The 71743-nt window shown below is 34.5% G+C and overlaps 7 protein-coding genes, 1 long non-coding RNA gene and 1 pseudogene across 12 annotated transcripts; 8 read left to right on the top strand and 1 right to left on the bottom strand.

Moving 5' to 3' along the window:
• LOC126689763 (late embryogenesis abundant protein D-34-like) overlaps positions 1 to 2860 on the top strand; it is a 4137-nt pseudogene extending 1277 nt beyond the window's left edge.
• A 5725-nt stretch (positions 2861 to 8585) lies between these two features.
• LOC126689425 (transcription repressor OFP12-like) lies at positions 8586 to 9857 on the top strand. Its single transcript, XM_050384616.1, has one exon. The coding sequence runs from the start codon at positions 8703 to 8705 to the stop codon at positions 9402 to 9404; it is 702 nt and encodes a 233-aa protein (XP_050240573.1). The 5' UTR covers positions 8586 to 8702; the 3' UTR covers positions 9405 to 9857.
• Positions 9858 to 19220: 9363 nt separating this feature from the next.
• LOC126689424 (preprotein translocase subunit SECE1) lies at positions 19221 to 20023 on the top strand. The gene has a single exon (XM_050384615.1). It carries the CDS (start codon positions 19291 to 19293, stop codon positions 19798 to 19800), a length of 510 nt encoding a protein of 169 aa, XP_050240572.1. The 5' UTR covers positions 19221 to 19290; the 3' UTR covers positions 19801 to 20023.
• Positions 20024 to 22254: 2231 nt separating this feature from the next.
• LOC126689422 (prefoldin subunit 2) lies at positions 22255 to 26211 on the bottom strand. 2 transcript variants are annotated; one of them, XM_050384610.1, is made up of 3 exons: positions 26052 to 26164; positions 25011 to 25055; positions 22255 to 23088 (listed from the first exon to the last, which is right to left on the bottom strand). In XM_050384610.1, exons 2-3 carry the CDS (start codon positions 25014 to 25016, stop codon positions 22636 to 22638), a joined length of 459 nt encoding a protein of 152 aa, XP_050240567.1. In that variant the 5' UTR covers positions 25017 to 25055; positions 26052 to 26164; the 3' UTR covers positions 22255 to 22635. The 2 variants fall into 2 exon arrangements, with proteins under 2 accessions (XP_050240567.1, XP_050240568.1); XM_050384611.1 differs by lacking the exon at positions 25011 to 25055 and having other exon boundaries at positions 26052 to 26211.
• A 70-nt stretch (positions 26212 to 26281) lies between these two features.
• Positions 26282 to 30716, top strand: LOC126689423 (uncharacterized). 2 transcript variants are annotated; one of them, XM_050384613.1, is made up of 3 exons: positions 26282 to 26446; positions 29919 to 30104; positions 30270 to 30716. In XM_050384613.1, the coding sequence occupies exons 2-3, from the start codon at positions 29934 to 29936 to the stop codon at positions 30339 to 30341; spliced, it is 243 nt and encodes an 80-aa protein (XP_050240570.1). In that variant the 5' UTR covers positions 26282 to 26446; positions 29919 to 29933; the 3' UTR covers positions 30342 to 30716. The 2 variants fall into 2 exon arrangements, with proteins under 2 accessions (XP_050240570.1, XP_050240571.1); XM_050384614.1 differs by having other exon boundaries at positions 26289 to 26389.
• Positions 30717 to 30961: 245 nt separating this feature from the next.
• On the top strand, positions 30962 to 36736 carry LOC126690359 (disease resistance protein RPM1-like). The gene is made up of 5 exons (XM_050385465.1): positions 30962 to 31244; positions 31625 to 33917; positions 35629 to 35949; positions 36011 to 36079; positions 36169 to 36736. The coding sequence occupies exons 1-5, from the start codon at positions 30962 to 30964 to the stop codon at positions 36734 to 36736; spliced, it is 3534 nt and encodes a 1177-aa protein (XP_050241422.1).
• Positions 36737 to 40367: 3631 nt separating this feature from the next.
• On the top strand, positions 40368 to 41183 carry LOC126690358 (uncharacterized). The gene has a single exon (XM_050385463.1). The coding sequence runs from the start codon at positions 40368 to 40370 to the stop codon at positions 41181 to 41183; it is 816 nt and encodes a 271-aa protein (XP_050241420.1).
• A 113-nt stretch (positions 41184 to 41296) lies between these two features.
• LOC126689421 (uncharacterized) lies at positions 41297 to 56560 on the top strand. Its single transcript, XR_007644517.1, has 2 exons — positions 41297 to 41359; positions 56263 to 56560. It is a non-coding gene; the product is annotated as an uncharacterized LOC126689421 (long non-coding RNA).
• Positions 47257 to 56238, top strand: LOC126689420 (disease resistance protein RPM1-like). Of its 3 annotated transcripts, XM_050384609.1 has the most exons (5): positions 47257 to 47683; positions 47797 to 47878; positions 51048 to 52814; positions 53154 to 53891; positions 55960 to 56238. In XM_050384609.1, exons 3-4 carry the CDS (start codon positions 51182 to 51184, stop codon positions 53867 to 53869), a joined length of 2349 nt encoding a protein of 782 aa, XP_050240566.1. In that variant the 5' UTR covers positions 47257 to 47683; positions 47797 to 47878; positions 51048 to 51181; the 3' UTR covers positions 53870 to 53891; positions 55960 to 56238. The 3 variants fall into 3 exon arrangements, with proteins under 3 accessions (XP_050240566.1, XP_050240564.1, XP_050240565.1); XM_050384607.1 differs by having other exon boundaries at positions 51048 to 53891; XM_050384608.1 differs by lacking the exon at positions 55960 to 56238 and adding an exon at positions 55560 to 55948 and having other exon boundaries at positions 51048 to 53891.
• Positions 56561 to 71743: the final 15183 nt, after the last annotated feature.

The raw sequence follows: 71743 nt of genomic DNA, 5'->3' as shown, positions 1-71743 counted from the left end.
ACAACATTAGATGTTGTAGCTATGAAGATCAACTAATGTACCCTTTTGTTTCTAAGGCAGAAAGTTCGAAATAAGCCATTGGTCATTGTAATGGCCCCTTAAAAAATCAAATTTATCCTCAAAATCAAAGTTTTTTATATTTGTTTTTAACTTTTGTTTTTGTTGGTAGAGTGTCCCTATGTTTATCTATTTTTTAACTTTCATAACAATCTACGAATGATGATAAACATTTGGGCATGAGATGCAACAAAAGAGAGAGTGTTCTAGAGAGAGAAACGTAGAGATAGAGAACAACTAAAAGAAATAGTTGCGTTATAAATTTTTTTGGGTTTAGAAATAAATATGAAATGTATTAAATAAGGGATAATAAATGAGATGAATTAGAATATTAACATTAACGTGAGTCTTTTTTTTTACCGTTGGATCTACTTAAATCCAATGGTTTAAAAAGTACATTAAGTGTAACTTGAACACATCTTATATATATAGCATTTTAAAATCTCAATGTTCTAAATACAATTTGCACTTTTTTTCCAGCTTAAATTTTTAAATAAAATATCTCAATAGATATAATTTGATACAAAGTCACTCAAATAACACTTTCCTTTCTTATAGATTTATAATAAAATATCTCAATAGATATAAGTTGATCCACACTCACTCAAATAACATTTTCATTTCTTAAGCATTTGCAGCAGTGTAGCTATATTGCTATATTGCTATATTGCTAAATTTTAGCTCCTTAAACACTAAAATGATGCTCCAGTAGTAGAGCTAAATCTATTTTTTTTAGTTCCACTGCTATAGTGCACATCTATAGATAGATGTGCACTGTTCATGAGAGCTAAAAAAAATTATTTTATTTGGCCGGTGATTAAAATAATAAAAAGGCCTCTCTCTCTCTCAGTCACTCTCGCCTCTCTCTCTCTCTCAATCACTCTCGCCTCTCTCTCTCTCTCAGTCACTCCATGCTTTCTGACCCACGCCTCCGTCGACCTCAACGTCACCGACTCAAGCCGACCCAAGCACCAAGCCTCCGACACACACCTCCGCAGGCCTCAACGTCACCGGCCTAAGCCGACCCAAGCCCCAAGCTGCTGATCCACGTATCCAACCCACGCCTCCACCCACTTCTCTTCTGCCGATCAAACCCACGCCGACACTGTCCACCCCAAGCCGCAAGCCACTGCTGCCGCCAATCTCTCTATTCTCTTTGCTGTGATTGAGTTTTTTTTTTTTTTTTTTTTTTTTAAATGTATTTTCATATGGGTTTGGTGGCTGTGGTGGTGGTGGTTGATTTTGGCTATGGTAGTGGTGGTGGATGATTTTGACAGTGGGTTTGTGGATTTTGGTTGTGGTGGTGGTGGATGATTTTGGCTTTGGCAGTGGGTTTTGTGGATTTTGGCTATGAGTTTTGTGGTTTATGGTTGTGGTTGTGGTTGTGGCAGTGGTAGTGGGTTGTGGTTGTGGTTGTGGTTGTGGTTGTGGTTGTCATGGCTGGTGGTGATAGGGTTGTGATTGTGGTTGTGGCTTTTTTTTTTTTTTTTTTTTTTTCTATGTTGTGTTGTGGTTGCCAAAGTAGAGTGGTGGTTGTGGTGGTGGTGGTGGTGGTGGTGGTTGTGGCTGTGGCTGATGGTAGAGGTGGTTGTGGTTGGTGTTGTGGATGTTTTTTGGGTAGTGGGGTATATTATTTTATTATAGAGGATATATTATTTTATTGTGATTTTTATATTATTTTATTGTGTTGAAAACTAAAATAGATCCACTGCTGTAGCATGTGTATAGGTAAAATAGATAAAGTAACTTTTGATGGAGTTAAAAAGCTAAATTTTTAACTCCACTGTTGTGGATGCTCTTATAGATTTATATAAAGTTGTTAGAAATGAGTAGCATATGTACTAAAACTACTCTCGTACCCTTTTAGAAATTTGAGAAGAAGTTGTTTTCTGTTATGTATTGGTATATTACCAACTGTTTTGTTTTGGTTAGGTTGTTGGACAGTATGTGCAGTCAATGCCCACCCAAGAAGCAGCACTAGGGATAGTGCAAATTAAGTCCGGTTACTATAGGAGAGGCACTAGAAGCGACTGTACAATCAGCCGGAGCCAAGCCAGTTGATCAGAGTGATGCTGCTGCAATTCAAGCAGCAGAGGCTAGAGCAACTGGTTCTGATACTATTATTCCGTGGGTGGGATCGCCACCACAGCTCAGTCAGCTGCTGTTTTCAGTGCCGAAGTGAAGCGAGAAGAGAATAAGATTAAGCTGGGTGATGTCTTAACGGTAAGACCAAAACAAAAACTATTATATGCTTGCATATATGTATGAAATAATTAAACTTATAAAATAAGTTCAAAACGACCTTAATGAAATTCAAGTTCTATTCGTTATCTATATTTGAGTGATAGCAACTTGAAAAATATATCCTGTGTAGGAGTAGAAGTTCAAATGGTGGTACAATTTAATTCGAATAAAAGCTAGTTCTTCATCTTTATGCACACACAAAATGTTCTAACTCTACCCCCTTTTTTTTTCCTATGTTTAAAATTTGGTTAGAACAAGGATTTTGATTCAATTAATGTAACCTTTTTGAATACGTAATAACATTTCAATGAAAGTGAAATAGTTCATTGTATTCATTTCATAGTTAAATTTTTTTCTTGGACTTGATAAGATGTAACATGTATACATGGGGCAGGGTGCAACGGCAAAGTTACCTGCTGATAAGGTGGCGACCAAGCAAGATGCTGAAGCAGTGGGGAATGCTGAGTGGAGGAACAATCTGAATCAGGTTCCTCATCCACGTGGAGTGGCTGCATCAATGTCTGCAGCTGCTAGGCTCAACGAGAACTTAAATGCATGAGAGTAGTTTTGTATGGTTATATACTTATATCACTCTGTAGTAATAAATATATGTGCTTGTACATGATCGATCCTTTTGTATAAATAATGCGGCCTAAAATGTGGGTTCTATAATAATATTTCTCTTCTATATTCGACTTTGTAATTGCATTTTTACCCTTTTAAACTTCGAACTAGGTTTCCTTTAAAAAAAAATGCCCATGATGTTTTGGTTTCTATGGACCTTTGATGGGCCTCAAAATGAAAGTAGTGCAGGTCTCTAGGACTTAATTAGATGCTGTTCCCCAAAAGTAATATGGACTACTACTTGGTGATTGCTATCATATCATGGGACTGACAGGTAACATGATATAGGATGATGAGAAAATGGTGGGCCTCCGTAAGCTGAGCTGGGTTTTGCATATGGGCCCGATCTACAATCAGCCCTATGTTAAAGACATTGTCAATTCATAATAAAGTCCAAATCTAATCTCACTTTACGTGCAAGTAACAAAATCATAATTCTACCAAGTATCCTAGTTTATATATTAGTTTAGGATTAGCCTATTATAAATACCTTGTTATGAGTTTGTTGTAATATATGGTTCATAAAGATCTCATGCTTCTACTTTATTTTTTTTTATATACTACTAAATATTTTCACATTACATTCCAAAATGTATACCGACCAGGACCATTTAGCAGCAGAAAGTTTGACAATGGGAATTCAATTGCAGTAGTGGTCCTTTACCTTTGGGGGGCCTGGGGCAATTAATGGACACATGGGTCCATGACAATTAATGATTCAAAGTAGCTGTTTATGGCTGGTTGAAAACCAGAGTTCTAAACATCTATTGCGTGTGGTTCGATCCTATTCTCACTGCAAGAAAAGCGGGCTATTACAGTAACTTAGGTATAGCTAATATGTATAGCAGTACCTTATGTATAGGGACTTGCTTTTAGGCCATAGCAACAGGCTCCAAGATGGTCAAACAAATCCTGTCAGAACATATATATGCAAGAAAGGAAGATCATGGGTGGGACCTAAAATACACTATGTTATGATATCAAAGTCACAACTCACAAGAGAACCTGTCAGCTTATTAGAAGAGGAAGAACATGTTCCCGTGAGTCAATTTTGAAGGCCAATTATGTGTAAATGTTTCAAAATATTCATAGCATTAATGTTTTAGGTAAGTGAATGTTTCTAAATAGCTACCAATTAACTATAGTGTCTTGCTGCACCTGTGAAGGTAAGTTAGATGCTGGTCTTTTCAAGAATCTTAATAACTATGCAGCAGGAAACCTGTGTGTGTGATTTTATTGTTGTGCATTTGGGCCAATAATCTGTAGGGTATTTGCCCATTACTTGAAATTTCATGGTGACAATGTTAATAAATGGTTGATGTGATGATTGATGAACTTGTGGGTCTTAGTGAATGGATGGATAGGAAGGTGATGGGCGTCTTTGTGTTGTTGTACGTACAAACTGTCAAACACACGTCAACCATAATTGATAAGAATCAACGAGGTGCGAAATAAATGTGGAAGACATTTGAAAATGGTGTATATTAATTGAACATACGGTCATTGTACAAAGAGAGGTGTCTATATATATATATATATTTGATAACAGAGAGATGTCTATATATATATATATAAGCACAAAATCCTATGTCTAATAATATCAGCACAAGCAAGTAAAATGATGGATTTTTTGCCCATTATTTTTTTTTTCTTTCACAAACATATTTATTATATGGTATCAAATGAAACATATTAGTTATGTAGCCTATGAGAATCAAGTTCTAATGTGAAGAATTCGACTCTCTAAAACTCGAGTTCTACTGGAAATCTATAAAAAAAAAATTCTCAACTCAGGTTTTTTATTTTTTCATGAAACTCAAAATTAAGATACTCAAGTTCCAAAATGAGACTACATAACCAATGTGTTTGGTTTGAGGGCATATAAAAAATAAGTTTGTGAAAGGGGCAAAAAAAAAGTTTGTAAAATGATAGTACAAAATATACAATAGGAATGGATTGGTGGAAGGGCCTCTTGCATTGTGGCTACTGTTGCATGTTTGGAATTTCTCGTTAAAAAAAATAAAAACAAAAACTCAAATTGAAATTTTTATATTGGAAAGATGCGCACTAGAGGATTAGGGTTTTATGAATCGAGACAAGATCACAAGATTCAAGAAACAAAATGTTTTATCATTTGGATGAGTATTTAAATGTGGACACCACCCGGTGATGTCCCTAGAAGGGCTTTTAGAAAATAGATGGATTTGAAAGTTTTTTCTTGAAAATCATAAGTTTTTGAAATATTAGAAGTCGTCACTTATTTTATTATTTTTAAGAGAAAAAAAAGTAATTAAAACCATTTTTTTTATTAGGAAATAACTCAATGGATAAAATTTGCTTATGCTCCGCCAGGATGAATTTGGAGTCATGTTACATTGTAAGAAAGTGTGAGACATCCATGCACGATTGAAATGTTTACGGATCTCAATTAAGTGGGTAAAGATAGTTTTAGTGTTTTTTTTTTTTTTTTTTTTTTTTTTTTTTTTTTTTGAGAAACACACACACACATATATAGGGGAAGGGGGATGAGATAAGGGAATACACTCACACGCCAAATTTGATATGTACCAAATTTCAATTTGTGGCAACTTCATCTAACAAATCAAGCAAGTCAATGCAAAAATAGAATTACGTGAGTTTAAGAGTTTACCCAGCCCTCCTATGATAGCAAAGGTGGAGCTCTCAAGGATAGCGATAGCGTCCATGGACCGGAGTGAGTGTTCGTCGGAATGAAAATGGGTGCAATGGGTTTAGCTGAATTGGTTGAGTTGGTACAGGTTTTGGGTTGTCCACCCTCAGGGTTGAGTTCCTCCTTCAAAATATTTATGTCAATTATCTCTCTCTCAAAACAGTTTTGAAATTCAAAGAAACAAGAAAAACAAATGAATTGGTTGAGCTGAATTTTTTTATGCCAATAAAATTAAATTTTGGTCCATAATTTGAGTAACTTAACAATATATTAGGATCTTTCAAGCAAAAAGAATCACATGCTTTTATATTCTTTTAAGCCTATACTACGACTTTACTTTTAGATTTTGCTTTACCTGACACACTGTCATTGTACAACTACTTTTCTTCAAAAACATTATAATATATATTATACAACTAATTGGTCAAAGTTATGTAAATTTAGTTTTTTTTCATTTTACAACTACTTTTCTTTTTTCTTTTTCCGATAATTTTGATTAGAAAAAAATAGTAGTTTTAGTTAATTAAGTGAATAAACTTAAAAAGTTACTTAATTTTTATATAAAATCAATTAATTCATTATATATATATATATATGTGTGTGTGTGTGTGTATAAAATAAAATTTTTATTTTTATGATTATAATTAAACATGTGATTGTCTATTCTAAGGAAATTTGATTAAATTTACACGAAAAGTGTCACTAAATATTATATTTTTCCATTTTGCTATCATATTTTTAGTAATAAAATTATTATATTTTTATTTATATAATTTAAAATTTTATTAATTATATTATTTATGACGTCACCAGTTCGACCATTGGTCGAATCTCGGTCTGACCAAAAAATCAGTAACCAGTCCCTTTTCCAGTTCTTTCACTGTACTGATTTATAAAACCATAGAAAAAACCAAAAAAAAAAAAATGAACGAAAACATGGAAAAAAAAAATTATAATAAAACCACTAACAAGGCCCAAACCAAATGCCAATGGAAAAGCCCAACACAAGATCAATCTCATCTCAGACTAAAACTATCACTATTCCAACATCAACACAATTACGTTTTTAATTCAACAAATATTAAATAAATAAAAAATTCCTCAGTGCCTCAGTACCTCGCGGATTCACAAATCATTAAACAATTTAAACTAAAATTAAATCAAATCTAAAGGCTAAAAGGAAATAAGAAACTCACTTACTCTCTCCAACCATCGTCATTCATCCCTGTTCAACAACACTAACAACAACCACAACTGAACTCCACAAGTTTTATGTTGTAAAATTTTATATATTTGCATTTTTTTTTTTTTTGGTTGTCAATATAAAAAATTTTCTTTTTATTAGATTATGTAATTTATAATTATTGAGGAACACCTTGAAAAAAATTCCTGGAGCCGCGCCTCTGACCGCTGCTCGATTTATTCCCCCAAATCCTAGCGGTTGCATTGTTTTTTCTATCTAGTTTCCAACGGCACAATTCAAAGTTCAATATACTGTTTTTGTTGTTGCATTGTTGTCAATATACTGTTTTTTTTTTTTTGGGTTGATATTGCATGGTCTCAAACAGTACACTGTAAATGCAACAGGGCACGCCTGATCACTAGCAGCATTAATTTTTGTTTTTTTTTTTTTTTTTTCTCTTTTCTAATTTTTCATTCTTTTTAATCACTAAAATCAAAAGATTGGACAGAGGGGTGAAAAATTCACTTGAGATTAAGCTTAAAATAAAAACTCAATGATTTAAATAAAAATGTGAAATTGAGAATTTGATAAAGTAGAGGTGAAAAATGATATATTGAATGATAAAATAAAAAATTTAAAAACATAAATCAAAGTAGAATCAAAATCAAAGCTTAACACAATAAATGAGAAAGAGATTGAAGAGTTTATGTGCATTCTTTAATTTGTTCATTATTGGGGGTACACACACATAAAAGAATTTGTATCACAAATTCATAATTGAGGAACGAAATAGAAATAGGATGTCTACATTAAAACTACACTATTTTTTATTTTATTTTTCTGACTGAATAAAACTTCACTATTTAACAAACTAAATGATGTTGTAGCGTCAAATAAACTAAATGGCCTCGTTTTTCTGATTTCTTTTACAAAAATCTTCCTATTTAATACTTTTGCCAATCATATGTTCCGCAACTTTCAATAGAACAATTACTTATATCAAATTTTATTTTAAATAAAAAATAAAATCTATTTAAAAAAACCTCATATTTTGAAAGTTTTCTTTTGGTCCTGACAATTATGACAGCTAGTACTTGGTAAAAAATAATCTAACTAGCTACCACTTGATACATGTACAAATTATGCCAAATTGTGTGTTAAAAATAAGTGCTTAGAATTTTTGTTTTGAAATTGTTGAAGAGTTGGAATAGGAGGTAGTAAAAAGGATGATTTGAATGATAATATTACGCATGATACATGATTGATTGTCCAGGACAACTTTAAAGAGTATCTCAAGGTATATAAAGTGCATGAGAGCTTAGAAGTACCATCTTTTTAGCTTTTAACATCTTCTCATTGTTTTTTAGCTGAGCATGCTTGCAACATCTCATTTCAATGCTTGCAGGTATGCCATTGTTGGCATAATGTACATCCTTATATACATTATAATTAATTAATTTAACCTGTGTACACGCGCAAGACTCATACTAATTTCTAGAATGACTAAAACAATATAGTGAAAAATATGAATAAATAAAGCTCTCTCAATCTCAATTAATTGGAGGAGAAATTTTTCATGAGTTCAATATGTTGATAATTTCTCTTGTATGGGTCCCAAACGATTATAAGGTTCATATATTGCGAAAAGAATGATTCACACATATAATAATTAATACAAGTTTACAACTCGAAAGAATTTTAGGCTTTTTAGGTCATCAAATAGACAAATAAAAAGCCTACTCTCCCAAACCAACCACCCCCTCTCTCTTTTTTTTTCATTTTTTATACTCATATGAGTCACAACTCACAACAAAAGTTCTCACAACACATTTATAACCTTCCAATTGTGTTCTCACTTGCTTACTCTCTCTTTCTCTCTCTCTCTCTCTCACCCAAAAGCTGAAAATGTCAAACCACTTTTGGAAGAACGTCCACCTCTTCTTCTCCAAACTCAAATGCCTACCCACCATCCAATCAACTCCACCATCAGACCAAAACCAAGACCATCACAACCATCCCTCCCTCTCCACATCTTCTTCAATCATCATAAAAAACTTTAACTCCTTATACAACCTCACCTCATCACAAACCCAGCACTCCACCTCCCTCACCTCCTCCACCACCGAATTCTTCTCCTCCTCCTCCGAAGACTCCGACGACACAGACTCACCCCCACCACCAGACTTCGCCACCGTCTTCGCCTGCCAACGCTTCTTCTTCTCCAACCCTGGCCACTCCAACTCCATAGTTGACTCCACACAACACCCTCACCCGCCACCTGATGATCATGATCATGACAACACAATGTTTTTAGTCAACGAAAGCGTCAAAGTCCCCAAGTACTCACTTGATCCTTACGTTGATTTCAGACGCTCAATGCAAGAAATGGTTGATGCAAGAAATCTCAACGACTTCACAACTGAATGGGAGTATTTGCACGAGCTTCTCTTATGTTATCTTACACTAAATCCGAAGAACACCCACAAGTATATTATTCAAGCTTTTGCCGACCTTGTTATTTGCATCCTGTCATCATCGTCATCGTCGTCATCATCAGCTGCCAATCACTGTAGTGAATCTAAGAATCGGCGGCAGCAATTATTGTAACATGTATCAACAACAACCAAGTTTTAGTCGGGGTTCAAGTAATAGTCCAGTACACAGTATTGGCATCCTTTGTGGGTGTCCCACGTCTGTCATTTGAACCCTATCTTCTCGTCCCCACTATCTATCAATCAAAAAAAAAAAAAAAAAAATCAAGTCTTAACCCCAAATTTTACGGGGTCGGATCTCATTACATTAGTCAGGTTGGCTATATGTATTCTTTTTTGGATTGCTGTAACATGTATCTTCTTCTTTTTCTTTTTATCTTTTTAATAGTATAGGAAGAATATGTTGGCTCTTGTTTTTGGTTTCTTTTATGGGATTTACTTTGTCTTTGATGAAAGTAGATGCTTCATGTTTCAACAATAAAGACAAAGAAAAAAAATGTATTTGATTATCACAAAAGCAAGGAGGCGTGGGAGGTTAATGTGTCTCGATGCATGTTATATTTTTATATGCTCTCGTGTTTGTTATGTAAAAATTAATGTATTTTTTTTCTTGTTCAGAGTTCCTTGGTTGATTTACATGTGGTAAATAATGGTGGCTCAGCAAACAAAAAAGTGATAAAGGACGATGGTAATTAACTATGTGGTAACAAGCAAAGTTCATTGATTGTCTTTGTTTTTGTTGTGGTCCTTCTCGCTGTCTGGCAATATTTTAGTATGAACATGCATGTTGGGGCGTTTTGCACACATAATCACGAGGATCCTAGCTAGTTTTGTTGGGTGTGGTACAACTGAGCAGTCTGGGCAATTGGGCATGGTTGCTTTCTTGATAGGGACGTATAAGTAGTATTGGGATGTGAGGGAGGATGGGGAGCTAGGTATATATCGGAAGCTTCATTGTCTTTCAATCATCATCATGCATGCATCGAATTGTACTAAGCACAGTTCTTTGGTTTCTGGTGTATCCAACCTTAGCTAGGCTGCAGTGAAGGAGCAGGATGGAAATTAAATGGTACATTTCTCATTCAAATCTTACCCAAGAAAATAACTGCTATTGATTTTGAAAATTTGCACTTGAGGCCTCAAGAAAATGAGTTTAGGAAACAAGATTACAGTATCCATATTGGAGTGACTACTAGGACTTCGGATGCAAATTGGGTCAAAATACTTGGAAATTTGGGGCTACTACTCAAAAACTTCAATGTATACAATCATACAATATCTTTTACAATTACCGACATAATCAATTATAATTGAAATATGATAAAACTTAAATATAATACTTTAGATGTTGTTTCTTAGGTTCCTTTTTTAAAATTCGATTATGTGATTACTTAATTAAAAAATACATTTTCATCTTATGAGAAAAAAATCCACGTGACATAATCTTAAAATGAAAATCTAAGGATCAACACCTAAGTATTGTACCTAAGTCTTGCCTACTAAAATAATATTATTTTTATCTAAATCTATCAATTAATGATACTGTCTTTATTATACACAAATTATAATAACTTATGTCAACCGTTATGAAAAATATTATATTCCTAAAACTTGTAAATGAAATGTGCATTAAGTTTGTGAGCAATTTGGGTCCTTAAGTAGAGACTTTGGCTTTCAAAGCATAGAGACTAAAAAATTCACAAGGGTCCAACGGTTTGGAGGTGTCGGGTGCAGTCTCCAATCAGTCTACAAAATACTGCGCAAAAGCATTGGAAAACCAAAAATTTGCATGGAAGAGAACAAGGTTGGGATGGTATTAAGAATAAACTGTATGTTTAATTACTCTCATATATGACAGAAAAGGAAGACAGACAAATGGGATCCAAAGTGAGCTAAGAACCGCTACAGTAAAAGGATGAGATGCTTTTGTATTTTATAATGTAAATTATTTGTGAAGTTAGTTGGTTTAGGTAAGGTTAATACCAGACCATTTGTCCTCATGTGTCTGCAGTATTAAATAGCGGAGTATTTTTGGGCAACAAGTTATTATAAAATTCGGTGGAATGAGAAACTAAATCCAATGTCCCAAGTTATTACAGTTTACAGATTACAAAGGGAGAGCATAAATTAACTTCTAATTTCAGATTTCATCAATTATTGACAGTTACTGATGAAATTAACATACCAATGATTCCAAAACATACATGGGAAAAAAATTTAGCAGTAGAAGTAGAAGGAAAAAGGACATAAACGATTCGGACTCATATGAGGCCAAAAGCGCAAGTTGGACATATGGATTTAAACAAGTTGGCCCAAATAGAAGAAAATGGTTCAGAGAATCTCAATATTGGTTTATGGTGTGATCTTTTAGTTCAATGGAGGCTACTTTATTTTGTAATGAATAGGATAGGAACTCTCTCTCTCTCTCTCTCTCTCTCTCTCTCGGTGTGAATAATAGGAGAATTAGGATAAGATATTTTATGCCTCCAACATATAAATTGTCTCCCCCCACTTCTAAGTCCCAAAAAACTGAAAGATTCACATATGTGAGAGAGTATAATTGTATGAGAACTATAGGTAATGAGAAAAACCATGTGTATACAAATGATACTAAAAAAAAAAAAAAAATTATTGAGGAAGTAACTAGTTAGCCATGATTACAATCTCAAGATGAAAAAAATATACTAAAGTGCCCATCTATGGGTGTGTTTGAATAAGTTGTTGCAAACAGCATTTTGAGTTTAAAATGAGTGTTTATAAAAAAAAATTTATAAGTTATTGTTGCAAAATGACATTTTAGATTTTAAAAACACACTTTTAGGGTTTAAATTGCCTAACCAAATTGACCCTTTATGTCACTTAGGTAGATAGTTATAGTTCTGAGTATGAAAACTGCATCTACTAGAAGAGATAAGAAGAAGCTATTACAGGGTGGCAATGACAAGTGTTTGCACTTTGCAGTGACCCAAGATGTTATGTATTTTTTAAGTTGAAAATTTTGACATTCATAATATTATCCAAGAGTTTTATTTCGCAATCATGTATGTCATAATATCAAGGAGAATTCAAGCAGGACTTTTGTTTTGCTCTTGATTTGCTGATTGTCAAAACAAGGATTCCAGAGCAAACTAAAGGACTTTGGAAGTTCCGTGTATCATTTTTATGTTGAGCCAACAACTACAAAGAAAAAATCATTTGGCGGTGGCACCTAGATATCTGAATAACCAAAAGAATGTGTAAATACATATCTTAACGACAATGACTTCTTAGGATTTGAGTCTTAAGGAGCACCTTAAATTGACAGACAAGACACTATTGAAGTACTATATTATATTAGTAATCCAGTACTGACTCTTCTGGAATTTGGTCACCACCGTAATTACTAATTTGATGACGTTTAGTTGGATTGTCAAATTGATAGCAAATTGTGGTCGAACATGATACGACCTCTTGAGTATTGACCCTCAAATAATTGAAACAATAATGCATATATGATTTCATCACCATAACACATGTCCAAATGTAAGGATTGTCAGATTATGGATTGTTTTTTTGGTAGAAAGATTATGGATTGTTCATCTTCAATCAAATCAAATCTGATTTTTTTGGACAGAGTGATTTTCTCTTAAGACCCCACCAAGGTGTACCATTCAAAATCATATTGCGCACATGTAACTCCAGATTATTTATATAATCTATTAATCCAAGACAAAACATTTTTTGATAATTAAAAAAAAAAAAAAAAAACTTGTTGACACAATCGATCATGATTAGTATATAATAAAAGAGTTTGAATTATCGTTATTAGAAAATAATAAATTAATTAGTTAATGAGTGTCGAAGTATATTTATAAAAATTGAATTTTTTATTGGAATCAATTAGTTTTTGAGTCCAATTAATGTATTTCCTTTAATCATTTATTTTTTTAAAATAAATTATGAAAAATTGAAAAAATTGACAAACAGTTAGTTACTTTTAATTTTTTTCATAAAAAGTTTCTTAAAATAATTTATTAACATATATCCTTAAAATATACATTAATAAAAGCCTTAGGTTTTTTAGACAGTGACACGACATTCAACTAAAAGAATGTTTGTTTATTTATTTTTATTACTTCTCAATGTTTTGTGTTGATTACTCTCATATTCTATTGCATCTTAAAATTTCAATTTTATTCAAACCCAATGACTGACACAGACTAGTGCAGATTTTGGCAGCAAATAGGTGAGCTCTTTCTTTCACAGAGATTAGGATTCAGTGCAATACCCGAACTGAGTGCAATTCACCTATTTTCTTTACAAAAGTTTTTTACTTTTTATTTTTTATTTTAATTTTTTACTTTTTTTTAATATTTTTTTATTAATAGTTGAAATTGAAAGTTGCTTTTGCATCTATCAATTTCAACCATTGATAGAAATAGCATAAGGTGCAATACCTAGGGTATTGCACCTTATCTCAATCCCACATACTGCAACTATTGTGTCAAAGTCTGTTTGATTCTGCCGTCTGCTGTTTGGCTAGAAAAGGTTAAGTCTGGAAACTGTTCTCAGCTCCTCTGTCATGGGTATTTTTACTCGGGAATGGTAGTCTGTCTATTTGAATGGTACTTTGTTTTTGTTCACTGTAGGCTTTTTAAACCCAGGATCTTGTTTTTACGCATGGAGACAATGCAAATTGCACGCTATATTTTTAAAATCCTTTGTTGTTTGTCTTCATCCCATGACCAAAACAAAGTTACTCAATATTTTTTTTTTAGAAAAAGGTAGGCAAGTTACTAAAATCAAATGCAATGCAGAAGAAAGAAATTGATATGCAAAAAAAATCTACTTGGTGTACCAAAAAAATATCTAGGCTTACCTACAGTGATGGAATAAAATAAAAGAGCAAGCTTGAACTACATTAAAGACCAAGTTTGGGGGGAAACTACAAGGGTTGAAGGAAAAGTTACTTTAATGAGCAGGAATAGGTCCTGTTGAAAGCAATTGTTCAAGCCACCCCTTCTTTTACTATGAGTTGTTTCAAATTGCCAAGAGATCTATGTAAGGATATTGAAATGTTAACGTGAAAGTTTTGGTGGGGTCAAAGATGAGATAGAAGGAAAATTTACTAGAAAAAATGGGAATCTTTGTGGTTACCAAAATTGATTGGAGGTTTGGATTTTAGAGACCTTGGAAAATTTAATGAAGCTCTGTTGCCAAAACAGGTGTGACACCTTGTTCATGATATTGATTCACTTTTCTATTGAGTCTTTAAGGAAAATTATTTTCCAAATTGCTCTATTTTAGGCAAAATCCTCCTTGGGTTCTTTTGTTTGGAAGAGTATTTTACAATCTAGAAAATTTATTTCTATGGGGCTAGGTGGAGAGTTGGATATGGTAAGACTATTCAGATTTTTTATGATCCTTGGCTACTTAAGGAGGGTGGTGGTAGAGTGATTTCTCCTCCTCCTACTTTTCTCTCTACTGAAGCTACAATTGATGCTATTATCAATTCACACTTGGGATGGTGGAATTCCTATCTTATAGACTTATGTTTCAATCCCCTTGAAGCTCAACAAATAAAGTCCATTCCTCTATGTACAACTCCACAACTAGGTATTTTGATTTGGCTGAAGGAAAATAATGGGGCTAATTCTGTTAAAAAGGCTTACCAAACCCTTTGCTAAGTGTAGACGACTAAATTTCTAGTTTGAAATAAATCGAACAAGTAAAATAGTTTCACAAATGCGAATTTGTATTGATAAATATGTGGTATAATTCTCTAAAATTACAAAAGAGTGATCCTTTAATTCAGTCTCCTTGATAGACTTGTTAATTGGAATTGTAATAATGTGATTTTGACTCGAACACCAAATATCCTTCAATTTGGCTGAAGGATGGATCAAAGACCTTTAAAACATAATTACAATGAATCTCTAGCTATGACCTTATTAGAAATTCTTTGTGTTCTTCACATGTTCTTCGTCTTCGAAGGTTTGTGGTGGAAGTTCTTCGATGCTTTGGAGGCTTAAATCCATAGAGCTTCGTTGATTTATGGCTTGTTGAGGTTTCTAGAGGCTTTTAAGCTTGATTCCAGCAAACTTTAAGATCTAAGCAGATAGTTTGGATGGTTCTGTTTCGAATGTTCTTCGATTTTGAGATTGAAGTTCTTGAAGGCTTTGAGGCTTGATTCCTGCAAAACTTCTATACTTTTAAGTGCTTCTGAATCTTCTCTGATGCTAATTGTGCTCTGGATGTCTTGGTGTGTTAAAATAACTTCGGAAGACTTCTATTTATAAGAGTTTGGGGGTGGGTGAGCGACACGTGGCAAAGGTTGATTGGTGACAAGTGTCACAATCTGATTGGAGGAGCTTTAAGACTTTTTCTCCAAGACACATGGCATCTTTTGATTGGCCGAAATGTTTTGATTTTCAAGGTGACACATGTCAACATCCGATTGGACTGCCTGCGTCATTACTTACACGCGTCAGGCTGCTTATGTCATCGCTTACACGCGTTGATGTGTGATTGGTTTTTTGCATGCATTTTATGCCCTTATTTCAACAACACTTGGCAAATTTCTGTGAATAGCGATAGCAAAACCTAGTAGCAGTACGTGGCATTTTGTAATTGGCCGTACTTTGTGGATTTTGTAGTATGATGTGTCAACTTGTGATAAGTCAGAAATTTTCCCTCTCTACGCTCAGAATCTTCACGAGATCAAGCTTCAACCAACAACTTAGAAGCATCCAGCATAAATCTTTCAAGGCTAAAATACAGCTTTTTTAATCTCAAAATTCTCATTAAGTTAAACTCCGAACCAGTGGCGGCGCCACATTCATGCCAGGGTGTTCCCAGGAACACCCTGACTTGAAAAAAAAAATTATATATAATAATTAAAAATATATATATTTGTTTGCCTTTAAAAAAAAAAATAGGAACACTCTCAACCAAAATTAGGAACACCCTCAACCAAAAACGGATTCCGGGCCGAAACAAAAACTCTTGATTTCCCATACAAAATAATGAAAATATAAACCTATAATCCAAACAAAGCAAATATAGATCAGTAATGGAGGTTGAGGAGACGTTGTGCCGGGTAGAGGCGGCTTGAGAGAGGAGCATGGAGGTGCTATTAGGGATGAACGATGCTTGTTGAAAGAAGCAAGGTGGCGGCATAAAACGATGCTTGAAGAGAACATTGAGAGAGAAGAAAAGCTGTGACAAAGAAATAAGGACGAAGAAAGAAAAGAGGAAAGTAGATCTGAAGAAAAATCTAGAAGAGACAGGATATGTAAAGCACGTATGAAGGAGGGTTAAAGCAAAAATGACACATAAGTTAAAAAAAGAAAAAAAAAAAAAAGCCTTGGAAGTTTTTGGAGCTATAGGTCCATTGTTTTCTCTAGGCCGTTCTGTGCTTGTAAAGCTCCTGGGTCGGGTTTCTTTTTGTTTTTTGTTTTTTTTCTTCTGATTAATATATTTCTACTATTTCGGTCAAAAAAAAAAAGAAAAAAAAAAAAAAAAGACCTGACGTAGAAAACAAAGGAAAAGGGAAAAAAAAGTTATTAAAAATTAAATTAAATTAAAGGGTGGGCCTTGGTTTATGGTTTGGGTTTTGACATGGGTATAATTTAAGGCTTGGGTTTATCACTTGATTGGCCCACTCAACTCTTAATTACATTATACATATTAATTATACACATAACAAATTATATAAGACAATTAATAAAAAAATTAAATAACTAAATTATGTTAGACTAAACAATAATAAAACATTACATTATAAAAGACAAACAAATTAAATTATGTTAGGCTAAACAATAACTAATAATTTTATAATTAATGAAACAACAACATAACAAATTATAATTTATAAAAGACAAACAAATTAATGAAACAACTAAATAACAATAATTAATAATTTTATTAATATTTCAAATGAACTTATAGTTTATTGTTTATTCTTTTATTAGAATTATGGACAAATATTTGATAAGAAAATCACGTAGAAAGCAATTGTAAACTTTATGTATTTACGTGTTTTTTTTATTGTTATTGTTATTGTAGGGGTAAAATTCCCAAAGTCAACAATGAGCCTTGAGCCCCCGCACGGAGCCCAACCATGACCAAAAGGAGAAAGGGGGACCAAAAGACTTCTAGCCCAATTATGTTGAGCCCAGTTTATTTAAAAAGACGTCCGAGGAGGAATGTCTCCTCGGACACACAAATACGGACCCAATGTGCGCCCCCTCCACAGTGAAGAGCCATCCCAGACAAATGTGGGTAGTAGGATGAGCCTCACACAGCGGGAAAGAGGAAAATGTAAGACGTCCAGGGAGAAGCCACAACTGCCGCATTAAATGCAAGGAAACTACTTTTTCAGCTGCATTAATGTGGAGAGGACAGGCGAACAGTGTTACATTGGCCAGTGTAACTTACAGAAAGATAAGGTGGATGTCCGATGGGACAGACACTCAAGTGAAGGTCTAGATGGTCAACAAGTGTAAGACTCTTATCAATTTAAGAAGGCTATATAAGAGAAGGAAATCCCCATGAAGAAGGGATCGGAAAATTTAGAAGAAAAAGAGAGAGAGAGAGAGATTAAAGAATTCTGTAATCTTTAATCAAAGCAAGAGGTGCACTCATACGTCTCCTCGGACCGGTATTCTGTGAATATAAATGAAATATTCTCACGTTCAGACTGTTGTATGGCATATAACTAATTAACGTTCACTTCGTCCAGCCCTAGTTCTGTAACCCGCTCTCTACACAAATTCATTGTCTAGGGTCTTTTGGGCCAGAACCACTTACTTGCTGGGTCTGGGCCCCAAAAATTGCCCTTACAGTTATCAATATACAAATTTTTTTTTTTTATTAGATTGTGTAATTTATGCTTATTAAGGAACATCCTAAAAAAAATTTCTGGAGTCGCCACTACTCCGAACTCTTTCCTTCAATATTTTTCATACTTGTTATACCTTTAGTTTATACGCAGCCCAACTTTATATGCACTATGAATATAAATCCTCTCTCCCACTTTTTGTGTCTAACTTTATATTTCATCAATCACATCTTATTACATTTGTTTTAACTTTCCTCATAAAATAATCAAAGTTTAAAATGGAAACAAATCATACACATGTCATACTGCAATTAGTGAAACATAAAGTAAAACACAAAAGAAATGGAATAGAAAATTTGTATTAAATGAACTATGGTTATTTATCCCTATTTAAAATAAATAAATAATTATATATTGGTTCAATTTATACATGTTGTAACTAAATAAAAATTACCCATTTTTTAAACCATAAATCTTTATAAAATCTAATGGTTAGAGGGAAGAGCTTGCGTCCATGTTTAGAAATACACTACTATTCATAACATCATAAAATCTCTAGTTTTTTTTTTTTTTTTTTTTTTCCAATGAATACGGTATTTTGTGTTCTGTGTCTCTCTTTAAGGGTTAGCTTCATTACTAACTTCTAGTCATCCTATACTAATAATTTAATAAATGCTACCTCTCTCCAATCAAATGCAATATCTTTCTTTCTTTCAATGAACACAAATATTTTCTGTTCTGTGCCACTCACATGTTGTGCACCCAACACAAATGTGGGACTACCAGCTTGTGAGAGGCTTACTTCACGGAACAGACACAAGAAAACATTGGCTCCCTTAATACAACCCAAAAGTCTTCTATGCCTCTTTTCTAGGGTTAGATTTAGGGGTCTAACCCCCTCAACTTACACTTAACCTATAATAATAGTTATTATTATAAAACTCAATGATAATTAATAATTATTAATTACACACAATCATTTTACAAAATGATAAAAGAGTTAAAATGGGCCATGATCTTAATGGCAGAAAAAATAGGCTTTAAAACAAATGCAAAGCTGGTTTTGGGCTAGAATCAAAGCCCAACCCAAATTGACACCCAAATTAAAGACATAGCTAAGCGCTTGCATAGAGTTCTCTAATGTCATCCAAATTTTGAGACTCACCACCACACAGGAAAAATGGCGCTACCAATGTCCGTACAATTCCCGGTGACCTCTCCTTTCCCACCACCCACAAAAGCCGGTCACCCACGCACGTCCGTACTGCCCAAACCGCCACGTGTCGGTCACCTTTCTCTTTCTCACCCCAAACTCAGACCCCTAAACCTAATATCTCTCAGTCTCAGGCTCAAAGCCATTGAAGAGACCCGAGAAACTCCCGAGTCCGAGGCCCAGCAAACCGAGTCGGAATCGGAGAGTCAGCCCGGCGGCGAGGTGGGATCGGAGATCAAGGAGGCGATGCGGAAGAGGAAGGAGCAGCAGCAGGGAGAGGGGGGTTTGTGGAGCGGAGTGGCGGAGGAGATCGGAGAGATCGAGTGGCCGCCGTTTGGTAAGGTTTTGGGCACGACGGGTGTCGTTTTGGGTGTGATTGCAGGGTCGAGTGTCGTTTTGCTCACTGTGAATGCCGTTTTGGCTGAGCTCTCTGACCGGGTTTTCGCCGGTAGAGGAGTTCAGGATTTCTTCGGCTGACAAATAGTGGTGTTAAGACACGTGGGCTCGGCCCAGTAAAGAAGGAAGAGAGGCCCATTAAGGTTAAGACACGTGGGAAGAAGATGTATGTGCCACATTTTGTGACTTTGTGAGTGAGATCATATAGTGTGTTCTAGGGTAAGACTTTTGGAGAATTTTTGAATGAATTGTGTAAATCTTGCTAGCAACCTTTTTTTTATGCACATTGCGAAATTGTAACTCATGTTGTTTATACTTTATAGACTTTAGTACCCACTTAATTAATTGTAACAAGGTTAGCTCAATCAAACACTTGCTATCTATCCTAAGGAGTAAAGGAGACAAAGGAGACCTCAAATTGGATTTGGGGTGTCAATTCTCTTCTCCTTTCCAATGTACTTTCTGATTCTAATTACAACTATCGCATTGGACTAAAAACGAATTTTTAACTCATGTTGTTTATAGACTTTGGTGCCTAATTAAGAAGATAGGACAAAGTTTGGATCTAGTGTCCAATTATATGGGACTTATTACAAAAGTGACACATGTTTACTTTTGGTCACGTGTCATCATTTTAATGGGTTCAGTGTAACTGGACACTGGATCCAAACCAAGTCCAAGAAAATACATATTTTGAGGGTTTCAATTGGTAAAGTCTTTGCTGTTGAATAAAGAACAAAATTTAGGCTCAAATCTCATTTACACTAAAAATCAAATGATGTCTTGACTTGAAGATAATAATCAATCATCATGAGTGAACCCACAACTTCAAATCTCTTCATATCTTTATATATATATATATATATATATATATATATATATATATATATATATATCCACATAAAGGGGGAAGGGGACACACAGCTGAAGGGAAGAGCTGAAGGGAAGAGACGGAAGCACAGTGTAATATAGTGAAAGTAAGTAAATAACTTAAAAGTAAAAACAATAGTAAGGCGGTAGAATCAGCCAAGCAGTATATATGAAAATAATTCAAAGTAAATGAAAGTAATTTAGAACCGTCTGTTATGGCGGTAATCCGTCTAAGGTGACAGTAGCAACAAGTAGAATAATGAACAGAAAAGTGAAAATACTTGTTATTAAAAGTAGAATAAACACTTACAATAGTAGCGAATACAGGATCTCAACAGTACAAGTTAACAATTACAAAGCTTGAACTATCCCTAATTACAAGGTTTTGTAAGAAAATAGTGGTAGTAGGAACAAGGTAATAGGAGCAAGGAATTCTCTCTAGAGAAAAGCTTCTAAGAGGAAGAAGTTCCAAAGAGAAAATCCTAAGTAGAATTCTGTCCTAAACTTAAGGGATAACCCCCCTTAAATAGGCAAAATTTCGGAGTGAACAGTGTTTTTCCCACTTTTTGACTTAAAATCAGCTGAAAATTTTTGTCCTTTTCTTCAACTTATAATGTTCAAACTTTGTTAGAAGAAGAATGACAAGACCAAAGTAATCATGACAAGATCAAAGTATGAGGATTCCTTTCTTTTTCTTTGGCTTTTCAAGAATCTCAATATGAGTCCAAAGAACATGTTAGGAGAATATGAGACGCATGCCTAAGGAAATTCACAGGGACTTCTCAGCAAGCACATGGGACTTCAACATCGCAGGGACTTCTTAGCAGGCACATGGGACTTCATCATAACATTTTTGAATATTGTAACAATTTTGTTATTGTAGTACTTCAAAGAGCAAATCTAGTGCCAAAACTTAAGGTGAAAAATATATCTTGAGATCTGAGCCGAAGGATACCATTGAATCAAAAGGAAAAGGGTTTGTAGAGTAGAGCTGAGTTTTTTTAGTCCATAATAAGTGATCAAGCCGAAGGTCTATTTTGTAAAAAACCTCTATTAGACATTACCGACCTATTCAACTTCTGCTCAAAATAAAAATAGAGGAATGGCAATGGGTTAGATTTGAGACAAAAAGAATGCTCCAAGCCCAAACCATTTAAATATTTTAAATACCAAACCCTATTAAATTTTGGGAATTCCATCCCAAAATTTGATCCATGGACATCCCCATAACCCCATTCAATTGCTTTCAATTGGTTGAACCGGCATTCAAGCATGACCCATAGACCATAATGATGCTATGGATTGTTCACTTCTAAGCTGTGGTGGTGATTGATTCAACTCAAATGCAGAGGGAAAATTTCTCATAACCAAGAGATTGCAGCCCAAAAAAGAAAGTTTAGGACTCAAGAATATCTACTTGTCTTTCTTAGATGCTTTGGACAGAATCGCTTGCAGCAGTACTCGATCTTTGGCAGTAATACTGTAATAGCCCCATCTCCCACATACATCATCGCATTGGATTATAAAAAATTAAATAAAAAAAAGAATTGTACCTGGAAGATCTTTGCCCTTACAGCATTTGCAAAAGATTTTATAATTAGTTAATATTTACAGGTTTTTCAATTCATTTTTTGTCACTGCCAAAGCAACGTGGTTTAGATATGGTTCAACAACAAAAAACAGCACTGCCTTTGGATATTCTGATATGTCTAACAGCACAACTTCAAGCAAGATCCTTAAGAGGGACTTGATGATCAGAAACATTTGATAATCCTAAATACAGACCTAGATTTTAAGTCTAGCAGTCAAATATAGAAGACACCTTTACTCATGCTCAAAATTTTACCTCAGCCTCACTTGCACGAGTACAACACCAAAAGCCCTCCTCTTCACACAAAAGTAACAAACACAAACATTCAGCAATAATCTTAAAAGTCTACTATCCTCCTGATCAACCAAACACCCAAGTCTCCAACACCTAGTTCAAAACTAGAGAAATTTTACATAACAATATGAAAATATAAAGGGGCAAAAGATACAAGACCATCATTCGCTTCCACCAGCAGGGCCAACGAGAACTCCCTGTGCAGAACCTTCCTTCCGCCCACCATCATCCTTGGTCTCACCATCAGGCTTTCTTATCCTAATTTTGTATTTAGCCTCGAAGTCAGAAATTTCCTTTTTCTTCTTTTCCAAAGCCTCATTGAGCCTAGCAATAACCTCCTCAAGCCCCTCTTTATTGCGCTGGACAGCAGGTAGGACTTCTTGGATGGTTCTCTCCACCAGAACACCTCCAATCATCCGGAAGCACCGTCTTGTTGGGTCAAGCGGCTGGATAGCATTAATGACCAATGAGTGCTCACTCACTTCCATCTCTAGTTCAGTGATTTTTGAGTAAATTTGGTTTAGTTCAGTCCTCATAGAAGCATACTTATTTGCAACTGCTTGTTCATTTATTGGTTCCCTTTGTTCATCTTCGGCTCTGCTGGCCATGATGCTCTACAAATGAAAGGGGAGGGGATTTTTAAAAAGAAATAAATAAAAAGGATAAGTATATAGGATAGAAGGAACATTCCATATAGGCACAGGTATTCCTGCCAAGTAAACCATTATTGTAGGGGGTGGGATAGAACAGTCCCCCCCGCCCCAAAAAAAGAAGAAGAAGAAGGAAATATCATAATAACTAGGATATGTATTCCGATAGGAAATTCTGATCCATTACAATATCCACAATCAGGGACAGATTTTTTAGTTAAAGGACTTCAATCCCATATGGCAACTCAGGTAATTCATCAGGAGGTTACAAAGTTTTAGCCTGAAGAAATAAGGCCTGTGGTTGGTAGATGCTTAATATATTGGCTTTAGCAATTGCAGGATTTGTTCCTCTTTTGATAAATCCATAAACCTAAAATATCCAAGAGATTTTTTTTTTTTTTTTTGGTGAGTTACACACACAAGTGCCCACGATCTCACCCTCCATCCCATTATTATGGGAAGAGGAAGTGCCATTTAAGCTATAGCTCATTGGCAAGACAATGTTTTCCCTTTCTTTTTTCCCCTTGAAAACCTAATTTTAATGAACTTAATTCATCAATCCAGTTTTTAGTTTTATGCCAATGAGCACTAGCTCAAATGAAAATTTATTCTCCCACAAGGAGAGGGTGGAGATTGAGGTCATGGATTCAAGACTTGGGTGGATGTTTATGAAAGAATATACAGTTTCAGTTTATATCAAAAAAAAAAAAAAAAAAAAAAAAAACAAAGAAGAAGAAGAAGAAGAATCCATACTAATCTACAAACTGAAAACCACCATATAGAACTTGATACATTTATTATAGCATTGCTCTTCCTTATAGAAAAGTGACTCATGTACCAGGTAATATTCCTATGGTAAACACATTCAATTCAAGGAGCCTAATATTATTGTATGCCCGTCAGCATTACAGCAAAACACTAGATTTCTTTGGACCAAAGAATAAAAACAAGCAAAACAAAACATGGTGGGCAAAATACAACCTTGAGAAAAATCAATTAAACAACTCAATGCCCCTAGTTCTTCTAATTGTTAGGGCCTAAACATGAAGTTAAATATTTTTATTGCACAAGTAATGTGGTTTTAAACGAATAGAAGCTTCCATGGATTCCAACTACATGAACTTCATTGTTTGAATCTAACAATATGCTTAAAAACATTATCAATCACTGGATAACTTGCACTTTGTAATAATATAACCAACAAAATGTCTCCAAACTTTTGTCCTTTAATTTTGGGACAAAAAACCTTGCTAATCACTTCTCAAATATATCCATTTGGTACATGTGTTTAAACAACATTTTCAGTTTTGTTGGAAATACATGTGGGTGAAAAAATATGTGGAAATACGTGTAATGTTGTTTAAAAACTGAAAACATGTGTTTAAGTTCATGTACCAAACGGGCCAATAATATCCTAGACAAATAACATTTAAAATCCCAAACCCAAGCTATTGCCACTAAACCCTATGAAAGAAGAGAATCAAAATTTAACCAAAATTAAGCAACATGACCCACAACATGCTTAAAAGATCGAGACAAGAATGAAACAATTGCATAGTTAATAAAAGCATACAAATTCACTACATTGCTCAGGCAACAAAACTGCTCTCAACGAAAATTTGATTTGCAACGGAGTAATCCGACGGTCATCAAAATTTAAATAAAAAGGTTTTGAAGATGCAGCTTCAACACAGTAATTTCATTTTACCTATAACAATAGCCTATACCAATCCTTGTTAAATTCATACATGATTGGCATCTCAGAATTTTTAAATTGCCAACACATTTTATAGTTGCTTTTGGATTTTGATTAAATCCAATAGCATTATGAAATACGAAAACCAGAATTAAATTCCAGAGTCAAAAATCAGAAAATCTGAGCTGACCTGCATTTACAAGTTCATGACCAGCTTCAGTTCAAACAACGAGACCTGAACCCATGAGACAGTAGCTAGTGAAACCAACTCTAAAGCAATCAATACATAAATCCATATTCATATACCTAATAACTCACTACTTTTTGTGATTATATAACCCTTCCGTTGTTTTGGTAGTAATCCAAAATCAGCCCATATTTAATATTTTTTTAAGAAGCGAGTTTTTGGCCCAACTAGAGCCTTGTAGTTCAACTGGCACCTTTTGGGGTTTCTAACAAAGACATCATTCAACACCCCCTCTCATTGTAACTATCGAATTTATCAAAAAATTAGTGAGTTTTTGGCCCAAGGGGAGGGGTAAGGGGAGAATCGAACTAGTAACCCGAATGTTTAATGAGGCAAGGTCCCGGGCGGATTCTGCTACCCCTTGGGGTCTTTTAGAGTAACCCATTATTCCAGAGACCTAAATCATACTGGTATAAAGAGCAAAGTTGAAACTCTTTAAAATTACAGTTGAATGATATTTGAAGTTCATTGTGTAAAGTGCTAATAATTATGTAGCTATAATAACTAGCACTTCTTTTTACTTTTTACTGTTTTTCTTTTTTTGGACCTAAATAACAAAGCTTTGTTAAAAAATCTGAGTTTCAATTCAATAACAGATATAACAATATATGAACATTAGTAGATTAATTAAATTATTCTATACATAAAATCCCTAACCAAAAACAAAACTAGTTATTCAAATTACCAAATATAACCTAGCACAATCGAAGAATGAAAACCCAAGACCAAGAAATCTCAGAAATCCCCATTATTCAGATCAAACACTATAACAGCCTAAAACACCAATTACTTTGGTTCAAATGAGACAGAAAACTCATAGGAAAAACCAAAACAACGTTATCATTCTTATTCAGATTTCTCAGACACCAAACGAAGCCCTGGACCTCCAGTTTAAGAAGGAATATATAAGAGGCACAAAAAAAATAATAATAAATAATAAATAAAATAACAACAACAAGAAATAAAGAGACAGAGAAAAGGTACCAGGTCGATTAGAGGTTGAGCAAAGTGGTGCTGGGCTTAGCTTAACTGAGTACTACGTATTTGACAAATTGACGGTGTGCTGTGTTTAGAGGGAAGGGGACGAGGTAAAAGAAAAGGAAAAAACAAATGACTAAATTGCAATTTAGTCCTTGTCAAAAATAAAATTTACAATTTAGTCCTTTTATGACACGTGACCCGCTCGTGCGACCAAACTTAGTTTACACACATCTGATCTGAGTAGCTCTAGTCTCACAGTGACATCTACCTAGCGTCGCTACACGGTACTCTCTCTCTCTCTCTCTGCGCACCCATCACCGGCGGCGGCGGCGGCACCGGCGGTAAGCTCTAATACCATCTAGTGTTATTGCTTACTGTGTTCGCCGATTTCTCTCTATGTATGTATTTTCTTCTTTGAACCTCTTTTTTTAAATACATGTAACCATTGAGACACCAAAGTCTATCTATTCATACATCTTACCTTAGAAAAATATTGTACCTAGATTATTGAGTTTTTTCAATTCATTTAAACTACTCAGAAATGATGAAATGCTTATATATATATATATATATATATATATGTGTGTGTGTGTGTGTGTATGTAATGTTGTGGTTCTATATGACTCTAGCTCTATTTGAACATGCCAAATGGATGATTCTACAAAAGGACCATGTTATTCATCTTTGCGGATCATGAAGTAGGCTTATTGAAATTGACCTCTTAAAACAACTTCTCAACAAGTTAATAATCTGTTGGGTTTTGAACTCCATTTAGAGTCGGGTTTAATTTTTGATTGGAACCATCGACCTAACATGAGTCACACGACTACTCGAAATTGTACAAGTTCTACTGGTTCTCAAGGACTCATGAGAGATTCTTTGAAATCCAAGATTCAAAACTTCTAATCAATATTTTCGTTCAAACTCTAATTGATTATTCTGTGTAATTATCTGTGTCTATGTTTGTGAGATGAGGGACTCACTACACACACGGCCGAGGGAATTATCAAATACTTGAAGAAAGCTAGATATGCACCCACATTAGAATTATTTATTTATTTTTTTTTTGCTCAATTGAAACTGGCTAAAATTGATCAAGCTACAAATAATGTATGTGTGCATGTGAGAGAGAGAGAGAGATAGAGAGGTAAAAAGGCAACCAACAACCAATAGCAGCTTGACCATTGCCAGTGCCAACATTCCAAGTGATAGAGTGGTGAGGGGTGAGAGCAGCAAGCATCGAGAATAGGTAGATTGGATAAGTTGGCCTAATATCCACATAAATATCAGCTTGCTTATCAAACAAACCAGCCATTTTTTAGAGTCTAGGGAAACTTGATTTTTTTAGTTCGGAGGTGAGTTGGTTGATTCAGGGGATGGCCGTGAATGTGAGGCTTCGATTTATGTTTAGTTTTTACTGTTGGCTCTTTGTTTTCTTTATGTATATGTGAATCATATCTATGATATTTACTGGTGTCTACTGTCTAGATTATTTGGGATTGATTTTTACAAGTGTACCTATCACATTTATCTTGTCACTTGGTGGTACATTGTATCATTTTTTGAGCTGATTGTTAGGGCTTGGTCGTGGAGTATATGTTACATTAAAATTTGCTGTTTCTTTTTTCAGACAATGTTTGCATGTGATTTCCGTTGTCTTTGTGTCAGTGATTGTTTGTCCATGTGATATTTCTGTTATCTTTGTGTTAGTGATTATTTCCTTGTGATTTTTCTGTTGTCTTTAGGTTAGTGGTTGTTTCCATTTGACATTTTAATATTATTGAATGACTTAGGTTTAGAGAAGTGGCTTGTCAACCTATTATGATGTTGCTATTACTGATTAATAAAGCAAACTGGTATACTGTTACTGAGTCTAACATAGAGCGTCTGATGCCAGGCAATTGGAAAAGTCAAATTACACATACACGTACACATTGAGCACCAAATGTCAGACAATCTGAAAAGTGTTAGAATGGATATTGCACTCTTGCAAAAAAAGTTGCAATTTCTGCACTTCATTTACTTTCCCCAATAAAAAACTTACAGCAAAGCCTTGTTCCAATAATATCAATTTGTCAAGTTCACGGTCCTCATATTTTACTCCGGCAGAATTCATTTGAATCCAAATTTTCTTATAAAATTAATTTAACACAATTATAATGAAGTCCTTATATTGGGGTGATGTGATATCAATGGTGCTAAACTATGTTACTGTATATTGAATTCAGTTATCAGTTTCAACAAAAAACAGTGAGAGATATTACTGAAAGTGAATTTGTTTCTAGGTGAGATAATCAGACATGCTCCTCTTAGGTTGACCATAACTTTATAAATATGCTGAATCCCAGCCAAGGATTTAATGTTAATACTTTCCAATAATCAACAATAAGTTTGGTTTTTTTAACGCAATCAAAGACATTTTTATGAAAGTTCTCTTTCCGGAATTCATTAGGGAAAATTTTTATTTATTTTTTTTAAATAAATATGTTTGGCCTCATGGGGAGGGGGAAGGGGAGATTCGAACTACTGACCTTTGCTTTATGAGGTATGGTTCCCAGTCAATTGTGTGCATTAGGGGAAAATGACCGTACCATTTGTCTTCCAAAGGCTGTCCAGCAGGTTACTGTCCCAAGTTAAATCAATTCTCTTCTCACCTCCTTAATTGCCTGTTTGGATAGAGCGGGGAAGGAGGGGGAGTGGAGGGGAGTAGAGTAAAGATGGGTAAAAATAAGCTAATTTTGTACTAAATCTACTCTACTCCCCCTCCCTCCCCCTCAATCCAAACGGACCATAAAGAAACCCATATGCAACCTGAATTTCATAGGAGAGGAAGGGAAAAGGGGAAAGAGAATCATGAAATGAGGTGATAGATATGCAATTTGGCAAAGGCAAGGGTGATCACAAGTTGACTGGGTTCAGTATGATGGCCACCCTGTCACTCAACCATGTCGATTAGGGAAGAAAGAAACCCATTGCCAACCGATGCAAATCTACTTACCAACCATCTGACCAGATTAGGCGATTCCATCAATTTGGGTAGAGATCAATGTCAAGACCAGCAATCCAAGCCAATCTCTGCAAGATCTAATGAAGATGGAGTTGATCTTCATCAAATCTAATGGACATCAAGAAGAGAGACTGGCAACTAGCAAGGGGTGATGCTGGTGAGGTTGAGGTTTAGAAGGGATGAAAACAGGCAAGGTGGGCATTGTATTTTAACCACATTAACAGTTGAATTCAATATAATGTCATGTAGTTTATCAACATTGACATCATCCTAATATAATGGCTTAATACTTATCCAAAAGAGAAAAGGACTCCAATATAATTGTGTTGAATTCAACTAAAAAAATTTGAGAAATTTTGGATTTAAATATGAGTTCTATAGGGGTAAAATATGGGTCTAGAATCTGATTAATGGAAATTCTTGAAACAAAGCTTTGCTGTAAACCTGAAAGATGTTTCTTGGGTTAATAATTGAAGTGCAAGCAACTTGCTTTCCATGCTAGAGTGCAATCTCCAATCTAAAACTTTTCAGATTCTCTGGTATTCTTTAGTGGATTTATCTTGCAATCAATAGAATGGTGTGTGCTCTTTGTCAACGAGTTTTAGCTCATATGGGCACCTCCTCTTCCCATAAAAACAAGGGTGAAGGGTGCATGTGTGACTTAACTAAAATCGGTGCATGCTCTTCGGTCCTTAAATGGAAGTATATCTGGTATATATGTACTTTGAAATGTCTACAAGTCTTGCATTGTTTGTGACATGTTCTCTTTATTCTTATTATTTTCTTGAATATTGGAACTCTTTTAGGTGTCCTTTGTTTTTTCCAAGTTGTTGAGTCTACTCTGTCTTGTTGGGCATGTGCAGTTTAAGTATAGGATAATGGGTCGGAAAGCTGGTTCGCTTTATATTAACCCAAAGAAATTTAGCTCTCTTCACAAACCTTGCATGAAGGAAATGATTGCATTTCTCAACTGCTTGGCTGTCAACAACAACAGTAATGATAAGTGCATCCGGCAGAAGGAACTTTTGAGTGTCTGTATGGACTCTCAGGTGATATAACTTTTCTGATTTATTGCAGCATATTCTTCTCCTATCTTTTTACACGGCTTTTTACTCCTAATTTTTCATCCCATTTTTTTTGAAATTTTGACTATTTTCTTCTGGATTATCCAATGCAGTATATATCTCTAAAACTTTTGAGTGCCTTTGTTACAGGCAACCAATAAAAGAAAGTCTTGGGGAAGCATTAATTACCACCTGCAGAGGCTTAGCAGAGGAAGAAAGTAGTTTGGGCTTATAGAGAAAGAATGTTTTATTAGTGTCTCATCCTTCAAGTTCAGTTGCAGAGCCTTAGCATGGGAACTATTTTGGTTGGACCAGAAAAAAGTTTAGAAATCATTTCCCAATTTGAATTGAATGCATCCGATGAAAACATCTATTGTAGTTTATGTTAATTCTTGTTGCAGTGAAGAATTTTACAGCAACTCTACATTCGGTAGAATGAAATTAGACAAGAAAGGCATCAGAGTTATTTCTTTACCATACTAAAAGCTTTGACATGTTACTCATTGATAAGTGATGACCTATTTTATTTTTATCTGCTCACATTTGTCAATGCATCAGTTACCCCTGCAAATAAACTTTATTTTTCCTCTTTTTGTATTTCAGTTGCCCCTACCAATTCTTAGTTCCCTGGCTTTCTTTTTAAAAGTATGAAGGGGAATTGAAACCTTTCTATCAAAGTAATGGAAGATAAATTGATCAACAAGCTAAAAATTTAGTTATTTATGTTATGGTTTTTGTTTTTACTTATATTTTGGTGATCTTTGCTAAACTGACTTGAAATCTGCGTCGCTGTTAACGGGGGTTCGAATGCAATTGAAGATGTCCAGCATGAGTTGACGAGAATGCGATCTTTTTTAATAGATGCAGATAAAAGGGGAGCAAGCAGTGCCGGAGAGGAAACTTCGCTGACACAAGTGAAGAACACAGCATATGATGTTGAAGATGTTATTGATATGTTCATGTATCACATCAATAGCCACCACATTGGGGGTCGATTTGCTTGGTTCCTTCACCGCACAATTTATATTCCAGAGACTATTTGCGTGAGGCATAAAATAGCCAGCAAGTTACAGAAAATCAATAATACAATCAAGACCATTTCAGAGTTAAATCAGAAATATCATGGTGAGCACATAGAGCGGAGCAGTTCAGAAGATAGTATGAGAAAAGAAAGAATTGGGAAAAACTGAATTGCTTTGATTAATTTACTTTGTGTCCTTATATACATCACCAAGATCAGCTAGGAACGGAAACAGAGCATTAAGCTCTGAGCTAAGCTAACAGAAACAGAACAACTAACTAACAACTTCTCTCACGTGTAAGTAACCAACCCACACACGTGTAACAACTAATGGAAGAAAGTAAAAACTAAACTACAAGTCGTATATCACTAATCAAATACAGCTACTTAAACGACAAGAGCTTCTGAGATGACTTCTTGAACTTCTGCTATACATGTTGAACCTGGCTTCTTCAGCTCTAAGTGTTTGCCTTGATCTTGATAGATAGTCACAAATGGGTTGTGCGGCATGCTGAATCATCTTTGTTTGTTGAAGAAGATGAACTTGTAGGGGTCAAAGATAAAAGAAAACAATTAAAGACGTGGTTGAAGGATAGAGAACAACAGACTGTCATTTCAATCCTCGGGATGGGAGGATCTGGCAAGACCACCCTAGTTGCCAGCACCTACAACAGTGACGCTGTAAAGAGACATTTTGATTGCTATGCATGGATCACTGTCGCCCAAACATATGATGTAGAAGACTTACTGAGGAGCATGATTACGGAATTCTATGAGTCAAGGAAGGAAACAAATCCATCAGACTTGAGTTCCATGAACTACAGACTGTTAGTAGAAATGCTGGTGAGCTGCTTAGAGAAGAAGTCATATCTTCTTGTCCTAGATGATGTTTGGGACACAAATGTCTTGGACGAACTAAAAGTATCACTTCGAGAGAGATATCCTGGGAGCAAAATCAAGAACAAATTCTGGAGCAAATCCAGGAGCAAAATCATCCTTACAACTCGTAAAGATGATGTAGCTCGCCATCCTTTTATTGGTATACCTTATGTTCATCATATTCAATTGCTAGAACCGGAAGAGGCGTGGGAACTCTTTTGCAAGAAAGCATTCTTAAGCAGTCCAAACAGAAGCTGTCCGCCAGAGCTTGAATGTTTTTCTAAAAAACTTGTGGGAAAATGCCAAGGCCTACCTCTTGCTATAGTGGCTTTGGGCAGTCTTATGTACTCCAAGAATACGTCTCAATGGAATCAAATTTATAGTAGCTTGAATTGGGATCTAAGTAAAACTCCTGAGCTAGAAGCAGTGAAGAGCATTTTGTTGCTTAGTTTCAACGATTTACCATATCAATTGAAGCATTGTTTCTTATATTGCTCTATTTTCCCTGAAGATCATGAGATTCGAAGAAAAAGGCTCATTAAGCTGTGGATGGCAGAAGGATTTGTGGAAAAAGTTGAAGGGTCCACTCTAGAAGAAGTAGCAGATAGCTATCTAGTAAAACTCACTTTCAGGAACATGCTTCAAGTTGTAAAGAGGAATGAATTTGGAAGGCCACAGAGATGCAAAATGCATGATCTTTTGCGAGAGCTTGCTCTATCAATATCAGTCAAAGAAAAGTTCGGTGTTGTACATGATGGAGGAGAAGAAATGAAAGAATGCAGAGCACGCCGCATTTCAATTCACAAAACAGATGGAGAACTCAAATCATTTACAAATATGTCAAAGATTCGCTCTTTTCTTGTTTTTAACAAGACGTTGAAAACATTGCCTTTAGGAAGTAAAATGTTAAGGGTTCTAGATTTGGAGGATGCCCCCATTGATGAATTGCCTGATGAAGTATTCCAATTATTCAACTTAAGATATTTGAATTTAAGGGGAACCTTACTTAAGAAGCTCCCAAATTCTATAGGAAAGCTCCTTAATCTTGAAACCTTGGACATTGGGGACACACAAATAAAGACCCTTCCTCGTGGAATAGGAAAGTTGCAAAAGTTGCGGCATCTAATTATGTACTATCGCTACATTGGAAACTCGAATGACTTCAAATGTTTTACAGGGATGCAAGTACCATCAAATATCACTCAGTTAAAGAATTTGCAAACTATGGGTACTATTGAAGCAGATGATGACTTGATAAGACAAATTCGAAGCATGACCCAATTGACCACATTCGGTATTTCAAAAGTGAAAGCAGCAAATGAGACGGATTTATGTATCTCAATTCAAAACATGACAAGTCTTAGGAGCTTGGGTATCATGGTAACTAATGAGGAGGAAACTCTCAGAATGGATGCACTCTCATCTCCTCCTCCCAACCTTCGAAAGCTTATTTTGACTGGAAAACTAGAGAAGGTGCCACAATGGTTTTGTTCACTTCAAAGCCTCACAAATTTGCAATTGCATTGGTCAAGACAAGAAGAAAATCTACTCCCTTACATCGCTGCTTTGCCCCATCTGGGACTTCTTGTACTTATTAATGCCTATGTTGGACAACAGCTATGTTTCAGTACAGGCTTTCTTAAGCTTACAAGATTGGAAATTCGTAATTTGCCTCCATTGAATGAGATAATAATAGAAAAAGGGGTGATGTCAAATCTGAAATCCCTAGAGATTGACAGCTGCATGGAGTTAAAGACAGTGCCCAAGGGCATTGAATACCTTAAAAATCTTCGACAACTGGATTTGAAATCTGTCTCAATGGAACTTAAAAATCGCATTGAGAGAGAAGGAAGATTAGATTTTCCAAAGGTGAAGCGCATCCCAAAGGTGTACATCTGGTAGTAATTTGGAATGTTTAAAGAAGGTACGTTCTCATGTCTTTCTGTTCTTCTTCTTCTTTTTATCTTTAAATGAATGGTCATTGCATTTATTTTATCTTTTATCCTTAAAAATAAAAAATAAAAATAAAAAAATTGCATCATTTAAGCTATTTCACTAATAAATTTGTATACGTTCGTAAGAAGCTTGATTTATATCATATTATTAATTCACTTTGAAAAGGAACTAATATTTTTTGACATGATAAATAAGTTATCTTTTCTCTTGCAATTAAATTTATTTTATCATATCTTTGTTTAAATTTATTTATTTAATTATTTTATTTTACCTTACCTGTGGTAGAATCAGGCTCACTAATGCTTTGTACTGCTTCATTGCTTGTAGTTTTTCTTTTAGCTACCATCTTGGGATAGGCAAATCAAGTTCCTCGAAATAGATAGAATTAGTTTTAGGGTCTGACTTTTAATGTTGTGTTTATATATGTATTAAGGTGTATATGCATGTATGTTAGTGTGTTTATAGGTGTGTTCTATATGTGGGTATGTCAAGCTCACCATATGTTCGAAGGAAAGTCCTCTGTGGACATTGAGTAATTGGTAGATACAAGATATTGACTTATGTTACTTTTGCTTGATTTTTCATTATGTGTCTTTCATGCATGTTAATTTTCAATTTTATGTATAGAGGTTTCTTAGATTTGGTTTGGTTATGATGTCTTATTTGCAGTTTGAACCACGTATTGTTTGTATTAGTAAGCCACATGTTAGCCTATGATTTGTTTATATATAAATATTTTTGTTTCAAATTTCCAAATGCTTACTTTGCTTCTCATCATTTTTTTTTTTTTTTTTTTGACATAGATAATAGGATGTTTGAACGCTAAATGCTCACATTGTTAGTCTCCCACACTAAGGTTATAGTTTTATAGTCTAATTTAAGATAGGATGTCTTTTGTACTTGCATTTTAGCTTGGGACATCCTATGTCTTTTCATTGATGCCCCTGTATTGGCTTGTGAATACTGCTATCCATGTTCAGAAATAATTTTCTTGATTATTTTCCCCATTTGTGTTGAGACATTGTTGTTTTGAGGAGATCATGTAGGGGACAGGGACTAGTGCCTTGTTTCTGGGAAGATGCTCTTAGGTTGTACTTTTTTGTTTTTTGCATCGTCTCTTAACCTTAGTAACCAAGAGATGCACAAACTACTAGCTAGAAGATTCACAAGACTAACATATAAATTCTTAATGAGATTTCCAATTTTTCTATTTGTTTTTCCAATTCTTCTTTTGGGTAGCAAATCTCTTGCTTTAAATTGTATTTTTACTACATTCCTCATTGTTAGGTTGTCATAAGCTCATGAAGAGAAATGAGTGATCCAAGTCATAATCTCCAACTAATACATGTTGAACAATTTTGTTTTTCTTCATTTATGTGATTGGAACTACAACTTGATACTTTGTGTTACTAAAGTTAGCAAAATTTAGGGGGACTGAGAAGTAAAGTTTCTCTTCGCTAGCGAAAGGTGGTTCTCTCCATCTTCTCCTAGGTCGTAGAATAGCCGTCCCTTCCTTGGAAGGCGTCTTTGTACCTTGAGGTAACAGGTTTACCTTCAAGGTTTAGTGGTTTTTTTCTTTCTTTCGGGGGTGGGGAAACACCTTTTTGCTTTGCTCTATTCTTAAGTTCTGTATTCGCTATCGGCTGTTTCTAGCCTTTTCAGATTGATGGAGGAGTTAGCTAAGTCTTGGAGTTGTCTTACTCTCTCGGACGTGGAGGTTTCTAAAGTTAGTATCACAGAGGAAGAAGCAATACCAGAGTTCGTACTTGCAGCAAAGTTTCTCACTAAGAGGGCTCTGAATGTGGAGGCTATTGCCAAAACTTTTACACCCATATGGAGGATGAAAAACGGGTTTAGGGTGACAAAGGAGAGTGACCACGTGGTGCTCTTTACTTTCGATAACAAAACTGATCTGGAGCAAGTTCTTAATACAGAACCATGGAGCTTTGATAAGCACCTTATGGTTCTGCATAGGTATGACAAAGAGGTTGAGGTATCAGAGATTGATTTTAATACGGTGACTTTTTGGATACAGGTACACGAACTACCAGTTCGGTTTTGAACAAGGGCTGTGGCAGAAAAGATTTGTGGCGCTGCTGGTGTGGTAGACAAAAACACGGTGGAATGTGACAGTATGGGAGATGGTTTTGTTCGAGTAAGAGTCAAGGTGGATATTTCAAAACCTTTATGCAGGGGTCGTGTGGTTTCTTTGGAAAATGGGAAGGAAATCTGGGTTTCTTTTAAATATGAGAGGCTGTCAAACCTGTGCTACTGGTGCGGCAATCTCACACACGATGACCGGGATTGCGAGGTGTGGATTGAGAGTGGTGGCACGTTACCATCTGAAGCCCAACAGTATGGTGCATGGATCAGAGCTTTACCATTTGTGCGATCAAAAAGAAGCTCCGTCTCTGTTCTGGGTTTCTACAAGCAAACGACTACAAGTTCAAGTACACCGACTACAGCAAAGCAGCATGAAAAACCAAGGGTGATGATTCGGCGAGGGGGTCCGGTGCCGGAAATTATCAGGTCCGGTACAGAGAAGGAGACGCCAAATCAGGAAGGAAATAAATCTCCTGATTTTCAGGAGACAAATCCGGTAGAATCCATGCCTTTCCATACAGACTCCCACGTGGATATTGAAGTCAATGCTGGTAATACGGATCAGATTAAAGGGAGCCTATCTGCTGAGTTGTTTGAAGAGAAATTAGAGGAGATTAATCGAGAATTGAGCAAATTTGACACGGCAACTGAATTTTAGCCCAAATCAAACTCTCCAACGGGCAAGGAAAATATTTTGGAATCGATGACAATTAATGAAATGTACATGACGGCCACTCAAGCACATGCAACACTATCATGCAGTAACCGTGCACCATCATCTGCTCTATCCGATACTTCACAACTTAACACAGGGAATATAGCTACATGGAAACGTCAGCTGAGGTATACCACAGGCACTGATGTTATCATGGAAGATGCAGTGGGTTCAAAGCGGAGTGCTCATCCTCCTGGGGGTCAGCCGGAGTTACAAAAAAAAAAGAAAATTGTTTCTCGGGTTGGTAAAGGTGACAAAGAGAGATTGGCGGAGGCTGGTTCCCAGCCCCACCAAAACCAATGAGTCTTTTATGTTGGAACTGTCGGGGGTTTGGGAACCAACGTACAGAAAATCAGCTTGCAGAAATAGTGTGGGCAAAAGATCCCTCCGTTGTGTTTTTAGCCGAGACATGGACGGATGAAGCTAGGCTAATTTTCATTCAAGATCGTTTGAAGTTTAAGCATAGATTTATTGCACCTAGGAGAAATAAATCAGGAGGTTTAGTGATGTACTGGAAGGAGGAGGTTGATTTAAATATAGAGACTTTTTCAAAGAACCATATTGATGTCACAATTTGCAAAAATAAGGAAGGGGAGTGGAGATTCACAGGTTTTTATGGAGAACCAGATACACAACTCAGACATGAAGCTTGGGCACGTTTGAGAAATCTGAAAACACGAAGTCATGCACCTTGGCTATGTGCGGGAGATTTTAATGAAGTTACAAAGCAATCTGAAAAATTGGGTGGTAGGACTCGGCCTCATAGTCAGATGCAAGCTTTTAGAGATGTATTGGATGAGTGTGGTTTTATGGACCTTGGGTTTGTGGGATCAAAGTTCACATGGCATAAGCATTATGAAAATTTCACAGTATGGGAGAGATTAGATAGGGCAGTGGCTAACAATGAGTGGTTTTCTTTGTTTCCAGATACACAAGTTCATCATCTTGATGTTACCACTTCAGATCATAAGCCCTTGTTAATCAATCCGGATGGAATGGACTGTAAGCAACAGAGGCCTTTTCGGTTTGAGCAGATGTGGATGAGTGATCCGGGGTGTGGGGCAACAATTGAGGTGGTATGGCAGCAGGGAGGAGACAGCCACAGGGGAGAGAGAGTGATAAAAAAAGTGGATAAATGCGGGAAAAGCCTAACCAAATGGAGTAAGACTTGTTTCCGGAATGTGAGACGGGAGTTGGAACAAAAGAGGAAAAATCTAGCTCAGGCCGAGAGAGTAGCTTGTAGTGGGGGTTCGGTGTTACTGATGAAGAAATTGGAGAAAGAAATAAATGTACTCCTTGATAAAGAGGCACAGATGTGGGGGCAACGGGCTAAGGTGCAATGGTTAAAAGATGGGGACAGGAATATGAGGTTTTTTCATAGCAAAGCCTCACAACGAAGAAGGAAAAACTACATCAAGGGGCTGTATGATAATGAAGGCCAATGGTGCACTAATCCTAGCCGAATGGAGGAGATTGTGTTGGAGTTTTACCAGGCTCTTTTCACTTCCCAAAACCCGGAGAATTTTGATGAGATTTTGGCTCAAATACCCCGGGTGGTAACAGATGATATGAACAATGATTTGATGGCAGAGTTCCAAAAAGAAGAAGTAGAGACAGCTCTTAAGCAGATGGCTCCCCTGAAATCACCTGGACCGGATGGAATGCCACCCATTTTCTACCAACATTATTGGTCTTTGGTGGGTAATGATGTGGTTGATGATATTCTGTATCTCCTTAATTCGGGTAATCTCCCTCCATCTTTATGTCATTCTTTCATAACTTTAATCCCTAAAGTTCATAGTCCTGAATATATTTCACAATATCGCCCTATAAGTCTCAGCAACGTTTTGTACAGAATTTTTTCAAAAGTTTTGGCAAACAGGTTGAAGAAAATTCTTCCCAACCTAGTGTCGGAACAACAAAGTGCTTTTGTGAAGGATAGATTGATTTCTGACAATATTATGGTGGCTTTCGAAACCCTCCATTATATGAGGAACCATGGTTCGGGGGAGACGGGGTATATGACACTTAAACTGGACATGAGTAAGGCGTATGATAGGGTGGAGTGGTTGTATATGGAGAAATTGATGAAGAAGATGGGTTTTGGAGACACTTGGGTAAATTTGATGATGCAATGTATTTCAAGGGCTACTTATTCCGTTTTAATTAATGGAGAGCCACATGGTCACATCACACCTTCAAGGGGGCTGCGCCAAGGAGATCCTTTGTCTCCTTATTTATTCTTATTATGCACAGAAGGGTTTCATGGTTTGTTGAGAAAAGCAGAGGAGACTGGAGATATAAGGGGTGTTTCTATTTGTAGAAGTGCACCGAAGCTAACACACCTTCTTTTTGCAGATGACGGCCTTATTTTTTGCAGGGCAAAAATTAATGAGTGTGAGAAGCTTTTGGAGATCCTAACCACTTATGAGCAAGCATCGGGGCAACAAATAAATAGAGATAAAACTACTCTATTTTTTAGCAGGTCCACTTCCCACCAAATGCAAGCTTCAATTCAAGTAGCCCTTGGAGTACCCGTGGTCAAGCAATATGAGAAGTATTTGGGATTGCCAAGTTTCATAGGGAGAAAAAAGAAGGATTGCTTTGCTAACATTAAGCAAAGAGTTTGGAAAAGGCTCCAAGGGTGGGAAGGCAAGCTCTTATCACAAGCGGGGAGAGAAATTTTAATTAAAGCAGTGGCTCAAGCTTTACCTACCTACACTATGTCATGTTTCAAACTACCGGTTACTCTGTGCCATGACATTGAAGCTCTTATTCGGAAATTTTTTTGGGGGCAGCGAGGAGATAGTCGAAAGGTGCATTGGGTAAGGTGGGAAGAGTTATGTAAGCCAAAGGAGCAAGGAGGGATGGGATTCAAGGACTTGTCCCGTTTTAATGATGCTTTGCTCGCTAAACAAACTTGGAGACTTCTACATGATAAATCCTCACTGTTTTATCGGATTTTTAAAGCAAAGTTTTTCCCAAATTGTTCAGTCATGGAGGCCACTTGTCCAAGCTCGGCATCCTATGCATGGAAGAGCATTATTAAAGGGAGAGATGTGATTAAACGTGGGGCTATTTGGAGAATTGGAGATGGGAAGTCAGCTCATATTTGGGGGGATAGGTGGCTGCCACAAAAACATTCAGCACTAGTTTTATCTCCACGGATAGATGTTTTGGCTGAAGCAAAAGTCCAAAGCTTGATTGATGAAGAACGAAGATGCTGGAAGACTGAGTTAATTGATGAAACCTTGCTGGAATTTGAGGCAACATTGGTGAAAAGCATTCCCCTTTGCCTCACTGAGCAACCGGATGAACTAATTTGGCCTCACAGTGCTAATGGAGCATACACAGTCAAGTCGGGTTATAAGTTTCTGCAGACGGAATTTCAGAATCAACAACCGGGTCAGTCCGATCCGTTGATGCTCAAGCCACTGTGGAAGGGGATATGGGGTCTCAACGTGCCAAGTAAAGTCAAAAATCTAGTTGGAGAGCTGTGAAAAACTCACTCCCCACGAAGCAGAATTTAGTTAAAAGAAAGGTGTTAAATGATGACTGCTGTGATCACTGTAAGATGCAGCAAGAAGACACACTTCATGCTCTATACCTCTGTCCGAAGTTGGAGGAAATTTGGCTCTCGGTACAAGCTTGGAACCAGCACAGTCTAAGGCAAATAAAGAGCTTTGATGATCTTATGGGATGCATTTTGGCGGAGAACAGGGATCCGGAACTATTTGCTATGGTTGTATGGGCTGTATGGAAGAGACGGAATGATATGAGGGTTGGGAAAAGAGGTGAAAATCTACCAAACTTGGTGCAATTAGCTCGAACCAGGTTACATGAATTTTTGCTGCATAATTATGCAGAAACAGCAGCTACGGACAGACCCTCAATGCAGTGGCAGCCACCAGCGCACCAACAGTACAAGATTAATTTTGATGGGGCACTTTTCAAGGATGAAAACCAGGCCGGAATAGGGGTGGTGATTAGGGACAGCAAGGGGGAGGTGATGGTCTCCTTGGCTCAGCGACTTCCACTACCTAGTACAGCTATTGAAGTTGAGGCCTTAGCAGCCAGGCGTGCAATGGAGCTGGCGTTGGAAACTGGTCTCAATAAGGGGGTGCTGGAAGGTGATTCACAGATCCTCATGAACGCTCTGAAGTCAAACTCTCATAGCCTTGCACAGTTCGGTCATATTATCAAGGATATACAGTACTTAGCCTCTAGTTTCTCCATTATTTCTTTTTCTCATGTAAGGAGGCATTGTAATACTATAGCTCACTCGATTGCGAGGCGGGCACTTTCTTTTTCGTCATTACAAGTCTGGATGGAAGATGTACCACCAGAGATTGCAGATGTTCTTCAGGCTGATTTTCATAGCCTTAGCTGAATAAAATCTTTTGATGTGGATTCTCAAAAAAAAAAAAAAAAAAAAAAGTTAGCAATATCTATTTGAATTTATTATCATACTCTTAGTCATAACTTATAAGTTACTCTTTGTTATTTAGTGTTGCAGTGCATCCCAAAGATCTACATCTGGTAGTAATTCGGGAATGTTTCATGAAGGTAGCTTCTCAATTCTCTCGGTATTTCTTCTTCTTTTTATCTTTTTTCATGAATGGTTATCGCATTCATTTTTATCTTTCATCTACACCCCCCCCCCAAAAAAAAAAAAACTTTGCTTCATGTAAATTATTTCACTAACAAATTTATGTCGTAACATGCTCGACTTATATTATTTATCCACTTATAATGGCTTAAGTTTTTGGAACTAATGATTTTTGACATGATAAACAAGCAATCATGTTCATGCCCAACAATGCTTGCTATTGCTTGACTCTTTGGAGTTTGATTTAGTTACCTGCTAGGCATAAACTAATAAATATATCGAATTCCTTGAAATAGAATGAATTAGCTTCTGGATCTATGTCAAAATACTGTTTTTAATATGTTTTTTGGTGTGTATGCATGTGTGAATGAGTGTTTGTAGGCATGTTCTATATTTGAGTAATGCCTACCATATGTTTCAGGTTAGTACTCTATGAATGATGTGTGATTGGAAGATTCAAGATGGTGACTTATGCAATCCCGACTTTTTCTAGGTTTTTTTTCATTATGTGTCCTTCTTGTATGTCAATAATCCTAATCTTGCTTGTGATTTTCAATTGTATGTACAGAGGTTTCTTAGATTTGGTTTGGTTATGATGTCTTATTTGTAGTTTGGAACATGAATTTGTCAGTTTTAATAAACCATATCTTTGTTTTTTTGTTTTACTTGTGGCAGAATGATGCTGAAAATTATGAGTTTGCCCAGTTTGCTTCAAAAGGATCCTGTTTTGTATGGGGCTCCAATTCTAAGTATCGTTTGGGTTTTCTAGTTATTGTTCAATCAATTAATAGTCTAGACTTTGTTTCTTAATTCTTTGTAATGATTGTAAAAGTTTGAACTCCAAGATGCCTTTGTGGTAGTTTGTTGGAAGATTGCTACTGGTTCAACCGTGGATTTGCTCATTTTTCTCTATTTTTTTTAATGTAATTTAACTTGTATAAACCATTAACATCCGCGTCAATTGTTTTCTATTGTTTTAGTGAGTTTTATAGTTCTTTTGTTTGTTCTTCTTTGATGTGTAGATTCATTAAATCCACCAACTTGATGAACTTGGTCCAAACCAATGCCTGGGTTTGTTTTTTTGTGGGTTGAAGGGTTTGGTTGGGTCCTTATTTTTTGAAACTTGGGTTGGATTGGGTTGAAGTTGAGAAAAATTTCAATCCCGATCCAACCCATGTTGTTAATTAATATTTTAAAAAATATATGTATTTTAAACTCTTTAATTTATTTTATTTTAGATTTTATACACCTATCAAAAAATTTAATTTATTTTAGAATTTATAAACCCATCAAAAAATTTTAATTTATTTTAGTATTTTGAAATTTAGTTTAGATGAGAATTTAATCATTTAATATAAAAAAATTGGTTTAAATTGGTGAATGAAAACCAAATTTTTTTGTTAGGCCTGACAAAATGGTTCTAACGACCCAACCCAACCCTAAATGTTCCCTATGGATCAAGTTGAGTTGAAAATTTCTCAACATGTGAAATTTATGTCGGGTTTAAAAAGAAAAAAAAAAATCCAACCTATTCCAATGCATTCACACATCTATTTTCATTTTTCATAAACAATTATGTTCTTGCGACTCTGTACGTCTTATGATTTATGATAATAATAAAATAAAATTTCTATTTTGTCTAAAAATTATTTAACTCCCTACCGCCCCTCTTAGCCAAATTGTTGAAACGAATTGAATAATATTTTTAGTAAACCTACAAAAAAAAAATTTTGGATCCAATAGTGAACACACAATTAGTGAATTATAGTTTGATGAACACTTTTTCATTACCCATTAGGGATTATCTGCCGCCACTGCTTATGCTTCAATGTATTACACCCCATTGCCATATTACACTCTTGTAGTCTGTAGCATGTACTCCTTTCCTCACAAAAACTTCCATACTGAAAATAAATTATGGGGAAAAGAAGGTTAAGTGAATAAGTTAATGGCAATGACTTCCTTGTCAAATTCAATGAGGAAGACAAAGGCGCCATGATTCTTCTTCACATAAAGCATTCCAATTTGGATGAGAAAACTTCCTTGGCTTTGCTTGAAATTAAAAACCAACGAATTAGACATAAGCAACATGTATCAAATAATACTAGCAAGCCAAAACCACCACAATTATTAAGCCTGTCCAGGAAAGCCTATGCCTACAAGCCCCCTAATTTCCCACCAGTCCCAAGGCTCAACTGCTTCATAGGAGCATGCTCTAAGCCTTTTGAGAAGTAATTGACATCCAGTTATGTAAGGGCGTGAGCAAAGCAGGCTGTCCTTGAACAAACTAGATGTCAAAAACTCTCTTACCATTGCTAAACAAGAACGAAGTTGTTGTTAATGGAATTCATGTCATTGTGTATGACATAAAAGGCAAGGAATACTTAATGATGTTCAAATCTTGGGAGTCCTGCAGGGTTTATGTTCTTAAGGAAGGGTGGAACACGTTTTGCCATAAACATAGCCTGCGTGAGCATGAAGATTTCATGACAGTATGGATGTTTTGCCATGTTCAAACGAGGGAACTATGCTTTCCATCTCTTCAAGAAGATTAAGTTACATAGTTGAATTTTTTTTAATTGAAAAGAAGTTACATGGTTAAATTTAATTTTTATCAAAAGAAATTGACAAATTTTACAATATCTAAAGAATTGTATTTCAGTCATAAATATGAACCTTAAAAATCAATCAATATTAGCTAGATGGTTTTAGTATTAGGAGGGAGTTTGTATTAAGTGTAGGCATTAGCTGTTTGTCAGTAGGAAGTACAGGACATAACCGTCCATGTTGGAGGGTTTGACAACATTATAATAGTACGTTTTTGGAATGATAATAAACTTTTTTTTTTTTTCCGTTCATACCCTGAATGTTATTCCCAGGACTTGATCTCTTTGCCATGATTTTTTAATGCACAAATCGTCCTTGGTGGGTTCATAGCTAGGATTTATACCACTACTAGTTGCCAATCATCTTAAGCAACAACTTGCTCAACCTTATTTATCAATCTGTTGGCTTGTAGCAAAATATCAGTATGATTAAATAGTACTGAACCCAAGGAGAGAGAGAGAGTTCCATTAACACCTTTCTATATCATTCTATTCAATTGTGTGTCACCATCTACATGTTTTTTGAACAACACTATACACTATTTGTTTATTTCCCTTTGATTTCACCTAAATCCCACAGGGATTAGTTTCAAGTATTCTTCCATTTAACCAACTGCTACTTTGCTACACAGCACAACTAACCCACTCTCCTCATTCTCCATCAACATTTCAAAGGGTAAGCCCTGGTGTGGACAATGGCATATCCTTTTCATTGTACCTTTGACTTGCATTCTCATTATGGCATGATACAATAATAAATTTCAGGACTTTCCGCAATGTTAAAATATGAGATAATTTGGCCCAGAATGCAGTGATATAATTAATAATAACATAAATTGCTTCCATTGTCATCAATTGCACTTGCATGATGCATCTAAAGGCATGCAGTAAGATTTCGAATACTGCTAATACTATCAGCGCTTCTTCCAAATCTTCTTGGCTTTATTTGAAAATTTTCTAACCATAAACGTGTCAGAGAATGTTAATGGAAGTTCTTCATCAACATTCTCTCTTTGATCAGACCAGCCTGTGGAACCACTTTCTTCTTTTGAGTTGCCCTCACAACTAGCAGTGGTAGCTCTAGGAATTTTTTTGAGAGTAGTCCTTAAGAAACTTAAATTATACAAAATCTAATAAAAAGAGAATTTCATACATTGACCAAAAAAAAAAAACACACACACACACGCAAATACATTAAATCTTACAATTTCCTTGTACAAATATTTTTATTTTGAAATCGTTTCATGATAATCTCATTATCAAGGTTGCAAGTTACATTTCTTTTAAAGTTTAGTTAAATAAAAATTTTCTTGGACTTTTATTTTTATTTGTAAGGACTTAATATGTTGTTAAGGAAACCAAAGTTGAAGAATAAAATTTAGCTACAAAATTTGTTGTAGTCACTCTCACTAAATGAATTAACATTGATACATATTTTGAACATCTAATCGATGAATTGCATGTTCTCTATATTCTTAAAACACATTAAAATTTCATGCTAATCGGATGTTATTTGTCATTCGATCTATAAAATTATTTTTTATGTATAATTTTAGATTACAAAAACTTGAAATTTAAATATTTGATTAACGACATAGCTACTGAACTTTTATCTTCTTGAAATGTTGCAAGTATGAAGGATTTAAGAAAAAAATGTTGTTAAATGGTGGATTTGTTAAAATTCACGTTCAATTAAAAAATATTGAATAGAGTTGTAGCCTTAATCTACAACCATGCTTCTTGCCAAATTTTGTCCATAATTTAATTATATTGGGTCTAAAAAAAAAATTAGGACCACAAAGTTTTTTTATAGAAAAAAAAATCATAAATTTTCAAAATTTATAAAAATTAATTGTATTTTTTTTCAAGTCAGGGTGGTCTTGTGACCACCCTGAACTCTAGGTAGAGCCACCCTTGACAACTAGATTCCACAAGTGAGGTGGGGTCTTCAGGTATATCTTTCTACAAGTGTTTTATTATGAAAAGAGCAGTATCATGATCCCTCCTGAAGATGATAAAATATAGAGCCTGATGGGCCTACCTTAATGGGCCTGACGGATCGGAATTGCTGGACCTGTGTAAAGATGATCTCATGCGCTTTGAAGGCCCATCGCTGACAAGCATAGTAAGGGCCCATGATCCGAAGTCCCTATTGTCTAGAAAAGCCCTAAGATCCAAAAATGGAAATCCTTGCTCACCACGCTCAGAAGAATTCGTATTAGAGTCCCACATGGAAAAGATTTGGAAACCAAGAAGAAAAGCCAACTCTCTACCACTATAAAAGACCTAACACCCTCGCAAATCGAGGTACGTTTTAATTGACCCTCTCTAACGCTCTAAAGTGGGGAGAAGAATTCTAACTTGACCTTCGGAGAGTGTTTGGCCGGCACCACACCGGTGCTCTCTAAAGGTTTTCTTTCGATTGCTTCTGTTGTGCAGGTTCGCTTCGAGTCGCGAGTACAGTGTGACCTATTGGTGATAATTTTTCGTCGTCATCACCTCCGATTGTTTCTGTATATCAAGACTCACAAATTAAAAGTGGATGAATGTACAAAAGCAACACAACATGCAAGCCCAAGTTACATGTCTATCGTTATTTTCCCCACTGAAAAGAATGGGGATAGAAGACAAGAAAAATACTAAATCTTTAAAACTCCACAATCAAAGCCCCAAATCCAACTCAAAAAGACGAGAATTTAAGGTGATACTATTTTGAAATTCCAGATTTCAATTTGAAACTAACAAAAAGTATGAGGCTTAATTTGTAATAATCTAAAACTTAATGGATAAGTTTTAAACTTTGATATTTTAGGGTTTAATTTTAAACGACAATTATAGAATTTTGATTTGAAACCACCCCTGAAATATATAGTTTAAAATGTATTTTTCCCTGATCTTATTCTCCACCTCTGCAACTTAATCTCATTCTTGGTGATTAAAATTATTGATTTGCGACAATTTTTAGCATTGCCTAACAATGTAGCGATGTCATTTTGTCCAATAAGAAGTAGCAAAAATGAAGGACTCTCTAGATCATTGCCCCCTCAGCCACAGCTATAGACTAGGCTGCACCATTACACAACTTAATTACCCTTTAATCCCTAAACACTTCCCTTAAATCAAGAATTCCCACTTAAATGTGAAACAATATTTCAGATGAAACCAAACCGTGGGACCACAACAATTAAAAGATGCGGACGACCCATTTGAAAACAAAATAGATGATGCGAATGTGACTCAGTGGTCGAGAAGGGCTACTCCATTAAGGCCACTCATTCTCACCGTGAAAGACGGTTGAAAAATTATCTAAATATTATTTTCAAGTCTCCTACGAAAAAAAGGAATATAGGAGATATTTGTCTATGTCAAGTGTGAACTGGAGAAAACAAAATAAGAAGAAAGTGGTTGACTAGTCAGCAATGGCTACTTCAAGTCTGTAGTAAAAGGCTACTCATTCTCTGTTTTGCTGATGAGAAGAAAGAAAATGCTACTTATTCTCAACTCTCAAGTGAAATACAGAGTGGAGAAAAATCATCTTTATATTATTTAATTTATTTCTCTCGTTTGCGATCATCCCTATTTAAACCATCTTTATCGCCTTCAATTGTAAACTCCTCTTGTAAGCCCTCGAAGTGTACAATCCTTCTCAAGAAAATATTCAAGTTTAATTTTCAAGTAAGTCTATTCTTTGAAATATTTCACCACTGTATTTGCATATTTTAAATATTTAAAAGCATAAATTAGCTTTTGTTTCTATATTTGATAATTTGTTCTTTTGTATCTCCTAGGTTCCTACATCTATCTTCAAGTTGAATATCAGATGGTGTAAATCTTGGGTACCAATTTCGATTAGTGGACTCAGGACTGTAGGTTGGAGTTGAAATTTTTATTTTATTAATTTGAATATTGTAAATTTTAGTTCAATTCTACTTAAGTCTATATCATATATTCATTCTTAATTGATTATTAACCACACTTCATGAGGTTGAGGTTGAGGTTGGGTCAGTTTGAATTTTTAATTTGTTTTTATTTTTTTAGGAGAGTTTGAATTTCTAATTGTTCTGCTTTTAATCAATTAGAGTGTACTTTTATTAGTAAATTTCATTTGTGAGTGTGGGGGTATTTCATGAGGAATAAATAAGGGTTTTCTATCTTTTCAGTTGGTGGAATCACTTCATTTTATGTATTAATATTTTCTATTCTCTCTCATTGGTCACCTATTTTTATTTTTTTTATGAGACTCATTGGTCACCCATTGTCTAACTGTATTGGTTTAAAATGCAAACTGTAATGCTTTTATTATCAATGAAACTTATCATTTGAAAAGAAAAAAAAGGCCAAACTGTTTGATCAATTGATGATAAACAGTAATAAAAAACCTCGGTCATGCTTTGGGCATTCTATTATATGTTCCACCAATTACATACTATCATATGGTTTTTTTTTTTTTTTGTCCCTCTCATTTTCAAATGACCAAAGTATATTGTTTCAAAAATAAAAAATCAAACACATCTAATCTAAATATTTCTAAAAGCTAAAGTATAGCATTTATTATTACTACGCTCCAGTTAAGCCACGTCAGCGTCCACGTCATTATTTTTGAATTTTTAAATTTTTTCCAATATAATTTTCTATAATTTTTTTTAACATTTAATTTTAATATTTACACTTCTCCAATCTTTCTCCCTCCCTTATTTTTTCATCTCCCCACTACTCTCCAATCTTTCCCTCTTCCTTACCTTTTCATCTCTCCACTACAAATCTAGTCTAAATTTTTTTTTTTTGTTAAATGTTATCATATTGCGTTATAAAGAATTAAATATAGCATATAAAAATATGATATTATTCTATTCCATAGCATGAATTGGATAATTTGGTATTTATTGTAAATTGATATTTCTTTTATTACATAACATGATTTTTTATAGTGTTCATTTTAGATGTTAACTATGAGACTTTACTAATTTTTGTTTATTCTTTAATCCTTTATAGTGGATAAAGTATTTTTAATAGTTGTATTAGAAGTACACTATATTTACCACCGCGCACTCTTGGTGCGGTGGTTACTCCACAAGTATAAATGCTTGTTGGGTGTGGGGGGGCAAGAGTCGGGGTTCAAGTCTTCAGGAAGGAGCTTCACATGCATATACACTTAGATTATGTTAGAATAAAAATTTTCTATCTTGTATCAAAAAAAAAAAAAAAAGTACACTATAATGCTATTTATTTAGAGAAAAGCAAAGGTTAACTAAACGAAAATAATCAGATGAATGACAAATTTTAGCTTTTGCAATTTTATTATTATTATTATTATTATTATTATTATTATTATTATATAACAATGCATATATAGAAATTTAAGTCTTAGATTTTGCTAATAATTGTTTATTTGATAATATGTATTGGGTGGATGAAATTACAACAAAGTGTTTTCTTAATTTGTCCAATAAATCATTGTTAAGTTTTATTAATTTTCTTAGTTACATTTTTTGGTATTTTGGATTGTAGGCAGAAAAAATAAGGTTAGAGAACATTTTTTTTAAACTAAAAGAATAATTTCCAAATTTTATATTCTTTTTAATGATTCACAAAATGTTATAAATAACTTTTATTAAAAAATGAATATTTTCGTTAACTTGCCTTTTGAATTTTAGAGAAAAATTGTATTGTTTTCATTTTGGTACGATAAAATTTATATTTATGATTTATAATTGTTCCAATATTATATTTATGATTTTTCCTATAATAAATAAAAATATGATTATGAAATACATTACTCTTTATTAAATTAGTTTAAATTAAAAAAATTAATAAAACCACCATAAAATAATTATCACGTGCAACGTGAGGGTTCACGGCCAGTTACATATTATAATCGATGAAGTATAAACTATAAAGTGAAACACTAGAGTAGGACATGAGACTTTTGTTTAAGAATAAGAAAATTCAAAACAATTAAAATAAATTGGTCCCTTATGGAAACATGACTCTATGGTTTATTAATATAGAAATAATAGATCAAGGAAAATTGAAATATGAATTGTAAAGCATCTCTTAAACGTGGCAAATCAAACAAATGTGTTAAATTTTTCTCCAAAAAAAAAAAAAAAAAGACGTGTTAAACTTCATCTCTTATTAATGATTTAATTGTCACTTGAACAAGTTTAACATGTGAAAATTTATATTTTTGTTGATGTCTTTTTACCGTCTTTACCTGAGAATAAATGCAATTATTATCATGTAATAATTTGTTTAAACTTTTTAAATTTCGTAATAAGATATGAATGATATTTTAAAAAGACTCAATTATTTTGTTTCGAAAGAAAAAAAAAAAAAAAAAAAGTCAAAATTTTGGTCCATAAATTATATAATTTTTTAATTCTTTTATCAAATTATCGTTATTTCATTTTAGTCCTTAAATCTTTTTTTTTTTTTTTTTTTTGAGAATCTTACTCCTTAAATCTTTATAAACATTTATTGGTACCTTGCCTTTCCTTACCATTATTATGCAATAATAATAAAAAATAAAAAATAAAAATCTAATATTAAGACTAATGTACACATCCTCCTTATTATTATTATTATTTTTGGGAAATTTCACGAATCACATCCTTCTAGTGTTTTGTTTAATGCACAAATCACATATTAGACAACATATGGTGTCATAAATACAAACCATGTGGAAACGATGATATTTTAATTATTGAAATGTTCTGTTTTTTTTTTTTTTTTTTTTTTTTTTTTTTTTTTAATTGCAAGTTCCTTAAAAAAATTGAAAATGTTGCCAGCGACAAATAGAAATATTTCTCACTGTTTAATTTAGACAAGTACAACGATCATTGATTAATTTAAATAAATACAAAAAATCACTTTATCTACATCACTTATCCCCCCCCCCCCCCCCCCCCCCACCCCAAAAAAAAAAAAAAATCATTCTTCAACTTAACTGACGTCCTGGTACGCTTTTTGAGAATTAGAATACTTTCATGCATTATGTTTCTCACCTCTATTCTTTTTTTTCTTTTTCTTTTTTGTGCAGGTCTCCTAGGACCGGCAAGCAACAAGTCAAAGCATGGCATTCTCTTTCTCTTTGGGTGTGATATAATTGGAAGAAAGGGAGCATAAAAACTTGGTGACTAAAGCTAGAAGGGAGTTTAGACTGTGAAGTTAAAAATGGATCAGGCTGTAGTGAAACTCTTGACTTACAATATCATTTCAATTCTTTCAACTGAAGCATCGTTATTATGGGGGGCTCGTGATGCAATTGCAGATATCAAAGATGAGTTGATAAGTATGCAATCATTCTTAGTAGATGCTGATAGAAAGGAAGTAGGGAGTGAAGGAGAGAAGACTTGGGTGGCAAATGTGAGAGACATGGCGTATAACGTTGAAGACATTATTGACTACTTCATGTATCACATAAATCGCCAACGAATTGGGGGTCGATCTTCCTGGATCCTTCACCACACCGTTTACTTTCCAAAAAATATTTGGGTGAGGCGTCAAACAGCCACCAAGATACAAAAAGTTAATGGGAAAATCAAGGGTGCCATACCAGAGAGGAAGCAAAGATATGGTATTGATCATATAGAGGGAACTAGCTCTAAAGATAATCAAAAACGGGTGGGGCAACATACTGAATCATCTTTTTTTTTAAAAGAAGATGAACTTGTAGCGATTGAAAATAAAAGGCAATTGTTAATGGGTTGGTTGATGGATGGAGAACTACACCAAACTGTCATTTCGATAATTGGAATGGGTGGTTCTGGCAAGACCACACTAACTGCCAACACCTACAACAATGATGATGTAAAGAAACATTTCAACTGTTGTGCATGGATCACAATTTCCCAAGTACATGTCATAGAAGACGTATTGAGGAGCATGATTAAGAGCTTTTACAAGTCAATGAAGGAAATGGATCCTACAAACTTGAGTTCCATGAATCAAATGGAGTTAGTAGAAACACTGGTGGACTATTTAAAAGAGAAAAGGTATCTACTTGTCTTGGATGACGTGTGGGACACAAATATCTTGGATAAAATAAAGGTAGCACTTCAAGATAGTTGTTGTGGGAGCAGACTCATCCTTACAACACGAAAAGAAGATGTAGCCTGCCATCCTTTGGGAGGTAAACATCATATTCATCATATTCAATTGTTGCAAAACGAAGAGGCCTGGGAACTCTTTTGCAAGAAAGCATTCATAAATTGTCCCAATGGAAGTTGTCCATTGGAGCTTAAATCTTTTGCTAAAGAACTTGTGAGAAAATGCGAAGGCCTACCACTTGCAATTGCAGCTTTGGGCAGTCTTATGTACTTCAAGAATATGTCACAGTGGAATGAAATTAAGAGCAACGTGAATTGGAGTCCAACTAGCAATCCTAAGCTAGAAGGAGTGAAGAGCATTTTGATGCTTAGTTTCAACGATTTACCATATCAGTTGAAGCATTGTTTCTTATTTTGCTCTCTTTTCCCAGAAGATCATGAGATTCGAAGAAAAAGGCTCATTAAGCTATGGATGGCAGAAGGATTTGTAGAACAAGTAAAAGGGTCCACTCTAGAAGAAGTAGCAGATAGCTATCTTGTAGAACTCACTTTCCGGAACATGCTTCAAGTTGTAGAGAGAAATGAATTTGGAAGGCCAAGGAGATGTAAAATGCATGATCTTCTGCGGGAGTTTGCTCTATCAATATCAGTCAAAGAAAAGTTTGGTGTTGTACATGATGGAGGAGAAGAAATGAAAGAATGCAAAGCGCGCCGCATTTCAATTCACAAAACCAATGGAGAACTCAAATCACTTATGGGTATGTCAAAGCTCCGTTCTTTTCTTATTTTTAACAAGTCGTTGAAAACATTGCCTTCTGGAAGTAAAATGTTAAGGGTTTTAGATTTGGAGGATGCCCCCATTGATGAATTGCCTAACGAAGTATTCAAATTATTCAACTTAAGATATTTGAATTTAAGGGGAACTTTACTTAAGAAGCTTCCAAATTCCATAGGGAGGCTCTTTTATCTTCAAACCTTGGACCTAAGGGACACACAAATAGAAGCCCTTCCTCATGGAATAGGAAAGTTGCAAAACTTGCGGTATTTAATAATGTGTCGCTATTCTGGAAACTCGGATAACTTCAAATTTTTTACAGGGATGCAAGTACCATCAAATATCACTCAGTTAAAGAATTTGCAAACTATGGGTACTATTGAAGCAGATGATGACTTGATAAGACAAATTCGAAGCATGACCCAATTGACCACATTCGGTATTTCAAAAGTGAAAGCAGCAAATGAGACAGATTTATGTATCTCAATTCAAAACATGACATGTCTTAGGAACTTGGGTATCATGGTAACTAATGAGGAGGAAACTCTCAGAATGGATGCACTCTCATCTCCTCCTCCCAACCTTCGAAAGCTTATTTTGAATGGAAAACTAGAGAAGGTACCACAGTGGTTTCGTTCACTTCAAAGCCTCACAAAGTTGCAATTGCATTGGTCAAGACTAGAAGAAGATCCACTCCCACACATTGCTGCTTTGCCCCATCTGGGACGTCTTACACTTTCTAATGCCTACGTTGGAAAACAGCTATGTTTCAGTACAAGCTTTCTTAAGCTTACAGAGTTGGGGATTCGTAATTTCCCTCAATTGAGAGAGATAATAATAGAAAAGGAGGTGATGCCAAATCTGAAATTCCTAGATATTGTCAACTGCATGGAGTTAAAGACAGTGCCCAAAGGCATTGAATACCTTCAAAATCTCCATCTACTGTGTTTGAATTCTGTCTCAATGGAACTTCAAAATTGCATTCGCAGCGTGGATTTTCCAAAGGTGCAGCACATCCCAAAGATCTACATCTGGTAGTAATTCAAAATGTTTCACGAAGGTAGCATCTTTGTTCTATCTATTTTTTCTTCCACTTTTAATCTTTAAATGAATGGTTGCATTCATTTTATCATTTAAGCTATTTCTTTGAACTAATGGTTTCTGACATGATAAATAAGTAATCTGTTCTAATGATTAATTGTACTTAATCGTATCTCTGTTTTTTACCCATGGCAGAATCATGCTTGCTATTGCTTGATTGCTTGGAGTTTGTTTTATCTACTAATTTGGCATAGAAAAATTAAAAAAATATAATAAATTACACACAATAGATAAAATTAGTTTCTGGGCCTGACTCAAAATACTGTTTATATAAATGTATTTGGGTGTATTATGTTTGTGGGTATGTCAAGCCCACCATATGTTTGAGGAAAGTCCTCTATGGATATTATGTGATTGGAAGATACAAGATTTTGACTTATGTAACCCCACGACTTTTGCTGGATTTTTCATTATGCGTCTTTCATGGGTGTTGATTATCCTTAGCTTGCATATAATTTTCAATTCTATGTATGGAGGTTTCTTAGATTTGGTTTGGTTGTGAGCACCCATTAGCCTGTGATTTGTTTTTATATAAATCTTTGTGTTTCAAACTTTTAAGTGCATACTTTGCTTCTTATATAATTTGAGAACTAGTCCTCATGAAATACATTGATTAATAATAGCTTCTCATTTTTATATTTTATTATTATTATTTTGCCATTGATAATAGGATGTTTTAACTCTTAAGTGTTCACATAGTTAGTCTGCCACACTGAGGTCATAGATTTATAGTCTAATTTAAGATAGGATGTCTTCGGTAATTTTTTTTAGCTTGGCACACGCTGCCTATGTCTTTTCATTGATTGCCCTTGTACTCATTTGTATGTACTACTATCCATTTGAGAAGCAGCATATAAGTTAAGAAATAATTTGCTTGACTTTATGTACCCTTGTATTTTCCTCATAGGTGTTCCCCTCCCATTTAGGCTGAGACAATATTATTTTGAGGAGATCATGTAGGGGAGGGGGACTAGTGCCTTGTTTCTAGGAAGATGCTCTTAAGAGTTAGGTCGTACATTCTTTTTACACTGACTCTTAACCATAGTACCCAATAGATGCAAAAACTAATAGCCAGAAGATGCACAATCTCTCTCCATTTCTATATCTATGCATCATGCATGAAAAAGTGGTTGTATCAAGTTAAGAAAAAAGTTATCAGTTTCTCTTTTAGACCCTATGCTCTTAAGTTCACAATTCCTATATGGATGAGATGTGATTAAGGTTTATTTATTTTCTGATAAGTATAATCACAATTTAATTATTTTCCCATTATTGATGCATCTTTGCCATTAACCTATGGTTCTTGAGTCCTAGTTAAATATCCTTGACTTAGATATAAATTCTTAATGAGATTTCCAATTTTTCTCTATTTTTCCAATTCTTCTTTTGGGTAGCAAATCTCTAGCTTTTAATTGTATATTCCTCATTGTTAGGTTGTCATAAGCTCATGAAGAGAAATGAGTGATCCAAGTCATAATTTCCAATTAATACATGTTGAACAATTTTGTTTATGTCTTCTTTTATGTGATTGGAACTGCAACTTGATACTTTGTGTTACCTAAGTTAGCAATATCTATTTGAATTTTTTATCATACTCTTAGACATAACTAATAAGTTTGTTATTTAGTGTTGTAGTGCATCCCAAAGATCTACATTTGGTAGAAATTCGAGAATGTTTCATGAAGGCAGCTTATCATCTAACACCCCCCCCCCCCCCAAAAAAAGCTTTGCTTCATCTAAGTTATCTCACTAACAAATTTATGTATACTCGACTTATATTATTTATCCACTTTGTAATAGCTTAAGTTTTTGAAATTAATGGTTTCTGACATGATAAATAAGTTACCATGTTCATGCCTAACAATGCTTGCTATTGCTTGTTTGCATGGAGTTTGATTTAGTTACCAACTTGGCATAAATTGATAAACACATCAAATTCTTTGAAATAGAATGAATTAGCTTCTGGATCCTGTGTCAAAATACTGTTTTTAATATGTATTTTGGTGTGTGTGAATGTGTGTTTGTAGGCGTGTTCTGTATGTGAGTAATGGCCACCATATGTTCCAGGAAAGCCCTCTATGAATGACGTGTGATTGGAAGATACAAGATTGTGAATTATGTAATGCTGACTTTTTCTGGGTTTTTTCATTAGGTGTCCTCCATGCATGTCAATAATCCTAATCTTGCTTGTGACTTTCAATTTTATGTACAGAGGTTTCTTAGATTTGGTTTGGCTATGATGTCTTAGTATTTGTGTTTTGGAACATGAATTTGCCAATTTTAATAACCCATAATTATTTTTTGTTTTTTTTTTTTTTTACTCGTGGTAGAATGATGTTGAAGATTATGAGTTTGCCTTGTTTGCTTCAAAAGGATTTTGTTTTGTTTGAAGCTCTAATTCTAGGTATTGTTTGGGTATTCTAGTTATTGTTCAATAAATTAATACTCAAGACTTCGTTTCTTATTTGTCTGTAATAAATGTAGAAGTTTGAACTCCAAGATACCTTTGTGGCAGTTTGTTGGAAGATTGTCACTGGTTCAACTGTGGATTGTAATTTGTATGTAATTTAGCTTGTGTAAACCATTAACATCTGTGTGAATTGTTTTCTATTGTTTTTGAGTTTTGTAGTTCTTTTGTTTATTCTTCCCTAAAAACTTGATGAACTTGATCCAAACCAACATTTCAAGGTTTGTTTTCTATGGGTTGAAGGGTTTGGTTGGGTCCTTATTTTTTTATAACTTGAGTTGGATCGGGTTCAAAATTGACAAAAATTTTAATCCAAATAACCCGAACTAACCCCGCTATTAATTAATACTTAAAAAAAAATATGTATAATGGGGAATTTTGATCCAAATAACCCGAACCAACCCCACAAATTTTTTTCATGGAAACAACAGTGAGCACACAATTTGAATTTTGATGAACCCTTTTTCATCCTATTACTATATTAGTCTTGTAGACGTACTCCTTTCCTCATGTAAACTTGACACTGAAATATATTATGGGGAAAATAAGGTTGAGTGGATATGTTAATGGCAATGACTTCCTTCACAAATTCAATGAGTGGAAGACAAAGCTGACATGATTCTTCTTCACATAAAGCATGCCAATTGCTGGATGAGAAATTTGCCATAGCTTTGCATGAAATCAAAAACCAAAGAATTAGGCATAAGCAACATGTAGCAAATACTAGCAAGCCAGAACCCATTCAATGTTTTCAAAGAAAACCATGGTTATTAGCACTGTCCATGAAAGCCTCTTCCTGCAAGCTCGCAGATTTGCCACCATTCCCACGCCTCAACAGCCTCATAGGAGCATGCTCTAAGCCTTTTGAGAAGCAATTGGCATTCAGTTATGTAAGAGGTGACCAAAGCAATCTATCCCTAAACAAACTAAATGTCGAAAACTCTCTTACTATTGCTAAACAAGAACGAAGTTGTTGATGATGGAATTCCTATCATTATGTATGACATAAAAGGTAAGGAACACTAAATGACGTTCAAACTTTGGGAGTCCAGGGTTTATGTTCTCAAAGAAGGGTGGAACATGTTTTACCAAAATCGTAGTCTGCGTGAGCATGAAGATTTCATGATAGCGTGGATGTTTTGCCATGCATGTTCAAACTACACTTTTCCATCTCTTTGAGAAGACTAAGTTACATAGTTGATTTTTTTTTTTTTTTTTTGGTTAAGAATCTAGTTACATGGTTAAATTTAATTGTTATCAAAAGAAGATGACACATTTTACAATATCTAAAGAATTGTATTTAAGGCTGCGTTTGGTTCAATGTAAATTGAATTCCGAGTGTAAAATGAATGCAGGGGAAAATATTTTTCAGAAATGAAAACATTTTCAGGTGTTTGGTTGGATTCCAAAAAATGCTTTGGAAAATATTTTTTAGTGTTTGGTTGTGTTCCTGAAAATGCTCTAGAGAACCCATTTTTATCATGCTTCTCACATTTTCTTAGGATTCAAACAAATATTATTATAAAGAATCAAAACATATAAACAATCAAAGAAACAAAAATCAAAACAAAAAATTCAAAATCACAAGACCAATCGTGAGAGAGAGAGAGAGAGAGAGATTAAGTGATAGAGAGAGAGAGATTAAGTGATAGAGAGAGAGAGCGGTTCATGGGTGACTTGGTGGTGGCGATGGTAGTGGCAACATGGACATGGTGGGTCGATCTAAAGGTGGCGGCTCGATCTAGGAGTGGGTCACTCACTGGGTGGTTCGATCCAGGAGTGGGTTGCGCACACAGTGGACAAATCGGCTCAGGGGTGGGTTGCTCATAGCGGTTCAATTAGCTCAGGGATGGGTCCTTCACTAGGTCATGGACTCATGGTGGTCCGATCTATTTTCCGGTGGCTACCCTGAGAACGAGGGATGGATTGGCGGAGGACGAGGACAAGGGATGGGTTGGTGAGGATGAGGGACGGGTCAATGGAGTACCTTCTCTTTGCTCGGCTTGAAGGATTGGTCTTCTTTCTCTGGGTGTGAGTCCGGCGAGGATGTGCTTCAAGTGGAGTGTGCTTGTTTGTGTTTCTAGATCACTCTCTGTACTCTCTCTTCTTGCTCTCTCTCTCTCTCTCTCTCTCTCTCTCTCTCTCTCTCTCTCTCTCTCTCTCTCTCTCTCTCTCTCTCTCTCTCTCTTCAGGTGTCTTGAGTCTGAAAATCATTTGAAGGTAAAAGAGAAGTGTAAATGATTTTCCAGGTCAAAGGGCTTATTTTATGGTCAAAGTTTAAGATTTTCCGGAAAAAATTATTTTACATGTGCACCCAAACACGCTGCTGGGTGTAAAATATTTTCTGAAAATCATTTACACCCAAAACAAACACAGCCTAAGTCTTAAATATGAACCTTACATATCAATCAATATTAGCTAGATGTTTTTAGTGTTAGGAGGGAGTTTGTATTAAGTGTAGTTATTAACTATTACTGTTAGCTAGAGTAGGAAGGTTTAGCAAAAAGATTTTCAGCTTGTCAGTTTGAAGTACAGGACATAACATAACGCCCATGTTGGAGGGTTTGACAACATTATAATAGTACTTCTTTTTTTTTTTTTTCGTTTGAACCATGGATGTTATTCCCATAACTTGATCTCTTTGCAATGATTTTGTAATGCACAAATTGGCCTTGGTGGGTTCGTAGCCAGGATTTATACCACTACTAGTTGCCAATCATCTTCAGCAACAATTTGCTCAACCTTATTTATCAATTTGTTGTCTTGTAGCAAAATATCAATATGATTAAACAATATTTCAATATAGTGAATATATTTTTAAAGTTACATGCCACAACAGTTTTCCATTTGATAGCTCAAAAAATCACCACAAAAGGAGTAATTTTATACAATAAAGCTACAAATTTACACCATCTTTTGCAATTCTCATCACCCAGAGAGAGAGAGAGAGAGTTCCATTAACACCTTTCTATATCATTCTAGTGTGTCACTGTCTACATGTTTTTTTGAACAACACTATACACTATCTGTTTATGTCCATTTGATTTCACCTAAATCCCATAGGGATTAGTTTCAAGTATACTTCCATCTAACCAATTGCTACTCTGCTACATAGCACAACTAACCCACTCCCCTCATTCTCAATCAACATTTCAAAGGGTGAGCCCTGGTGTGGACAATGGCATATCCTTTTCATTGTACCTTTGACATGTATTCCCATCGCAACATGACACAATCATAAATTTCAGGACTTTTCGCAATGTTAAAAATATGAGATAATTTGACCCTTAATGCAGTGATATAATGATAACAAAAATTGCTTCCATTGTCATCAATTGCACTTGCATGATGCATCTAAAGGCCTGTAGCAAGAATTTGAATACTATTGCTATCATTAGCGCTTCTTCCAAAACTTCTTGGCTTTCTTTGAAAAATTTCTAACCATAACCGTGTCAGAGAATGTTAATGGAAGTTTTTCATCAACAGTCTCTCTTTGTTCAGACTAGCCTGTGGAACCACTTTCTTCTTTTGAGTTACCCCCACTAGATTCCACAGGTGAGTTGGGGCCTTAAGGTATATCTCGATACAAGTGTTTTAATATAAAAAGAGTGGTATCATGATCCTTCCAATAGTTTCTGTATACCAAGACTTAAAAATTAAAAGAAGATCAAGGTACAAAAGCAATACAACATGCAGGCTCAAGTTACTTGTCTGTTATTATATTCCCCACTACAAAGAATGGGGATAAAAGAGATGAGAACTATTAAATTTTTAAACCCCACAATCAAACCCCCAAATCAAACTCAAAAGGCCTAGAGTTTAAAGTGATATGATTTTAAAAGTACAAAGTTCAATTTGAAACTAACAAAACTATAAGGTTTAATTTGTAACAGTCTTAAACTTCGCGATTTAAATTGAAACTTTTGAAATTATAGGATTTATTTTGAAACCACAATTATTGGGTTTGATTTGAAAGAACCCCAGAAATATATGGTGTAAAATGTAATTTTCCCTAATCTTTTTCTCCAATTTTGCAACTTAATCTCTTTCTTTTTGATTAAAATTATGGATTTGCGACAATTTTTGTTACCTATGGATTTTGCTATTGTACTCATGTTATTAATTCAAGCTGGTGCTGCATCTGTTCTTCGTAGTTTTGTTATTAATTTAGTTTCTTTAGTCATAAAACAAGATTACTGTTAGAAGTATATGGTTAAATGATTAAATTTACCATATCCTAATAGCTTAATCTTTTGGAACAATCGACAATTTAACATAGTACCAGAGCGGGAAGTCCTGAGTTCGATCTTTGTCTCCTCCATTCTACCTCTCATTTAAATTCCCATGTGTTGGGCCTCACTTATTAAAAGGTAGTTTCAGCCCACACGTGAAGGGGAGTGTTAGAAGTATATGGTTAAATGATTAAATCTACCATATCTTAATAGTTTAAATTTTTGGGACAATCAGTAATTTAACAATTACAAACAGATGAAAAAGATTAGTGTAATTTATAAAATGATTACAAATAGATGAAAAAAAAATTTCTAAGAACATAAATATCCTAAACTCAATCCGACATTTTGTTAAAATATTTTAACCCTTCTGTGGTGTAAGAATAAGAAAGAGAAACGAAAAAAGAAAAACTTTTTAGCAACTGCAAGTATATAGTAATCATTGACATTGTGAAAACCTTATGGTTAGCAGAAACAGATTATAAGATAAAAACCAAATAGGATAGCTTGAAAAAAAAAATGCAAAAAAGGCCAATAAATGTAAACACATAAGAGGAATCATAGTGATAGTTGTTGCTTGAACATGGTTTGGTGAGGTCAGATACATTAATCATTACATGCTAATTGCATGAACATTTTGTGCCAAATGTTCAAACGAGAAGTTAATGATGGAAGGCAGATGATAATAGTTGCACACAATGTAGATAGTGAGTACTTGCCCAATAACAAGCAATACTTGACAGAACCAAAATTATGTATAAAATGACTTTTTTTAGAAAGTAGAAAGCGGCTACTTACGTATACCAACAAATAATATACGAAACGAAATCAGATTCAGAGTTTGGGGGAGGCCGGTGGATACTACAAATTATATAAGAAACAAATTCAGACTCAGAGTTGAGGTACAGCCAATGGTTCTTGAGAGGATCCTGTTGTGAACCTTGCCATAGACAGTTGGCATTAAGGAAGCCTATCACATCAATTTTAAGGTTTGATCTGGACAGACCAAAATAGAAAATACAACTAATATAACCAGTGGAATCCACCACAATTCACCATCACTAAGAATGGGTCCAGACGAAGCTCATTTAAATATATGTAACTGCATACACCTCTGAAGAATATGGTGACCTGATGAACCCTATTGGCCCCGTCCTAATCCCACCCAAACCCACCAAAAAACAAAACTGCAGGTGGCACAAGGCAACCAATCAACAGGTTCAAGGGTTGCTTCCTAACCTATTCCAAACAAAATGCTCGTATAATATCATCATGGCCTCAAAGTGGTGAATGTGAGAGCTGCGTAAATTTACAACTATACCTAAAAAGCTTAGGCTTTAAAAAGCTTTACCTAGCTGTCCTGATTCAAGGAAGGTACAGCGGTTCCGCCATATATCAGTCCTCTCTTCTCATTGGCATCTAATAGATCTCCACTATATACCTCTTTGATGATTGCTAATGACATAATTACACAAACCCAAATTTGATTTCAATTATGAATTAAAAAGGACACTCTGTACTCAAAACAGGGTTACAAAAGATGGCCTTGGTCACTTCAGTCAACCACCTTCCTCTAAGCATGAGCCCAAAACAATTTTTTTGTGCTAACTTGTGAGATTTATGAGTCTCCACCTCTGCAGAGATTTAGGTTTGAGATATAATCTCAATTGAGCTCAAAAGTGACAACTATCAACTATCACCAAATAAGATACAGGTCAAGTAAACAAAGCCTTTGTCATCTAAAAAGGCACACTGACATATCATAAGGTAAAACAATCTTCTGCATGATTTTCATTCCCTTTCCATTTTTGCCATTTCCCCAAGAGCAACATGGTTTCTCAAATGTTAACAAAGCATTAGACCTGAATTGGTTTTTTCTGATTTTCTATAGGATCCCTTCTGTAGGTCTTCAATTTTCTTCACTGAGGGCTAAGAAATTAAAGACTCGGACAATCTTTTCCTCTTTTTCTGTCATTCTATTAAGTACTCATCTACATTGATCAAAGAACAAATATATGCATCAAATTTAGTAGTTGTCTCAATTCAAAATGGAATTTTCAAAGAAGTCACCAGAAAAAGAAAACTATTAAGATAGATTGCTTACTGAAAACTATTAATATATATATATATATATATATATCTCGAAGGAGCCCTTTCCTGGTACTATAAAAAGAATTGACAGATCACAAAGGATTTGCATCCATAAATGCTCCCAGAACAAGTAGTAGAATACTTACAAGTTGTCATAAACATTAGGGCCAGCATGCTTCAAATATCCATTAAAATGCAAATGAACAAAAACAAAGTTCTTGGGACTGAATCAGGAAGAAACTTTCCATAAGCATGCATGCTTATTAGGAAATTATTATTTTAATTTAAAAATACTGAGCGAATAAAAAAACACCTTAAACTAAAGAAGATGAATGAGGAAAAAAATTAAAATTAAGTCCATGAGTTCAAATTGCCAAGAGCCTTATAGATCAATTCGCACTCCTAGTGTTTCCATTGGAAACCAAGTTCAAAATTCTCCTCTCCCATTGTAACTATCCGATTATCAGATAAAATAAGAAAAAACTTAAATCTAAAATATCAACAAATTGTGTCAAATTTCTCATGACCGATATAAGATGAAACGAGATTTAGAGAAGTCATAGGCAAGGAAATTAAAAGAGGTGAGAAGGATTCCTTATGGCTTAAAGTTTCGGCTGGAAATATTAGTTTTGCCTTTTGGAAATTATTGAGAAAAGTTTTGTTTTTTGCTTTTTGTCTTCTTCTTTTTTTTTTTTTTTTTTTTTTGCAAATATTCTAACTTTTAGCTTTTTTGAAATAAACTAATTTTAGTTTTTTGTAATATATTTAACATAAAAATTATAGTTTTTATTAAACACTACACAAATAAATTACCAAAAATAAACAATTCCAAGACAAACATCTGAACTTCTGAACTTGTTGGATTTGTTGGGATACAAGTTGGAAGCTGTAAAAGTTATTTTTGTTAGAGAAATCAAACATTGCCTCATATTCGCTGAGTTATTAATGTAGATTCAAAATCAATTGTTCAGTCACCACACGAGGTGTGGTTTAATAGTAGGAGTCCTTATTTGAACATCCAGAGAGGTTCGAGCAATTGCCCCAGCAAGGTTCGTATTGTACGCGTAGTATTACCCATTGTTGTCACGTGGTGTGGGGTCAATAAGCCCACATACCAAAAAAAAAAAATCGATTGTTTAGTCCAAGTGATCAATAATTCAATACCAAACTTTCATCGAAAAAACCAAGATCCAATCACAATTATTCCAAAAGTCACATGCAAAAAGAAATATAGGGGATAACTGTCCAGAACAAAACTTAGGTACAATACTTTAGGTGTTGTTCTCTAAGTTCCTAACTTAAAATTGAGCCATGTAGTTACTTAACTAAAAAATACACTTTCATCCCATGAGAAAAAATCCACATAACAAAAACATAAAGGGTCTTTAAGTATAAACACTCTAAATTTATTTGGTCATAAGAGGTTAGTTGTTGTATAAAATAATAAATCAAAATATCAAGGGATAGAATGTCATTTATAAAAATAAGGGGTTGACCTTTCTCCCAACTTTGAAGGAGGACCATATGAGATGTGACTTGATGGTAGGAGTCTTTGTTCCAGCTCCTAAACAGGAGTTGTTTGAGCAATAGTTCCAGTAAGGTCCGTGTGGTACATGTGATATTACTCATTGTCGTCATGTGGCATGGGATCGATGAGTCCACACCAGAAACCTCCTTTTTTATTTTTTATTTTTTATTTAAAAAAAAAAAAAAACTTTGAAGCGGGTTATTGCAATTTACATGTACATATATATACAAACACACATATCCTAGTTAGAATTCATTGTAAAAAGAAAAAAAAAAAATCAATACATCACAAATATGAGTTAACCCGCTACCATAGTACCATTTTCCATCATTTGCTAAACTGAACCCATGTCACACAAGGATTTGATATGATGCTATAGTCTAGGGTAATTGCAATTGTGCCGGATCTAAATCCATCACACAAAATCTCTTTTAAGTCTCTTTTGTGTGCCTTTTTCGAATGGAAGGAGATGAGGACTCGATGAGAGAATAAAGGAGGAGAGTAGAATGAAAAATAACTAAAATTGACTAAATCTTATTGCTATATTTCAATCACCTTCTCCTCTCATCTCCTCGCCATCCCTTCCAAACATAAACATAGTCATATAAGGACACAACCCCAACATTGTCATATCTACTGAATTCCAAGGTCCAGACTCCAGAGTCTAGACCATCTCTGCATATAAGCAGAGGCTGGGTAGCTAATTGCCTAATTGTCCTGGCATTACTTTGAAGAATCTGCATGGCTTTCAGATTTTAGGGTGCTTTAATTTTCAATGCTTCATCAGTTTGTTTACTAATCTGCCTTGTTTACCTCCAACAACTTCTCCTTTGTAAATTGTAATCTAAAATTAATGCTCACCCCCCAACCTAGCTGCCTCCAAATTGTTAGACATGGTCACATGTTAGATCCGAATATATTCAAACCCAACCCTAGTCCATCAAGCCTTTAAAGCCCATTCCAAGAGGGATCGGGTCAACCCACTTATCCACCATTTTAGCACCCACTAAACAATGTCCAATTTAAGCCCAATGGTCAACCCAACCCCATCAGACCCTTAGCCCAAATCTTATTTCCTAAGACCAAATGGACCAACTCAAAGTCCTACTCCAACCAATCTAGTCCATCGACAACAATGTAGCATTTTAAGGGCTTGGATATCATGGTAACTAATGAGGACTAGAAAACTAGTGAAGATGCCACACTTTTTTCGTTCACTTCAAAGCCTCAAAGATTTGAAATTGCATTGCTGCTCACTCACATCTACTCGCTCACATCGCTGCTCTGACTCATTTAGGACTTCTTTCACTTTTTTTTTTTTTTTTTTTTATTGTGTTAAAGGACTTCTTTCACTTACTAATGCCTACATCAGGAATCAGCTATGTTTCGGTAAAGGCTTTCTTAAGGATTTATAATTTTCCTCATTTAACTTAGTGGTTACTAAGGTTTCATGATATCTACGAGATCCTGGGTTTGAAGCCTCTCGCCAATATCGGAGATTCTTTTTCGTAATAACCTCATGCGTGTATGGAATAGAGGGATTGCATACACATTTGGGACCTTGAGAGAATAGTCAAATATTCTAAGAAATCTTGATACCCTTGTTTGTCCAAATAATCTATATATTACTAAAAACTGAAGCGTAGCGTTTAATGCTGCTGCTCTCATATTGCGCCACATCAGCTGCCACGTCATTCTTTTTTCTTTTTTTTTCTTTTCTTTTTTAAAATATAATTTGTTCTACAATTTTAAAATGGTTTTTACAATTTTCAGGCCTATAAATGCAGCCCACTACTTATTTATTTACTTCCACTATCACCCTATAATAAATCCAGCCCACTACTTATTTATTTACTTCTATTATCACTCTATAATAAATCTGTATAATTAATCCAGCCCACCTCTTATTTATTTAATTCCACTATCAAGCCCAACCTTAAGCCTTTTCAATTCAGTTTTAGGGTTTTGTGTGAACCTTTTTAACTTAAAAAAACAAAAAAAAACAAAAAAACAAAATAAAACATTGAAGCCTTTTAAGCTTTAGGTTTTTTTTTTTTTTTTTTTCTTATAATTGTTTTTAACATTTATTTTTTTAATATTTACACTTCTCCAACCTTTTTCTCTCCCTTACCATTTCATCTCCTCACTACTTCTTCAATCTTTCTCCCTCCCTTACCTTTTCATCTCCTCACTACCCTCTACATTAATATCATTCTTCCTCTTTCCTTTCATCTTCCTTTATTTTTATCTCTTCTTATTTACACCATCTTATTATAAATTTGTCACTATCTCTTCTATTTTATGCATAGTTTTCCCTCACCAAAAAAAAGAAAAAAAAAGAAAAAAAAAAGTTCCCTCTCTCTCTCTCTCTCTCTAAATTTTTTGGTGGATTTTTTTTTTTTTTTTTTTGCATCTCTACTTTAGGTTGATAATTTTTTATATTCTTTAAAACTCTATTTTGGGTTAATGCGATTTAGTTTTGTTTTTTAAATTGTGATTTAGTTTTGTTTTTTAAATTGTTGTTGTTGTTTTTATTTTTATTTTTTATTCTCTTTGATTGTTAAATGTTATCCTATTGCGTTCTAAAGAATTAAATATAGCATATAAAAATATAATATTATTCTATTACATAGCATGATTTGGATAATTTGGTATTTATTCTGTTACATAGCATAATTTTTTATAGTGCTCAATTTAGATGTTAAACTATGAGACTTTACTAATTTTTGTTTATTTTCTAATCCTTTGTGGTGGACAAAGTACTCTTAATAGTTGTATTAGAAGTACTTTATAATGCCATTTATTTAAAGAAAAGTAAAGGTTAGCCAAACGAAAATAATCGGATAGGTGACAAATTTTAACTTTTGCAATTTTATTTTTATTATTATTATTTTATAACAATGCATGTATAGAAATGTAATTCTTAGATTTTACTAATAATTGTTTATTTGATAATATGTTTTGGACGGCCGAAATTATAATTTCTACAAAGAAAATAACCTTAATAGATTATCAAAAACAAAATTTTATCCTAATATTGGTTCAATTAATCATTGTTAAGGTTTATTAATTTTTTTTAGTTTACGGTTTTTTGGTGTTTTGGATTGTTTCTATATTACATTTATGATTGTTCCTATGATAAATAAAAATATAATTACGAAATACATTACTCATTATTAGATTAGTTTAAATTGTAAAAAAAAATTTAATAAAACTACCATAAAAATTATTATCACGCGCAACGCACGGGTTCGCGGCTAGTAATAATAATAATTTTCCTCATTTGAATGACATAATAATAGAAAAAGGGGTGATGCCCAATATGAAATCAGTATATATTGACAATTGCATGGAGTCAATGACAGTGCCCAAGGGCATTGTGTTGGGAAAAATTCTATATAACTGTGAATAAATTTTAGCAAGCACAGCAGAAGCACAACCACACAAGAACACAAAAATTTATATGGAAACCCTTTCTTCTTGAAGGGAAAAACCACGGGACAAACTCCGAATAATTTCACTATATTAAAAAGAGATTACAACACTTAGAGATACAACTTGAGTAAAGAAAAACTCTTTTTTTTTTCTTTTCACTCACAGCTCTCTTCCTCACTATGTATTTTCTCTTCTCTTTTGCTTGCTCTCACTCACGCAGCTCTTCAAGACTGCATCAATCCTCGCACTACGGGACTTCACTCTTTTTCGCCACTCTACCCCAAATGGCCGAACGGCCTTTTCCTTTTATTTCTTCCACCTTTTCTTCTTTTCTTCCTTCCACACACTTCTCATCAAATCACAATAAATGCAAGCCACTTACTTTGACTTTACTTCAACCAAAATCTTTTTCTTCAGCTCCTTAGGCCGAATGGCCTTTGTATCTTTCTTTTCATTTTTCTTTAGCGTGTCCAACATGCCTAAGCCAACCAACCCAATAACTCATGCTGACTTTTGTACATGATGAAGAAAAGATAAGAAACATTAAAGACAAGCTCATTAAATGAGCATATCTATTACAAGTGGGCTGAACTCATGGTGCAATGCACTCAACACATTGAATTCCTTAAAAATCTTCAACAATTGTATTTGGAATTTGTCTCAATAGAACTTCAAAATCGCATTGAAGGAGAAAGAAGTTTGGATTCTCCAAAGTTGCACTACATTTGGTAGTAATTCAGAATGCTTCATGAAAGTAGTAGCTTCTCAATCCTATTAGTTTTTCTTTTTCTTTTATCTCTAAATGAATGGTTATTGCATTCATTTTTATCGTTATCTTTAAAATGTAAAAAAAAAAAAAAAAAAAAAAAAAAAAAAAAAAAAAAAAAAAAACTTTACATCATTAAAAGATATTTCACTAACAAATTTACACATGTTTGCAACATGCTTGATTTATATTATCAGCATTGTCTTCTTAAAGATTTTTGGATTGAAAAGAATGAATAGTTACAACTAATCCATTGTTTTTGTAATGGCTTAAGTTTTGGATGTAATGATTTTTGACGTGATAAATAAGTGTGATAAGGCAGGGACAAAAGCTCAAAGCTAATTGACTAATTGTATTAAAAAGAATGAAAAATTTCAGCTAATCCTAAGGGGGAAAAAACAAACAAACTAATCTAGCTAAGAAACTAATAGAAAATCAATTACTAACTAACTCAGAATTCACTTATATAATAGTGATCATGTAGGGTCTGTTTGGGATCCGCTTATTTTGCTAAAATTGAAAACTTTTTGCTAAAAACAATGTATATAAAGGTAAAAGTTAGCTGAAATAATACAGTGTGACTCATGAATAGTACAAAAAAGTACAGTGGAATCATGAATAGTAGCAAAAATAAACTGAATGGTAAAATAAATTGACAAAAAATAAGCTATCCAACCGTAGTTAGCTCGTGACTTGAAGACTTGAACATTGTAGAGTTAAACTCCTTGTGGTTCCTATACTTTGCAACCTAGTATGACAGGTGTGTGTTTGTTTCTCAAAACTACACCAAGGAATGTTCTAAATCAAAATTAAAGCATTAATAAATCCAAAATATTTTCATAATTAATAAAGGATTAGTTGTTAGGTAAGGCTTGGTGAATTAATTAACATCTAAGATGTATACTTTAATCAATAAGCTACAATTTATCTAAATTTTCTGTTTTATGCTGCTAACAATTGTTGACTACAGCTCAGGTTTATGAGTCATGAAGTATATTACATGAATTGTTTGATGCATTAAAAAGAAACCAAAAAAAAAAAAAAAATGAAAAAGAAGAAGAAGAAGAGATACAAAGTCAATGATGACTACATCTCATCGTCTAACATATATGAATATATATATCTTGGATGTTAAGTGAGGAAGTGAATAGCTTCATGCGTTATACTTTCTCCAATTAGTCATAGCATCCACTCTATTTCTCTTCATTTTAGCAGTATATATCCTCAGAGAATAAGAAAGAAATGGGATATGATTAGAAAGGACGGGAACCTCAAAATTCAGCAACAGGGCTAGAGTGTTCAGCTTTCAGGTATGGTTTACATGTTTTATTGCATTTGTTACATTATTACATATGCTAATGATGTAACATGTAAGACAGAGCCAAAGTTTAATTGCAAAGTATTTGGGATACATCCATGCTTAAAATTTTGATTTTATTTACTCAGTTGATATCAGAGCAATCTCTCTATTTTCATTAGCTATATATTTTTTTTAAATATCATTTGATGTTATGGACTAATCATGTTACTGAAATCACATTTAAGGTTTACTGTCCTGTTTAAGCTTAGAGGATTGGTATATTTCACTTTACTTGAGAAATACCCATTATATATAATTTTACATTTGCTAAATTCATGAAGATATAATGGATTGGGTTGAAGTTTCCCTAGTGAACAACCTTTTTATATATACTAGTGAAGGAAAAATAAAAGTCCTAGGTAAATAAAAGAATTTGAGGAATTAACCTAACATATTTGGGTCCAAACACATTTTAACCTTTCAGTTTAAGTGGTGTTTCTATATCTTATATCAAGGTTTCGGAAAAAATAAAAATGAATTGGTCCCTAATTAAAACTGTACTCTATTCTAATAATGAATCAAGAAAATTACAAAACAGACCCATTTAACTTAGTCTTGTTAAACTTGAACTACTCCTTTTTGCAAAAATTTATATTTTTGATGGTGTGCTTAATAGATTTGTAATTGTTTGTTAATGACAGCTTTAATTGGGGATTCGAATGAGCTCAAGTTCTCCTGGGCAGTGCCATTGGACCATAAGGCTCTTGAGTCTGGACGAAAAACTGTGAACTCAAACTTAGCTGATTTGTACTGCTACACTTTTTTGAGAAAAAAAATACCTTCATTCAATATTTCTCTCACCTCCATTCTGATTGTGTAGGTCTCCTATTAACGACAATTTTGCAGTAAGTAACAAGGCTTGTCGCTTTCTTTCTCTTCTTTCAACTAATCTATTTTGATGTTGTAAATATATGATTGGAAGAAAGGGAGATTAAAAAGCATGCAACCTTTTCTAGTAGATGCTGATAAGAAGGGAATACAAGCAATGAAGGAGAGAAAACTTGGGTGGCAAATGTGAGAGACATGGCATATGACGTTGAAGATATTTTTGATCAGTTCATGTATCAAATCACTAGCCAACGAACTGGAGGTCGATCTTCCGGGTTCCTTCACCACACTATTTATTTTCCACAGAATCGATGGGTGAGGCATCAAGATACCACCAAGTTACAGAAAATCAATAAGTCAATCAAGACCATTTCAGAAATGAACTAGAGATATGGTGTTAATCATATAGAGGGTACAAGTTCTAAAATATAAAGATAATCACAAATGGACCGCGCGTCGTGGTGAATCTTCTTTGTTTCTTAAAGAAGATGAACTTGTGGGAATTGAAAATAGAAGGCAATTGATAATGGGTTGGTCAATGGATGGATAACCACTTTTTAAAAAATGACTTATTTTTAAAAAAAAAAACATTAATCTCAAAATAAAGAGAGCGTAAATATTCATTGCATTTATTTTATATTTTATCTTTAAAAACAAATTGCATCATTTAAGCTATTTCACTATATAATATATATATATATATATAGTTTTTTTTTTTTTTGGGTTTTTATCTGTGGCGGAATCCTGTCCACCAATGCTCTCTATTGCTTGATTCCTTGGAATTTGTTTTAGCTACCATCTTAGAATAAAACACATCAAGTTCCTCGAAATAAAATACATTGTTCAATAAATTAAGGGAAAAAGAAGACTCTGTTTCTAAATTGCTTGTAATAAATGTAAAAATTTGAACCCCTTTATGCCTTAGTGGCAAGTTGTTGGAAGATTGGTGTTCAACCACGTATTTGCTCATATTCTGTGTCTATGTAATTTAGCTTGTGTGAACAATTAACCTCCCTGTTAATTTTTCAGACAATTCTATACTTGTCACTCTATGTCCACAGATAGCGACAAGAAAAATGTTTCACTGAGATATGGAGATTATAG

This window comes from Quercus robur, chromosome 6, assembly GCF_932294415.1.
Source record: "Quercus robur chromosome 6, dhQueRobu3.1, whole genome shotgun sequence".
Classification (NCBI taxonomy): domain Eukaryota; kingdom Viridiplantae; phylum Streptophyta; class Magnoliopsida; order Fagales; family Fagaceae; genus Quercus; species Quercus robur.
This window is presented reverse-complemented; position numbering and strand designations above follow the sequence as displayed.

Excerpts from the sequence above, each read along its gene's own strand:
- LOC126689425 (XM_050384616.1), top strand. The coding sequence starts at position 8,703 with ATGTCAAACCACTTTTGGAAGAACGTCCACCTCTTCTTCTCCAAACTC.
- LOC126689424 (XM_050384615.1), top strand. The coding sequence starts at position 19,291 with ATGGCGCTACCAATGTCCGTACAATTCCCGGTGACCTCTCCTTTCCCA.
- LOC126689423 (XM_050384613.1), top strand. The coding sequence starts at position 29,934 with ATGGGTCGGAAAGCTGGTTCGCTTTATATTAACCCAAAGAAATTTAGC. Across the intron at positions 30,105-30,269 it reads GTGTCTGTATGGACTCTCAG|GCAACCAATAAAAGAAAGTC; the intron begins GTGATATAACTT and ends CCTTTGTTACAG.
- LOC126690359 (XM_050385465.1), top strand. The coding sequence starts at position 30,962 with ATGCGATCTTTTTTAATAGATGCAGATAAAAGGGGAGCAAGCAGTGCC. Across the intron at positions 33,918-35,628 it reads ATCCCAAAGGTGTACATCTG|CCTTTTCAGATTGATGGAGG; the intron begins GTAGTAATTTGG and ends GGCTGTTTCTAG. Across the intron at positions 36,080-36,168 it reads TTTGTGGCGCTGCTGGTGTG|GGGTCGTGTGGTTTCTTTGG; the intron begins GTAGACAAAAAC and ends ACCTTTATGCAG.
- LOC126690358 (XM_050385463.1), top strand. The coding sequence starts at position 40,368 with ATGCAGCAAGAAGACACACTTCATGCTCTATACCTCTGTCCGAAGTTG.
- LOC126689420 (XM_050384607.1), top strand. The coding sequence starts at position 51,182 with ATGGATCAGGCTGTAGTGAAACTCTTGACTTACAATATCATTTCAATT.